This window comes from Ischnura elegans, chromosome 3 (genome assembly GCF_921293095.1).
Source record: "Ischnura elegans chromosome 3, ioIscEleg1.1, whole genome shotgun sequence".
NCBI classification, from domain to species: Eukaryota; Metazoa; Arthropoda; class Insecta; order Odonata; family Coenagrionidae; genus Ischnura; species Ischnura elegans.
This window is the reverse complement of record NC_060248.1, coordinates 93,476,992-93,532,345: the sequence shown is the minus strand read 5'-3', so window position 1 is coordinate 93,532,345 and position 55,354 is coordinate 93,476,992. Positions and strand designations below refer to the sequence as shown.

At 38.3% G+C, this 55,354-nt stretch overlaps 2 protein-coding genes across 3 annotated transcripts; both read left to right on the top strand.

Annotated features, from left to right (window-relative positions):
• The first annotated feature begins 4,041 nt into the window (after nt 1-4,041).
• On the top strand, nt 4,042-32,118 carry LOC124156152 (UDP-glucosyltransferase 2-like). Its single transcript, XM_046530508.1, has 8 exons — nt 4,042-4,271; nt 13,862-14,088; nt 19,059-19,298; nt 22,229-22,451; nt 23,713-23,864; nt 25,704-25,935; nt 28,261-28,480; nt 31,701-32,118. The coding sequence occupies exons 2-8, from the start codon at nt 13,864-13,866 to the stop codon at nt 32,014-32,016; spliced, it is 1,608 nt and encodes a 535-aa protein (XP_046386464.1). The 5' UTR covers nt 4,042-4,271; nt 13,862-13,863; the 3' UTR covers nt 32,017-32,118.
• Nucleotides 32,119-38,261: 6,143 nt separating this feature from the next.
• LOC124156151 lies at nt 38,262-51,522 on the top strand. 2 transcript variants are annotated; one of them, XM_046530506.1, is made up of 10 exons: nt 38,262-38,317; nt 38,515-38,709; nt 38,841-38,977; nt 39,134-39,360; nt 40,586-40,803; nt 42,601-42,730; nt 43,395-44,268; nt 45,529-45,704; nt 45,955-46,096; nt 50,299-51,522. In XM_046530506.1, exons 2-10 carry the CDS (start codon nt 38,661-38,663, stop codon nt 50,695-50,697), a joined length of 2,352 nt encoding a protein of 783 aa, XP_046386462.1. In that variant the 5' UTR covers nt 38,262-38,317; nt 38,515-38,660; the 3' UTR covers nt 50,698-51,522. The 2 variants fall into 2 exon arrangements, with proteins under 2 accessions (XP_046386462.1, XP_046386463.1); XM_046530507.1 differs by lacking the exon at nt 38,262-38,317 and adding an exon at nt 38,349-38,418.
• The last annotated feature ends 3,832 nt before the right edge of the window (nt 51,523-55,354 follow it).

Below are 55,354 nucleotides of genomic sequence, written 5' to 3'. Positions count from 1 at the left end.
CGCAGGCTGCTACCAGGTAGCTGAGTACCCTGCTAGCAGGTAGCGCTTGGCTTAAATAAGGATTATTATTCCCCTACCAAACGAAGGAAACTTTCCGAACTTAGGTATTTTTAATGTGTGATTATTAAGAGATGTTCCCCTGAGCTCTGTGCCTCATGCATGCATTAGTAATCTCAGACAATGTAAAACTCCTATCTACTCGTATAGAAACTAGGTCCCTGTGACGTCACGTGGAGTGGAATCGCATTGGTGCCAATCTGGTCTTTTTCAAATGAGGTTAAAATTGACCGTTGTCATTCGTCTAAACTGGGATTTCTAAAACCAAATAATTTTTATATTATAAATACACTAATGGTAGGTAGTGAATCGCAATCAATGCATTTCGTTTTCTTTTATGAAGTAAACTACTCTATTGTACAATTTGAATCCGCCATTGTGTAACTAAAGATCCACTCACCCAAACTCAGTTCAAAATCTCTGCGACTATGACAATATGAAAAAAAGTGTGATACCATTAGACGATACCATTTGTGAACCATTAAAATATTCCAATAGTGTCAGCAGCTTCATAATCTGCAAGATTTTCCGAGAAAACTTAAATAAAAAACATTTTGCTGTTTCTTAGAAAGTTTTGTTATTTTTGCGTCCCTGTATCTTTGCAACTACGAATTCATACGTCAATTGACATTCCGTTCATTAACTGTCAACAATTTTTAATCATATTGCAAAGTTTACTGAAAATTTCCTACAGTTTTCTACCTTAAATAAGTCATTTTATAATTTTATCTCCTTTATGCCAGGCCTCTGACCATCGCGATGACACTTGCACTCGCCGCAAAAAATACTGTCGCGTTGGGTGCCTTTGCCATCAAATACTTACAGTCGGAGCATATGTTTAGCTTAAAGCCTGAATCACACGATCATTTTCTCCGTCATTTCCTAGCGATCACAATCGCGAACACTAGAGTGATCACTCGCAAATGATCGTCGCCGGTAAAGCCTGAATCACACAATCATTTTTTTTTTCGCCGCGAAAGTAATCACTGGAGCGATCACTTTTCCCGTCGCGAAAAGCGATCGCTCTGGTGATCATTTTTCTGAATCACACGGTCACTCCCGCCGTCGCTTTTCGTATCATTTCCGATATCACAGCTCGTTGTCATAGGACCCTCATCACGAAAATATATAGCGTGTTTGTTTATCTATGTCGTTCCCACAACTGTCAAACATTGCGCTGCAATCGCTCCGTACGGGCATGCGTTCCGATTGGCTGATATGGGGTTTTAGGGACGGTTTTAACGACGGAAAAAGGGACCGGACTAGTGATGAAAAATAGCGATGGGAATCCTCATCGCGATCGCGAATGCGATAAACAATTGCCGGCCACGATCATTTCGCCTAGTGATCGCGAGAGTGATCACCTTCGTGACGAAAAAAATGATCGTGTGATTCAGGCTTAATTAATTTCGCGATCACGATCGCGATGAGGATTCCCATCGCTATTTTTCATCACTCGTCCGGTCGCTTTTTCCGTCGCTAAAACCCCATATCAGCTAATCGGAACGCATGCCCGTATGGAGCGATTGCAGCGCAACATTTGACAATCGTGGGAACGACATAGATAAACAAACACGCTGTATATTTTCGTTATGCGGGTCCTGTGACAACGAGCTGTGATATCGAAAGTGATGCGAAAGCCGACGGCGGGAGGGACCGTGTGATTCTGAAAAATGATCACTAGAGTGATAGCTTTTCCCGTCGCGAAAAGCGATCGCTCCAGTGATCACTTTTCGCGACGAAAGAAAATTATCGTGTGATTCAGGCTTTATGCTTCAAACCCTTCCTTTTTAATTGCCTCGACCTGCTGAATATAGCCGTGACCACGCCGGTCCAATATTTCTTTTCTTATATAATCCACCCTCACAATGGAGTGGGGAGGCTTTTTCTCGGTCCGGGACCAACTCAATCATCATTCTTTCCGACAGGGAGATCTCATCGTTAATTCTTACCATTGAGTGCTTTATCTGATCTCTTTAAAGTGATCGATCCTCTCATAATTGACCAATTTGAGTTCTACGACCCCCCATGTTACACCACCACTCAACGAGCCATATGCGGATCTAGGGGGGCGGGGGCACGTACCCCCCCACCCCCAGAACCTTAAAAAATATGGACGATTTTAATAAAGTCCCATTATCATTGCGTTAGTTTTGTATTACGAGGTAACCTTGTGCCATCCCCAGAACAAAATCCTGGACACGGCCGGCCGTGTCCAGGCCGCGGCCTTGCTTGCCCCTCCCCCCCCCCAGAAACAAATCCTGGATCCGCCCCTGCAACGAGTGATCCTGGGTTTGAGCCCGGGTCAAGGCGGATGCCTGCTGAATTTTGCGCACTTAAGCCGACTTGCAGATGATTCCAAAGGTTCACGGCTTGCATAACAGTTTGCGATAACGTGTGAAGTCAGTCGACGACATACCTTAGCTCCCGCAAGTTCGACACCCTTTTTTGGTGAGGGTTATCCACGTTAAGTTCTTAGAGAGTAGCCATAATAAATGAGCAAATGAAGAGACAAGACAGTGACAAACCTATCACACTAAATTCTCTACTCACCTATCAATGACCGGTTGGGTGCGATGCGACTAAACAAAAACAACTTAAAATTATCTTCGAAATTTCGCCTGTGAATTCAAAAGGTAGCGCGTGAATGCAAAGACCAAGTATACTCCATCGGGCTTCTAAAATGAGGTACTTATCTCAAATAAATAGCCAAATAGTTTACCAGCACATTTTTTTTGTTTTTTCCAAACTTTTTCGTGTTTCATTTATTAAGTTCAGGTCAAGTGCCAAATGATGAGTGAGGACGTTTTGTTGAAGCTGATAAGTAAATCAGGGATTTAACGTTTATGGACTTGTTGCGAGTTGTGAAAGATGAATTGCGGATATCTATCAACCATCACGTATTTCAACCGATAGAAGCCGGGTAAACAACCGATGCGACAGTTGTAAAGTTAAATTTATCTCGGAGATGGGTGCGACCAGATGTGCTGCCCGCAAAACCTTCCCTGAGAGAAGGGAATCGATTGCAGGAATTTGGTTTCTAGCGTTACTCCTTTGGCAAACATTGAGACGAATATTGGTACACATTCAATTTCTAAGTGTTCTTATCACGGATTAGAGACGGAGCGTAGCCACTCTTATCTTAATCGCTGCACTCTACCAAGACCTACCGTTCTAGACCGCATTCACTTGATCAAATAAATGATGAAAATAATAGATTATCAATACCTTACGTTAAACTCATGGTGGGATAAGAGAAGTCTTGTAACAAAAATGGACCCTTTGCATATACAATGTATTAAGTTTATATGAACTACCGGATGTTAAGGGTGGCCCCTAACCTGGGGAAAATCTACAATAACAAATCCCAGTCGAGTAATTTCCTTGAGTTTTCTCCTGTTAAATGGGACTAAAAGTTTGCGGTAGCGATACCTTTCCCGTTTCATCGAACAATGACACCTGGCATCGCAAGCTGGTATTGGCTCAATATTTAGTGGATAAGAAAATCGTTAAAAATCGTAGATAAAACGATATTGTGCATCCGCCCTTTCCATTTCATTAGTCTTACCCGCCTATCCTCTATTATCGTCTGTCATACCGCTGGAAAGTTATCAAAACACCATCCCATGCTTGAAAGCTAAGAGAATGTGTATAATTTTGAATTTACTCTCATAATTCCAAATAAATGAATGCACTATCTCAATCAACGGGACCCTATTGTGCATGAGCCAATTGCCAGTGAATGAGAGGCACTCGTTTCTCCCGATTCAAGAATGGAAATTCATTCATGTTTAGTTTTACTATGATTCGTAACTCGCTCGGTCTCATATGATTCCATACATGCATCTTGCTCAGATAATTAAAGTGGAGGGATGGAAGCGAGGAGGGGTGTGCGAAGGGGAAGGTATCGCTTCTGCGAGACAGCTCCAGATACGCATGCTGTGTGAAGAACTCTCAAGGTTGATTTTTCCTCCGTAAATATAGATAAAATACGCGACGGCGTGATGAAGCTTGACTACGATCGAGGGAAGAGCGGCTGTTGTTGTGTCAGCAGGCGTAGTGAGTGTGTAGCTGGCAGTTGAAGAACGATATTCAATACGATTAAGACGTTTCCGCATTGTGCGTTTGAAATGCTGTGAAAGTGCGGCTGAGAAGCGTTTCCCAAGCAGGATTGCATGCTAGTCTTCTTCAGGGATATATACTGGCACTGAAAGGTATATGTATTCCAGTATTTACCTTTACTGTGTGACTGAAACAGTTATACTATTCTCTATTTTCGTTTTTTAGCATTATTATAATTCTTAACTGATTGTATTCCTAAGAGAACAGGCTAATGCATGTGTCAAAAGTAAGCGTTCACTATGGCTGGCCGGCCTCGGTGGCGGTAGGGTGAAGTCCTCGACCTGCCAAACCAGAGGTCGCTGGTTCGAGTTCCGCCTGGGTAGATTTACCCTATCCAAGGCATAGATGTTCGTGTACTTTTAATTTTAAAATGTTGAGAAAACCCCGATGTAATGGCCAAGTGGAGCTTTTTTTCGGTGGCGTGGCAATTAATGAATGACTGTTCCCTTCCAACACCACATAGTAGAACCAAAGTAGAATATGAACTTCTTCGCGCCTAGATGTCATTTATGTATCAACGCAGGGTACACTTCATAAGAAAAATCTGTATCTAAAACCACCCTACTTAGCATTTAAATAAATGCTATCAAACTTTTTCCTTTTTTCGGTACTAACTGAACTATCTTCTAGTTTGTCTTCCAAAAACCACGTTTCAGATGAAGAGGTAATTAAATATATAAAACTATTTCCCCGTACATGCTAAACGCGGAGACGTAATAATTTAAGTCAAAACTGATAGGAAACACTATGTGTTTGTTCAATGAATAAAGAGACATAAATTTAAAAGTGTAATTTTGTACAGATTATTTGAATTTTCAATGCGAAACAAACTTAACTATTCTTTAATTGGATGGATGAGGCAGATACTTTGTGGAGATCCATTATGAGATATGAAGTGAAACACTTTGCACTTACCACATAAAAAATTTTATTACACTAGAGTCGACATGTTTCGCTGCACGGCAGCATTATCAAGACTAAACCAAGAAATTAACCATACCAATATATATACACAAATTGCACTCTCGCAACATTTGAGAAATGGGGGTGGAAGGTGGGGTGGAAACATGTCGACTCTAGTGTAATAAAATTTTTTATGTGGAAAGTGCAAAGTGTTTCACTTCATATCTCTTAGCTATTCTTGTTCCATGCATATGATTAATCTTATAGCTTTGATCTCCCTTTCATCTTCTTTGAAAACATTTCGCTACATGTTACCATGTATTTATGAACATTGCTTACACCTAAAGAGGGAATATCATTCCCGTTCGAAAAATTTTATATCGCTACGTCTAACTCGATAAGAACTTACGCTATGATTTTGAAATATTCAGCCTGGGAGGGGTCTGATGGCCCTCGGCTTTGCTCATGATCGTGCTCTCCTTACCCGGGGATTCGGGAATCCTCCCATGGACAATAATAGGAAATTGAAAGCTCGGATATGGATTTTGAGGCTAATCTGACTCTTGAAAACCAGGAACAAGTTAATGAAAAATATCAATTTCGTAAGAAAAAGTAATGTGAAGAGTGATAATTTCACAGCTTATAAATTTTAATGCTGTATTATGGCTACATTATTTATTTAGTGAATTTGCTCCTTGAAACTGCAGTAAAATCTAAAAAAAGAACTTTAAAATAACCTTCACTAATAACCCTTTCAAAAAAATCGTATTCTCTTTTATCTTCCGACACCTTTATTTTATTTATTATTTTAAATAATCTTTTTGCATTTATTATGCTGTAAATTAAGCAAAAAATGTATGCATAAAATTTTATGATTCCAAAATATAACTTTGGCTCAATAATTGAGTCTTTTATTAATGCGACTTTCATATAAGGTTCAAGATAGACGGGAGCTTTGTGGGGGACCCCTAATCTCGGGACCCTCGGCGATTGCCGACCTGCCCCTGCATTCAGGGCACATAAAGTAGACCCGGTGTTCAGCATTTCATATGGTCGCATAACATTTTACTGCAGGCTTGATTTTGTGGAAGTTTGCTATATCCATGATAAAAACACAAATGGTATTTTCCGCAACATTTAATTTCACACTCAACGACCGACCATGGTTTCAACACTTTGTGTCATTTTCAAAGTTTCATTTTTTTATCTTGAAAATGGCACAAAGTGTTGAAACCGTGGTCGGTCGTTGAGTCTTAAATTAAATAGTGTGGAAATTACCATTTGTGTTTTTATCATGGATATAGCAAACTTCCACAAAATCAAGTCTGAAACGATTTTCAACCTCTACGTCGCATTTCAATAGGCTGAAATCGGAATCTAAGAAAAAAGGCTGTGGCGGGGGAACCCCTATGCATGCAGTGTACACATTACAAAAATCGAGGACGAATATTTTCTGCACTTACGAGATATCATTCGCACTCCGGTGAAAAACTGCATGAGAGAATGTTTCAAAACATACGATAACACTTGATTTACTACCATTTCAGCTTCCCTTTCGTGTTTATCAATACCAGCAATAGATTGCCTCTTAGTGATAGCAAAATTCTATTCTTCTCGCAGCACATATCCAAAGCTAGCGCCCCCTCTAGTCAATCGAGTACTAGCAGCTAGGCACATTAGCGTGCATAGGCGGATCTAGGGGGAGGGGGGGTCACGGGGGCACGTGCCCCCACCCCAGACCCCTATAAAATGTGCAATATTTTTAATACGGTCCCATTATCATTGCGTTCGTTTGGTATTACGAGGTATCCCTGTGCCCCCCCAGAACAAAATCCTGGATACGACCTTGCTTGTTCCCCCCCAGAAATAAATCCTCGATCCGTCCCTGTTAGCGTGCCACTCAATTTCAATTTTCCATGAAGAATGAAGTGGTTGCTTCCGAGTGTAAATCTTAAAAATACCCTAAAAAGGAGTATTTTATCACAAGATCGAAAACTGACTTCGGTATAGGCGGCCTGATACCCCTCCTTCACTGAATTCTGTTTCCGCTGCATTTTCAAAATATATAAAATTTGATTTTTTCTTTATGCTTAACTCATTCTCGCCTATGCATATCCATGCCATCATTTCTCATTACAGCAGTTAGTCAAGCATCATATCATTACCAACATTGAAAATTCCAACGTTATATTCATACATGCCATTTTCCCATACGTAGAAATAGTATTTTGAAATCGATGTATGCGTTGAAGGTTGTAGAATCAATCATGGTGAGGCAATGACACATCATCAAAGGTGCGAGTTCTTCTGAAGTTTTTCTCAATTGAGATTATCATTTAATTGTTTATAGTCACGCAGCTCACAGTTATCTCACGACGATACATAACCAATTTTTCCGTTTCCAATGTCAGTTGATCGATGATTTAGAATTACTTCGCGATAAGCTATACTGGAATAAATCGATGAATCCAAGTAGATTTCTGTTGACTTCAGTGAAGAGAAAATACTTGATTAGATTTCCTATCTGATAAGAATTGAAAAAGTAAGTGGAAGCACTGACGCAAGGCAATCCATCATTACGATTTGAAATGTTTCATGCTCTTTCCGTAACACAGCTAAAAGTATCCTCCCTCAACTAGGGCTTGCCAAATCCCTCACTTTTTCGACAATTCAATCATCAGCCAGGTTGGGTTGACGGCGATCGCCGCGGGCTCCGAGCCTAGGGAAGCCCCACAACACTCGCGTCTACCGTAAAGCGTAAATGAAAGGTGTAATAAAAAAATTCGGATTACTTGAACCAATATTTTAATAAAATTCTACGTTTTCATTAGTTGCTTCATACTGTCTGCATACTCAGTGTAAAATATTTCATACAAAATAAATACAATAAATGTGTCAGAAGAAAAAAATCTGATGAAAAAAAAGATCTGATGCTGTTTTGAAAGGGTTTTCGAAAAGGTTATTTTAGAGTTTTTTTTTAGATTTCAGCGTATTTTTAAGGAGATGATTAAATTAATAATAGAACTATAATACATTATTAAATTTTATAAGATGTGAAATTCTTACTTTTCGTTATATTTCTCATTACGAAATTGCTATTTTTTATTAACTTTTATCTGGTATTTAAGAGCCAGGTTAACGTCAAAATCCATTTCTGAGCATACGATTCCTTAAAATTTTCCGGGGGATGACCGTCGAATCTCCCCGTAAAGTAGGGCCCCATCATGAGTCTCTACCACGGTCCCCAATCACCCCAGACCAACCTTGCCAATCATTATCATTCTTATGAAAAAAAAAACTACTCCTTGAATATCTGCAACCAGGTGCGTTGGAAGATTCAAATTCCACTAATAAAACCTCCAGTGAGGGGAGAGAGCAGGTGTTCCTGACCTGCCCGGTAGGATAGAATAGATAGGAAAACTGTTTTTTCGGTCGGTCGGTCTGTGAGTGAAGCTTGAAGTTTGTGGTTAGAGATCCCTCTGATACATGAGAAATTCCAAAGTGGTCGGATTATATCTTCAGGCGATTATATTATTTTCATTCGAACTTCCCTGTCGATTTCTGTAACAATAAAGTCTGTTCATTGTCTGTCAGTTGGCTGTTCGTTCCCTGTTCCCTGACCAAGAGAGAACAGGCAGGCGACTGTTCGTAGAATGTAAATTGGAACACCTTGTCTGTTCCTTGTCTGTGAGAAAAGGGTTACTTGTCTGTTCCCTCCCTGTTAAGAAAGCGGCATTCTCTGTTCCTTACCTGTTGGACCACAGACAATGAACAGGCAGGGGACTGTGCGCTGTCAGTTCATTGCCTGTTTTCTTAGGTTGTTTGTTCCCTGTTCCTTGACCAAGAGAGAACAGGCAGGCGACTGTTCGTAGAATGTAAATTGGAACGCCTTGTCTGTTCCTTGTCTGTGACAATGTGGGAAGATGGTTATTTGTCTGTTCTCTCCCTATGCGCATACTTTGTTCCTTAACTGTTCGCTGTTGCTTAAGTTGGACATAATAGACAAGAGATAATTTATGTTAAAATAGAATTAAAAGTTGAAATTCATTTGAATGATTGTAAGAAAAAATTTTATTGTGCTTTTCCACATATTCCATTAGTTATAAAAATCTTGAATAGTTGCAGAAAAGCAAGCTTTGTCATCATTAACAGAACAACCACTGCATCAACAAATATTTCACATGCCTTCATCAAAGAAATATGTACTTCCTTTCATTAATACAACTCGGATTCTGCCCTATGTCAATATAATACGTGTGATTTTAAAAGAGAAACACGCCTTTAAAGAATATTTATGAACACGATGATTTCACTTCTCACAAACAAACCTACAAGAAAGACAGTCCTCTGACAATGTTTGTTGGTTCTTATTGGCGACGTAACGCACATACGCATAATACAAATACAATACAAATCTCAGTACTTGCTCAAAAACTTAAGAGAAACAATAAATTATTAAATAAACACACTCAAGAACAAATATCACTTCACGACTTTCACTATCACTGAATGGATGCACGAATTACTTAATTCGTCACTGCGGGCATTTAGCACAGGTTAAATAATAATCAAATAAATAACTGTTTTCTCCGCAACCAACAACTTCACCACAACACAGCCTTCACCACCACGCTATCTTTCCGTCCTTGTTGAGAACCTGTCATGGAGAATACATTATTATGTAGTGTAATGTACATGTATTATACAGTGTAATGTATTAATCATGGAACCTGTTCACTAGCTGTTCACTGTTTTCTGTTCGTACCATGTACCGTGAAACGGACTATGAACCGGCCCTTGCCTGTTGACTGTCCGTTCACTGTTGTCTGTTCGTTCCCAGTCCGCTGAAACCACAGAGTACATACTCTTTGGCTGAAACATACGGCCCCTGCCTGTAATTGGCGAAGTAAAGTATTTAACGTGCGTAAGCCGAGCAGATAGCTAATATAATTTGCGTGCTCACTTCAATAACCGTCATCCGTGGTTGATGGTAATCGTGATAATGAATTCAACCGTATATAATTACTGTTTAAGTAGATGATATTTTCTTTGGATTCAATCAAACTTCCTTGTACTCAATTAAATTTGGATTAATTCAAATTGTTGTCCAAATTCCGAAACTTAAAACAATTGTTCGTACGTTGTTCATAATCTGTTCTCAAAATCTCCAAAAGGTTCCAAACTAACAGCGAACAGGCATCATTTTTACGTAAATCGATAGGGTGTTTAGTGTTTGTTCACTGTTGTCTGTTCATTCCCTGTTCGGTGAAACATACTACCAACCGGCCCCTGCCTGTTAAAAGCTTGTTCACTATTGTTCCCGAAATGCTTGTTGCCTGCCTGTTAAGGAACAAGCTGCAAACAGAGTACAAACTGTTGGTAGGCTGTTCGTAAGTTGTTCCTACTTGTGAGTGACCCGAGATTGTTCGTTGGCTGTTTATACTCTGTTCACTAATCTCCAACAGGCTATCAACAGACTTCAAACGGACAGCGAACAGGCATTGTTGTTTCAGAAATCAACAGGGTTTCAGTTTTTTAGAGAAATTGTTTTTAAATCGCAATTTTTCCTGATAATTTATTTACGTACCAAGTTTATGTTGCTATGCTGAGAAGCTTAAAAGTAAACATTTAAAACATGAGTTAGAACATCTTTTCAAAACATCGCGTACAGATTCAATTCACAATATAATTCAATTTTTTATTCGTTTTTTCATAATTTGTTGTTCTATAAATATAATTGTGTACTATACTAATGGCGGGATTGAGGCGTATCATATTCATAGCGCTGCGGAAATATGGCCTGCATTTAGTATTTCCACCGAAATGCTATTATAGCTCTTGCACTTATGCAATAGTGGGCAACAAACTATGCTCGACAAGGGTATCTTATTTCATCATGAATTAATGATCATGCGAATGAACATTCATCTTGTAAAACGGCCTTTGGAGATTAGGGACCATACATAAATTACGTGAGGCGTTTAAGTGGGAGGCATGGGCGTAGCCAGGAATATCGTTCGGGGGGTCTAACCAGGGGGGAAAACTTTGGAAACAAAGGGTACTAAGTAGAGGGTTTTAAACTGATTTTAACACTTTTCATAATCGAAAAAACTTCATTTTTCAAAGAAATATTTTGTAAATTCATTATTTTTCAGTTTTTTATTTTCTTTTATGAAGGAAAATAATTGTGTTTTTATATTTCGGGGGGAGGGGAAGTCCGGACACCCCCTCGCTACACCACTGGGGGGCAGGAGGGGGTCAAGCTGATTCTCACCAAATCTCACGTGGAGGAGAGGGGGAGGGGTCGTGGCAAGTATTACGTTTTTTTTTCGAAAGAAACAGTGCAAAATTGCGAATAAAAACTGGGTTGGGTTAAGCACGTAATTAGTAATTTTAAATACTAGTATTAACTAATCTTATAAGAACATAATAAAACAAATTGTTTTTTATAAATACATCCAACGTAATGAAGCATAGATTAACGTATTTTCACTGAAAATACGAATTTTGAACAATCTCACGTGGGATTGAAGAGTAGGGGGTGGGGATCGAGCCAAACCTCAGGATATCTCAGCCAGACTCCTATCCTACTTTATCATGCCTAGAATATTCTTGTGTTGCACAGTGGGGACCAGGGAGTTCGGACCTCCCCTACCCCCCTTGAAATATTAAAACATATTTACTTTACTCCATAAAAGAAAAAAATCATTAATTTTTAAATTTGGGGGGGATCCAGGAGTCTGAACCCCCCTGAAAAATAAAAACACATTTACTTTGCTTCATAAAAGAAAAATCATTGATTTTTAAATTTGTGGGGGGGGGGGTCCAGGAGTCCGAACCCCCTCCTGAAATATAAAAACGTATTTACTTTGCTTCATAAAGGAAAAAAATGAAAAATCATCAATTTTTATATTTCGTTGGGGGGGGTCCGGACCCCCTTCGACCCTCTCCCCCCGAAATCCGAAATATAAAAACACATTCACTTTGCCTCATAAAAGGAAAAATTGAAAAAATAATCAATTTTTATATTTCGGGGGGGTGCAGTGGGTCTGGACCCCCCAGACCCACCCACTCGCTATTCCACTGATTGAGGCTCTGTAATACACAAAATAAAACGATCATGATGATAAACTGTGTTGAAATTCTAGCCTAATTTTAAACCATCTAGGGGGGGACATGCCTCCTTGCCCCCCCATATATCCTCCTATGTTGGCTGGGATCATTAGCCTGAATTTTCCCAATGGATCCAATTTGAATATGAATGTCTAGAAAATATCTTCTCAAAGATATCTTGTAGATATCGGAAAAGCAGACTTTCAGATATCTACAAAATATCTAGAAGATATTACAAGATATTTTTTAGACATTAGCTGAAGACATTCTAGATATTTTCTAGACATCTAGAAGATATTTTGCACTATGTGGGTTACTCCTTGAATAAGCGAAAAGAGTTATTTGGGGATAAACTATTGAATTCATTCTGTGATGTCGAGCTTAATCATTGTGAAATCTTTGTGAAATGACTAATGGGGGACGGCTTTCACGCCTCAGCAAACTGATTCAACTTCCGTAGGAGAGGGTCGCGGTTGCAGTGTCCCCGACATGGCGTGTCGGTAAAAATTACGGCTAATGTTTTCTTAGGCGGCGTCCATTAATTAAGTGAGATTTTTATACCCTCCCTTCCTCCTTGATGAAATATCATAAGATTTGGCTGCACCCCTCCCCCCTCATCTCATGTGAGATTATTCAAAATGCTTATTTTCAGTGTCAATGCGTCAATATATTGTATGTTTCATTGCATTGGATTCGTTATTGATTGTTTAATTATTTAAGACTAATAAGTCTAGTATTTAAGATTACTAAGATCGTAATTTTACACTGTTTCTTTCAGGAAAAAAATCACGTGATATTTGTCAGGACCTCCCCTCACTCCAAAGTGAGATTCCCCCCTCCCCCCCCCACACAAAACGCCTCACGTAATTAATGCCCCATTATGATGCGGGGCGCGAAATAAATTTTGAAAAAATGACTCATGCAAGCCGGCATTGTAATGTTTAACACGCTTCAGCGTCGCCCGGCACGGCGGGAAGATACCAATAAAAGACAAGCCTCACCCGGCAGATATTCTCTGTTTTAATTGTCGATATCTCCAGATAAAATAGTATCACCACTCGTCTAAAGTGAAATAGAAGGTGCTGCTGATGAGAAAAAAAACATTGCTGTAGGCCACAATTCCATGAACTGTCACCTGATTTGATAGCTGTGCAGATCTTCGTAAGCTGCAATTGAAAAATAGATAACTTTTCATATTACATCATGTTTTACGGAATTTCAGCTCTTTCAGGAATATCATAGCTCCTACTCATAACGCTTTGAATATGCACTATCAAGGAAAATCAGCATAGGCAACCCACACATCACAATGCTCACATAGGCAGGTTGGCTATCAACTCACCTTTGTATTGCACCGTATTTTGGACATATCACTTCGTATTGTGATGGTTATCAATGTGTATTGCATAAAATAATCAAATAAATTATTTCATTTCTCAAATCATATAAACCACTTCATAATTCACAATCATTTCTTTCATATTTCATTTCGTAGCATGATTATTTTCAATTTTTAATTAATAAATATCAAAATATATTTTCCACTGCCATTTTCAATTTTGGCACCACTGGAGCTATAAATTTTAAGCCTCCTTCGAGTTTATAAACGACTTTTCTAAGTACATATAAATATTATCAATATTAAATAAATAAATATTTTTTTCAGAAATGGAACCAAAAATGTTGCTGCACACATTTGTTGCCTTCTCATTACTCTTCGGCACTGTAAATGCTGCAAGGATATTGGCACTAGTCCCAACTGCTTCTAGAAGTCACAATATTTGGAACAGTGCTCTGATGTTGGGGCTGGCTAAAAAGGGCCATCAGATTACAGCCCTCAGCCCTGACCCTGCCAAGGAATCAAATCCTAATTTAAAACACATAGTTCTTGAGGTAAGAAACTAGTTTTATAAAAGGAATCAACTCCTCTGCAAGATTTTTGGAAATTAAGAGTTAATCAAGTCCTACACTCAGTCATTCAGATACTTTAGAATGAGAAAGGGGAAGATAAGTTATGCAAAAAAAACATCCTCATTCAGCCATTTTCTCAAATATTTTAAATAAAAAAATTCAAAAGTTGCAGCTCACTTTCCATGAATTATTGAAGTCAGTCGGGTTAGGGATCATTGACTTGTTCAGAGGTATCCACTCATTAAGAGAAAGAATCACTCAACACCTATCCATGCAAGGCTAATGAGAAGTCAGGGGAGGATTGAGGTCACTGCTTTGTGGGGACCAGTTCATTACTTTCTGCAGCTCCTTGGTGGAGTGCAATAAATCAATGGCCTCACCCTCATATTTTTCCTCCAGGCTCAAGAGGAATACAGTATTTTTTATTTCCTAAGCGGTCCTTGATATTCACACCTTTTTTCATTACATAAAATGCATTCTTTATCAATATTTATAGGTTGATACTAGAACCCCTGGGCCATAGGCCATACCTAGAACCCTGGCACATCTCATTTTGACCAACAGCAATTATTCTGTAGACTTTTTAAATTTTCATTCTTCTTGGATATAGCTTGACTATCTACCCTAATGCATAATACCGGGTGCTTCAAAATGAATTGTGGGGTTTTAGCACTTTATAATATTTATATCACTTTATAATATCAATTACTCCGGGATAATGTGTCTGATAAGTGGCTTTTAGATTCCCATCTATAATTTTTTTTATACTGTTTGTTAAACTGACGAAATAAGAGCTTTCATTGGAGAGCCACCTTAAAGTTTACCATCTTTTCAATTTTTCCAGCAATTAGGTGGGGCTGATGTCCCCTATCCATGGGTGCATACAGCGGGGGGCTGGTGTGGGCAGCTGCCATCCGCCCCCTAGAAGCGAAAATAAATTTAGTTCAAAACGAAAGTTTTGAACAAATTTTCGTTTGAAGAAAAATGATATTAGTGTCGGCATCAAAATGATGTGCCACTGTACTTTGCAAATTTATATTTTGACTTCATTGCATGCCAAAATAATGATTTATACGTCATTTTAAAGGAAATTTTATTGTCAATTCGTTTTTTTATGAGAAATTTAAAAATCAAGACACGCGGGTGCAATAAATGACACCGCGCACCATAAAATTATCCGTTTCGTCAACATCATGAACTTTGCAACTCAACCTAGGGAAAACTACTACGTCTACAACATTCATCTTCCACAATAAGTTGCAAACATTTATGTAGATTAATAAAATAGCTTTTGCATATTTTTAGAATGCATCTTATATTTAAAATAACGAAAATGTTTAAACATTATCTAGTCCTACAGTTTACCCCAAAAGGAAAAATAAAATTGATAGAAGCACTTCTTAATTTATTTGCAATTTTTCTTTGATCCATAATCCATAAAAATATTTATAATTGAGAATGTTAAGAACTTATATTGATGTCATGTTGCCAAACGGGACTGTGCCGGGCCAGTGCCGGTTACTAGGAAGCAAAGTTTCGCACGCAAGACGTGGCAACACAGCATTCGTTCGCTCCAGCGTATTTTTTTAATGCCAATATAATCTATACTACATAAAAATAATGTATTTTCGGATCATAGAAACATTGCAAATAAGTTAAGAAGTGACATATTAATCATTATTGTGGCATGCACTGAAGTTTAGATATAGATTTGCAAAGTACAGCAGCACATGATTTTGACGCCAACAGTGGTTTAAGACATGGAAGTAAAATAAACATTATTTATTTTTCAAGGAAATAATTATAAAAACTAATAAATTGCTATAATAATTTTCTTAAAATTCTGGTTTCAATAACATTTTTTGTGCTAAAATGTTACAACTTGAACGACAACGGCTTGCCCCCCCCCCCACTAGTTTAGATCCTGGGTATGCCTTTGCCAGTTATTGAGGAGTAGCAGAGAAAAAATGCCCACTCAGCAAGAATACATGACGTCATTCACTTAGTATGCAAAAGCATTAAGGACCACATAAATACCATGAACCAGACAATGTATTAAAAAATGAAAAACAAATCATTAAATTTATTCTTCAAACTCTTTCACAATTGGCGAAAAGCAAATTGGCACACATCCCCATTATATGAAATATTGTATTTTAACCCCGAGTACTACGTAATGATTTAAAAGCAGAAGATCAGTAGCTTTTTAGAATGTCTTTCAAGGTTTTTCATTTCATTTTATTCAGGTGGTACAACTCAAATATCATATAAACTGCCTCTGTTATGTAAGATATGCTTTTGGACTATTTATAAAATTGCACTCTGAAAGTTAATAAATGCCAAACTAGCATTATTGAAATATGCATGTATGAAAATTTAAGTTTTAATCTAAGAATATATGACTCAAATTATCTTAAAATGAAAGAAATATGAATACACAATAGAAGATATAACCAGAGATGGGCAAAATACATGTCAAATCTATTTTAGATACAAAATACAAATTACTTTTAAAATCCGTACCTATTTCAAGTACAAAATACAAATTACTTCTAAAAATTGTATTTTCGATACTAAATACAAGTGTAATTTCAAAATACTCTATTAAAATAAGAAATACATGCCTTCACCGAAGTTCTTAGCTAATAAAAAATTAAAATCAATTCAAATATGAACTATTTTTAGAATGAGAGGCTCAAACATTCTTACAACGTATTAATAGGAAACTGGCAATTAGACTATTACCCATGGCGAAATGTCTTAAATAAAATGGAGAAAAATGTCTCCTGCACCTTGGGGAACAGCGTCAGATTCTATACAAGTCCCCTCCACAAATTACTCAATGCACAACTTCGTTTCGCAAAATACTGCTCACGCGACTACGTTTTGCAAGTATACAAGCACCTACGGGTGTTACAGAAGTAAATTAATTAATAATACAGACTCATTCGGGATCCCTGCCATCTCGTCGCACGCTCTTTCTACTTATGCACAAAAACCTTACATGTATTTTGATTTTGAATGTATTTAAAAAATACAAACTACTCTTTAGACGTATTTTCGTTACAAAATACAAAATACTCACAGAAAATGTATTTCCGATACAAATTACAAACTACAAAAGTATCGAAAATACGTATTTCAAATACAAGTATTTTCGATACTGCCCATCTCTGAAGATAACTCATATCTACCAAAATTATAGACATCCATTATGAAGAAACTGCCATGAGAAAAATTCACTTGAGCCAGAATCATGTCAAAGGCTTGCAAGTTGTAAACTATTTATTTAAGAAATGAACAGAATATGGAGCATAGAAATTTTCATTTCAGACCAATCTACTCCCAAGACAAAGAAATTTTATAAATAATAGAAAACTAACCTTGCTCCTCTATCTTGTCAAGGCTTTTATTAATTCATTCCTTCCACGAATTGCAATTGTCTTCTAGTTTTGTAAGATTTGAAGCCATATTCACAAGATCACAAATCATGAATGAACATTCAATGAATAATATAATTGTAGAGTATATGCTGTACATGGGATTTGAAAAATCTTCAAAAGTTTTAGAAAAGAAACGATTACTTAAATTTAATGACCACTCGGCAGTGATCAAAAAATTTATCACTGCGAAGAAAATGATTTTATTTACAAGTAATGATATGATTGTATGCGAACATTGTCCAAAAACTACCTGATCATTACATTTATAACTCAATAACTATCAATGTATTACTGAATATCATGAATGCATTTAACTCAGCAGTGGTCACGCCTCATCTGAGAGATGACATTTTGTAACTATGTCACCTCATTTTACTCTCGCATGAACTGGGGGAGAGGCTCATGCTATCTTTCTCCTTTCCTCTTTTAAGTGACAATGAATTCAAATATAACTTGCGTATACATTGTGCAATTTAATACCCATGGGATCTCTCAGATACCCAACCCTTCACACAACAGTTCCTATGGCAGGAGCTTTTGTTTAACGACATCTTAGAGATAATGTGCAACCAACCACAACGTAACTCTTAAAATAAAATTCAATTGTAATTATCATACCCAAAAATATTTTTTTCTGATGTTTTGCTGCTGATCACCCTCTAGAGCAGGGGTTCCCAAACTGGGGGGGCGTGGAGAAAGTCCAGGGGGGGCGTGACACCCAAATAAATTAATAAAAAAATTACAAAAATAATTTCCTCAGATCTTTGAAATAAAGTCTTTCTAAGTTTTCATAATTGTTTTTGTAAAGTTTCAATAAAGTTGTAAACTTTATCAAAGAAGGTTACAGTTTTTAAAACTACAAAACACACAAGAGTTCAAGGTTCTCAAAACCGTCCCCTTCCCTTGTCCCGACTCCAAAACCGTCCCCGTCCCCGTGTTTCACCTTCCTTAAATTGAAAATGTATCTGTGTTACAATGTTAAATTTTGTATCAGTAATTATATTCGTTTTTCATGTAATACTTGTTTTAATTTTCATCATACGTACAATTATTGAATCTTTCCATTCTGCGTTACCGCATTCAACTGTGAACAAAAAAATCAACCTACTCACCATATCAAGTAGGCACATACTTGTACGAGTACAAGTACTTTTACAAGTAGGAGTTGGTATGTATGGCTCCGTGGAAATAGGGTATTGCAAAATGGAAAGCTGATATGTGTAGCGGGGGGGGGGGGAGGGGGGGGGGGCGTGGTACAAAAAAGTTTGGGAACCCCTGCTCTAGAGTGACTAAAATATTATTTAATATATAGTATACTATATATTATATATATAGTATATTATATACAATCACTGAAAAGATACCTTAGAAATTGAAGAACACTGAGGTCATCTTTCAGATGATGTGCGCATGCTAAAATATAGATGGGATGACTGCAGAGTTAAGAGTGTACCTAACCATTGAAAGGTTGTCCACAGGAAAGAAGCAGTCAAGATTTTATATTTACAGGGCACTTATGAGCAAATCCAAGACACATATGACATAGAATCATTTGTAAATGCATCTGCTATTGAAATGCTGCAAGCTATGGTGGAGTTTAGTTCAGAGATCTGCAAGTATGAATTATCAACAAAAGGTGCAAAAGACTTGCTTCAAATGCCTCCTGATTCTTTTGATCTCATAATTACCGAGGTGATATTTGGCGAATGCACATTTATGTACATTCATCACTTTGGAGGTGGTACAAGGGTAAGTCTTACCTGTACTTTTTGCCATTGTGCTTTTTCTTACCTAATCTCATTCCATCACATTAAAATACTTACAGAATGGGCAAAGTTAAAGATTGTTTTGGGAGAATCATTATACATTAATTCTGAATGAGGATATGAGGGATATCTAACAAGTAATTTCTTCCCATTTTCAGCCATTATTAAACTAATATCATATTTACTCTAGTATTAGCTTATAGATCATATATAGAATAGGTACTGTATTCCTCATGAGGTCATTCCTCAAAAGGTATACAGTATTTTTTTTATTTCTTTAGCGGTTCTTGACATTCAAACTTTTGATGAACTCAATATTACATATCATGATTTCCAAAACCAGTTAAAACGCCTTGTAACAGAGTTCTTGTGTTAAAGGTCAGTGGCAAAGTGTATGGTCATCAATGGATTTGCTGATGATCAAAGTTAATTATTAAATTAAAACCATTGCCTTGTAGGTGAAGCCTTTATGTCAATCTCCATTTAAGTTTTGAATTAGAAAATAAAACACTAGATTACAAAAATAGCATGTTTTTGACACACAGTATGCGTTTGAAAACTTGTTCAAGGACCTACGGTAAAAACATAAGTCTTGTTTTGCAGGCAGTATATCAGCCCACACTCACTCTCTCTGGTTAAAACTATGGAGATAATCATGGCACATTATCCTTAGAGCTGGTGCATCATTTGTTAGCTAGGCTCCGATGGGCTGTGTTGAACAAATCTCATGAGAATACTTTGCTTATTTAAGTATACCGGAACTAGCCGCGGTGATAACTGTTACGGAGTCACCCCCAACGCACAAACTGTGCTAAAAATCCACAGAGGAAAAATCATTCGCCTTGACCGGGATTCGAACCCGGATCCCTCCATTTCCGGCCGAGTGCTTTGCCAGTTAAGCTACCGAGGCGTCATTCTCCCCTGTAGAAATTTGTGGACTATACCGGACAAGGTGGTATGGACTGCTGAGCATATTATGCGACTAGCAGTCCAAGTTGTGCGCATGGCGCCACAGCCGGAGAGCAAAGCCCGAACTTTCAAAGAAGAGCAAAGCACTCGGCCGGAAATCGAGGGATTCGGGTTCGAATCCCGGTCAAGGCGAATGATTTTTCCTCTGTGGATTTTTAGCAGAATACTTTGCTACTTTTTACTGCGTATAGAAGAACTAAGACTACTAAAGCTTGGCCGAATATTAGTTCCAGCAGTACATTGTTCATCTGAAGAAACAGGAAACACAGACCCGGGAAATCATTGTCCATATTTGCTGCTGTTTGTTGTTCACTTGGTTCCAACTCCCTCAAAAATTGACACATCCTTTGTGCAAATATCATTATGGTCTCCATGAAAGAAATGCAATAATTTGTGAGAAAAAGGAAGCCAAATACTGTCCAAACACTTGTGTCAAAGCAAGCCCAGCTCAACCAGCTGAGTACTGGCCTCTCCTCCATATAGACCAACGCACCATACTGATAGCCCTATTTTGGATGCCAACTTTGCAAAATTGGTGCAATTGGGATCATTGTAGTTAACTGTGTTCCAAATATGAGTGCATGAGGAGGTGAAGCTTAGACAAATATGAGACAATGCCGTTCAGAGGAGCCTGGATACTGTCGGTGAGTTTTGTTGAGGGGAGAGAGGAGTACCAGGGTGAGAGATGTGGCAAACTTGACATTGCCAAATGTAGCAAATGCCTTTATGGTAATATGAAACAAATGGGTCACAAGTATTTCAAGCCCGGCACTGAGGCAATGTAGAAGGTTCCTCATCTAGAGAGGATTATGCTGAATGACGGCCAAACGGCTCTCATTGTTTTCATCATCCTGCTTTTGAAACTAACTACAGAGCCATGCTACTCCACTGACTCTATACATAAATTTTATTCATTCTCTTGGTGTTTGAGTAAAATAAATAGGGAAGGGTATTAAGTATAGTTCATGAAAGTATTAGTGATGTAGTGGTCCACTCCGATTACTCCAAATATGCTGCCACTGCCAACGAAAACATACTTGGTGCCCACATAGACTGTTATTGTAGTTGACTGCAACATATAAAGGCAGCTGAAACTCCTAGGCCAAGGAAATTAAATGATCTATCAACTTAACAAACAATTCTAACACGAGTCTGATGATAGCATTTCCTGTCAGCAGATTTCTATATACTACATACTGGCCTCGACACATCTATAACCGAAACTACTCGACTCGACATTCATAATAGTCCTCAAAAGTTGAGTGCCCACTGACTACTCAAATTTTAGATTGTTCGCACATCCCTATTCTCCGTTCATTTTATCTGTGTGGGTGAGCTGGTGTGGCTAAAGCAAGTGGGGGTGAGGGGAGGGAAAGTTTCTCGACATGGCCAATCAGCAAACAGCAAGCATGGCCTTAGTCAGTCACTCACAGACCTCCTTCGAGTTAACATCGTGAACCTGCTTGTGGAGCAGTGATGGCAAACCTCAAGCATTCTCCTTGCATGTCTTTATGTATGTCTTTCACCAACGGTGCCTCATTCAGCATATAGCTGACAATGCCATGGGCTTCTGTGAAAGGATTATCCTCAATACCGTCCAAATGAGTAGGTACATTGTCTCATTGCCAGGGCCAAAATTCCTATAGCCACCCATGACTCACACATTTTCAGTGTCAAACTGGGGCGGTTACGAACATTTGGTAACGTTAAGTTAGCTCCTCCTCCCTCTTTTGGTACTACCCCTACCACATTAGTGAAGCCTCCCAAGAGAGTCTGGGCTCTCACAAAAGCTCACCTCATAACAATAATGGCTAAATGCAACATCCATTCCATTTATTCTCGCTCCATAATCAATCCAGTCTATAAGCTTATACTGCCACTCAGAATTCTGTATTATGTATCTACATATTTATGTTTTTCTGATCCACAACTTTCTTCATTCAGATTCCTGTAGTGGGAATCACAGCATATGGCATCGGTCCATGGACAGATCGTATTACAGGATCACGAACTCTACCATCTACATTTGCTTTGCCAATTCTTCCTTACATGAGCAATATGAATTTCTGGGAAAGGTTCCACAATAGCATGATGACTGGAATGTATTGTTTTTCCATGCTCTATGAATCCTACCCACAACACCAGAAAAACGCAGAAGAAGCATATGGTGAGTGAATTGATGTCATATATGTATTGACACAGTATTTCAAAAGAGTATAAGTGCATATTTTATTGGTTATAAGAAGATCCTACCGATCCAAAGGGACCTGTTTGGATATAATTGCAAGCAAAAATAGATGCATTCCACTAATGCCTCTACCCCAACTCATTTCTCATGAGGATAAAATTTTAAGGATACATAGAACTACACTCTTCAGATGTCCAGCAAATTTGAGGAGAATAAAAAAAAAACATACAGCAGACCCTCACTTGACTAAGGGTTCACCTCACCATGGATCAACATATGTGAGCAGATTCTTATTAGCATGTCATTAATAATTGAAAAGTTTGCCAATTTTGCTACCATTGCCCTGTCATCAATTATCTAATTTTTTATGAAACACATTTTATTAGAATGCCACCAAAGAGACACAGATCCTGTGAAACTCACTTAGAATCATTTCTGTCCCAGTTTTAAGGGGAGGAAGGAATCCTCAGTTTAAAATTAAAAGATACCTAATCATTATAAACATTTAAGAAATCATATCCTGCAATTTCATTCATATACAGCAGTCGAGAAACATTTTTGGGTTAATCCACAAGTGATAGAAATAAAAAACTTAGGGATTTTTCCTAGAGTAATGATAGCATGCAAAGTGAGAGTAGATACAAGGGTGGTCTGGGGTGATTGGGACTCATGATGGGGCCCCCTTACCGGGAGATTCGGGGGTTCTCCCTGGGAAAATTTTAGAAATTGCTTGTCCGGAAATGGATTTTGACGCTATTCTTGCCCTTCAAACTTTATAAAAAATATTTTTTAAATAGGAATTTTGTAAGAAAAACACTGCGAAAAGTGATATTTTCAAAGCTCATAAAATTTAATGATCTATTATGGTTCTGCATTACATATTTATTTAGTGAATTTGCTCCTTGAAACTGCACTGAAATCTAAAAAAAAAAACTCTAAAATAACTTTCACATATAAACCTTTCAAAAAAGCATCAGGTTCTCTTTTATCTTCGGACGACTTCATTTTATTTATTTCTATATAATCTTTTTACTACATGCTGTAAATGAAGCAATTAATGAAAGTGTAGAATTTTATAACAGCAAAAAACTTTGGTAAGTAATCACTATACACTCATGCTAATTCCTCTACCTTAGATGATTCTTTCTTTAGTAGAAATTTATGAATACCCAGCGTAAAACCATATTGGACATCATTTTTACATTAATGAATTGATAATCTTTTTATTTCTTGATTAAAGGAAAACCTCTGCCACCATTAGTAGATGTATATTCGAATATTAGCCTCATTTTGGTCAATAACCATTACGTGATAAATGGGCCTCAAGCGCAGTTACCAGGAGTCATTAACGTTGGTGGCATGCAGTGTTCTCCAGCAAAGCCCCTCCCACAGGTGAGTCCATGAGTCAAAGACCAGGCACTTCCATATAAAAGCCTTTGATAACCTGTTAAGTGAGTAACCATGGGAGAGTCAAGAGAAGTTGGTTTAATTTTACCTCGTTTATAAAAAAATGCATATTCATAGGAATAGATATATGTATGTAATACCAAAGTAATAGAACCACGTCTAAGAGTAGGGTGCAACCCATTGTCAAAGGCCAGGGTAGAGAGCATAGATGTAAGGTGTAGCTGAATGATGTGGATGCAGGTTTTGTGTGCAGATGCAGGATATATGTACATATGTATTTTGGGTAAGTTCACAAGGACGGAAGGGTTCACAGGGATGCTAGTTCATTCCCTTCAGATGAGGAACGTGATGGACCTTGGATGGATGATGGACCATGGATGGATTCACTCACCTTGCTGGAGAATTTTTATTCAGTTAAATGGCTGGGAAAGCACAAGATCTTACTTCAAGTTCATGAGGATCGGGAACAGAGTATAATAGAACATGGAGCTAGATTACAGATGCCTGAACAGATTCAAGATGAAGGTGCTGAGTATGAGGGGAAACTGTGAAACAGAAGCACTGAATGAGAGCTTTAATTGAATGTGGGTGTCAAGTTGGTGTGGATGGATTATAAATGATAAGCAAGAAAAATGACCCATGTGATTAGCTAAAACAGATACTTTCATTCTCCCGTGGTGAAACAATACTGAAAAGGACATTTTCACTTGTTGGCTCTTTCAACTGACCATTGCGAGCCTTTGGCTAGAGCCCTGCTAAAATGGCTTCTTTACTTGGCCACAAATCAGTCAGCTATTAGTGAGTCACTTCCCATTCCACATTTTTAATGAAGAAATGGGCAAAGAGCATGCACTCTGGTGGTGTAATTGGAAAACTATGGCCAAGAGCAACTCTACTTGATGACATATTGTTGAGTACAGTCAAACTCGCCTAGCCACCTGAGAATCTTGCCTCACTTGTCGCAGCTCCTCAGAATGCTCATACAAGATTTGAGCAAAGATAATTGTGAGCTAACGTCAAAGAAGCTGCTGAGTCACCCATATCTGTTCATGGCATTTCCATATTCACCCTTGGCAGTTGGCTGTGGACTCGAGGCATATGACTGGTGGAGCACAACACCCCGATTAACTCAAAATTTAAGTGCAGAGATTTGATTCCAATCCAGCCAAGTGAAATTTGGCAAGTTTGGTGGGTGCTTTTCAGGGCTCTATCTCTGGCATAAAAGCCCAATGTCATTTTTTGTACTCTATCATAAATAGGTACAGTAGAACCTCACTTACACAACCCTCAATAATACGACAAACTAAATTACAAGTGCAATTTTCAAATCCCCTTGAGATTGTCATAACACATAGTGCTAAATTAATCTCTATAATGTGACTATCATTATCCAAACAACCTTAATAACATGGATTTTTTCCAAATCAAAAAATAACTCAGAACCTTTATAACAAGTCCTTTGGAGATATCAACCTCGAAAACGTGCCTCTATATGTACAATAGAATACGTTATGAAGGGATTTATTAGTGATTCCATTAACCTCAATAATAACACCACTGAGAGCCAAAATAACCTTGGTAACACAACTATTGACAAAAAGAGCACCTCGATAACAAGACCGTTTCCCTAATCCTCTTGAGACACATCTTATCGAAGTACCAGTGTAGTTATGTTTATGATGGAATATGGTGGACAATTCTACTGCATGGACTTTTAAAACTATATTTAGAAGCTTTTTGGGTATTTTTAGGTAGATATTCATATCATACATCCCTATTTCAGCTAAACATTTCGCATGTTCTTCAATTTGTATATTTTGACAGGATATAAAATCATTTTTGGATGGAGCAAAAAGAGGTGCAATATTCTTCAGCCTTGGAACCAATGTCCGAAGTGAGTTTTTACCCAAGGAAAAACTGGAGATTATCCTGGACACTTTTAGAGGCCTTGGACCAGATATCCGAGTCCTTTGGAAATTCGACCCAGAAAAACCACTTGAAAATATTCCACCAAATGTTCTCCTGAAAAAATGGCTACCACAAGAGGATGTACTTGGTGAGTTTCACAGTTGCACTCACTCTTCACCATAAAAGTCAATATGTACCTCATTCATTTAAAAAATCATGTAATTGCATCAGCAAATGTTATTTGCTAATAGTTAAAAGTCACAGAATATTTAAGGGAATTAATGCTGAAAATGTTGAAATTACTAAAAATTGTGTCCAACTCCCAAAACCTGGGGAAAATTTTTGACCAAGTAGAGGGTTTTAAACTAATTTTAACACCGTCATAATAGAAAAACCTTCATTTTTCATCGTACTATCTCTTACTTAGATCTTTTGTAAATTTATGATTATTCTGTATTTTGTTTTCTTTTATTATGAATCATAGTAATTGTGCTTATATATTTGGGTAGGGGGTCCAGACTCCCCCACTCACTGTGCCACTGATATTGCCTAAAATACACTTCTCACTTAACCCTTTCGGAGATGGTGGAGTTCTCTCCTAAGCATGACTGCTGGACTGAGCCCCAAGAGACTCTTCCATCCAGTGGTGCCGACTCCATGGGGCCTTAGGGGGCCCGATCCCCATCAAAAATTTGTTATGGGTGTGAGGAAAAAATGTGTCAGACTAGTCGATTTTCTCCGGAATGTCCAGATATCGATATTCAAGTTATCAGGGTTCTAATGTTGATCATATGACTCTTATAAAATGCTTAAAAAACTTAAAAGTCACTACATACTTATAAAATTTCTTGGGGCAAAATCCTCGGTTTGGCCCCCCCCAACATTTTTTGTAAGTTGGCATCCCTGCTTCCGTCCCCTCCGTATGGAGCATTTCTGCAGGATATTCATTACGAAGGGTCTCGCGGATAATCACACGCTCTCAGCTCCAACCTTTTTTGACCCCTCCCAGCGGGAATTCCGCATTATCTTGGACTATGGGGGTGATTGGGCTCCCTTCTTTCTGGGTTTATGACCCTACCAGCAGCATTGGTTCCCTGTCAATCATGTTTCGTTTATATGAATTAGCTGTATGGATAAATGTTGCTTGCACGTGAATTGCAAACTTTGAATTGAATTCTTCGTTTTATTCTGAGAATTGTCGATATTTCGAATGAAGCTCTACCATCAATATTTACAGATTTAATACGTCAACAATTTCCATGTTGATGAACAATTGAATGACCGCGGTCCCTTATCACAAAGAAGGGTAATATAAGACAAGGGGTCCAGGTACCTGCTCCCCGAATTTCGAAGGTATGGCCAAAGTCCCACTTTGTTGGGTCCCAAAACTAAGACTTCCCAAACCTGCGACCATCATAAAAAGGGAGAGCAAGGAAATGCATATTTTCAGCATTCATTCCCCTGCATAGAAAAATCTCTGATTAAAATTTGCGGCTTTCATCTCCTGGGTCAAGAAACGTCCTGCCGCATATTTTTGTCATTAGTAGCAAAAGGGTTAACATGAAATTTGCTTAACATGACACTTTCTTTTCAGATGCACTTCTATTTTGTTAAGAGGGGCATGCCTCTATAAGCAAAGATTATTAGCTCATTACCATGCAGCATTATCCTTTAGCAAGAGCTTATCAAAAAACTTGTATATGGAGTTCAACTATGGGCATGGGAGGCACACTGGGGATTAAAAGTGTATTTTTTGATCGATTCATATTTTATTGTTTACAGAATTACAGAATCTTCCCATCTACAATTAACTCCATGTACTTTAAATCATCAAGGGTAATATGAAATCCTACAGATGGGACCCCAAATATCCCTCTCAAGCCCAAACATTCACCACCTGTCCCAATAGGAATATATATTCCAGGGAATAATATACATATGTATATTCAGGGAAAAGTATATGCTTCCCCCTATCCCATCACCCTTGCTCTTCCCCTATAAGAAAAAGAAGACTAGCCAGAAATTTAAAGAAAAAAATATTTTTTGTCAACACATGAACCATCTGCATAAGTAAATTGCCAATATCATGAGAGGACATAGATGACCCTAGGAATACCTATATTTATCATTAGATCAATTACTCACCTGGATAGATTGATTGATACTGTACATATGATATTTTTCTCGTGTACTTATTCCCAAATAGTAATAATGCCTATGTATGCATTCAAAATAGTTGGAAATAAAGTTTAATAGTATATATTTTCTGGAATTCAGCCAATGATTTCCCTATGTCTTGACTTTTGTCAAAAGTCCAATATTTTTTAAGATGAGACCATATTTTGTAATGCATATCGCCATGTAAATCTGTAAAGGTATATTCAGATTGCATACATGGCAAAAAATTATAACAATTATTTTAAGCTTTTTAATTTATTATGATAGCTTTGGTTCCACATTTCTTGAAAAATAGGTCATCCAAAAATTATAGCATTTGCAAGCCACACTGGACTATTAAGCACACAGGAGGCTATCTACCATGGAAAACCCATCATTGCTATTCCTTTTTTTGCTGATCAACACACAAATACAAGACGGTTGGTGGACATGAAAGTGGCAGAGCACGTGGTATTTACCCAACTTACAAAGGAAACTTTCACAAAGAAAATTATGAAGGTCATTGATGATCCTAGGTAAGAAAACCATTATTAATTTGATTTATTTTAATCTCTGTTTACAAATTCACAAAGTGCAAAGCTTGACTGGAAAGTAACAAATTCTACATCTGCTGACAACTTTTTTTCTCAGCTCTGAATATTCATGTTAACTATTTATAGATAGGTAATCATCTTTCCTAATGGTAGTAGCTACAGTTAGTCTACTTGCTATTTCAGTGATTGTTCAAATGTTTAAGGCAGTTGAAGAAACCAACAAAAATATGATTAATTCCAGGGATCAGCAACCATTTTGCACATGCAGGCAACATTAGAATAATTTTTAAAAAGATATCAAAATAGTCAAAAGCACCTGTTTTAGGCAACCTGGCAGACAAAAATGTCGTCCTCGATAGCTTAACTGGCTAAAGCACCTGGACGGAAGTCAAGAGATCTGGGTTCGGCTCCCAGTCAAGATGAATGAGTTGTCTTCTGTAAAATTTTGCGCATTAAAAGTGAACTGCAGGAGGCCACAAAAGAAGTTATTGGGAAAATAAAAGCTGTACCAAAAAAATCCATACATCATAGATGAAGCCTTAGAACACATTAACACATTCAGAGAGGAGCACTAGTTCTCTGCTCTGCCGGTCAGGCCGGGAGCCCTTTCTCCGTCTTCATACATGACTAATATCCACTTCTGAGTCTCCCAATCATGTACATGGCCTTCAGCAAGCTTCCCTCTTTCAAACTATGTGCACCATTTGTAAAAATCAGTATTTGAACGGAAGTTACGGTGCGGAAAGCTCCCTCTATTTTTCTTTCCTATCTTAACGGCCAATTTTGACAACTTTAATGAAAATTGGGCCTGCATTGAATGTGTTAAGCCTTAGGCAGCAGGAGTACATGATTTTAGCCAGAGGCCTGAGTGGGAGAGGACCAAGAAATATTTTCCCCTCCAGCCTGGCCGAGTGTCTCGCAAGGAGTGAACCCTTATAATCCGGGGAAACCATTCACTGTCAACGTGTGCACTTGACCTCTACCCAGGTAGCAATAAAAATTTTGGGAAACTGCCTTAGGCATTCGAGCAATGGTCATACATTCCAAAATGTTTTTCCCACCATCAGCATACAAAACATTTAAAAAATGTTCCCGCAGTCTAAAGGTTAAAGAAAGAAGGAACTATGTACATACTAGAAAGCAAAAACTGAAGAGGACAACTTAGTTACAAGAAAATAAGGAAAGTGATGAGTCACAAATCAAGGCAAGCTAAAGGTATGCAGGTTATATCGGCAAAGATGTGTAGAACAACCTCTCCCTTAGAAGAGTAGAATCTGCGTATGGGATGGTGAAGAACCACTCTAAGGAGCAGAGTGTCAGATGCATTGCTATTGAGAGCAAGAACAGAGATTCTCTGATTGAAAATGAAAACAAATTGAAGAGATGGAAGGAGTACCTGGAGAAGTTACATAATGGAAATAATATTGCACCACAAACAGTGGTGGATCCAGGATAGGAACAAGGGGGGGCTAAGTGGGGGTAATCTCCCAGCAGTAGTGGGGGTCCGAAAAAAATTACCATTCTATCTAGTGTAAATTGGACACCCAAGGGGGGAGGGCTGTAGCCCTCTTAGCCCCTTCATAGATCCACCACTGACCACAAATAATTAAAGAGGAAAGAGAAGTCCAAAAATATGATATGGGAGCCTCAATCTTAAGATCGGAAATTGATGCTGCAATAAAGGACCTATGGATGAATTAAGCATCTGAAAGTGACGACATACCTGCAGAGCTTATTTAAAATGGAGGGGAGAAGATATAAACTCAGTCGTAAAAAACCATTTGTGACTTGTACAAATCTGGAAAAATACCAAAAGACTTTCAGAAGTTCGTCATCATCTCATCCCTATGAGAGCTTGACGACGCCTCCAGGGAGAGGGTAGGGATGGAAGGGAGGGGCTAGGGAATCCCTACACAGTCATTGGCAAGGTGGGGACCACTACAAGCGAAACATTGATTTGCTGTTTCTACAAAAAAGAAATATTTCCCTATGAGGAAGAGAAACCCTAAGATTTTCTGTAGATGGACAGTATAATTGGCCACATCATGAGACACGATACAATATTGAACATTATTGTTGATATGTAGAAAGATGGAAGGGAAGAATGGCAAAGGTAGGCCATGGATGAGACGCACACAGTAGTTGATGAAGAATGTAAAGCAGAATAATTTTTTTGGTGTTAAAAGACTAGCCAATATGAAAATTGAGTGGAAAATGCATAAAACTAATCTTAAGATTGATGACTGTTGATGAAGATTATGAAAGCTGCCCTAAATAACACAGACAAACATTGGATCAACAACATCACCAAAATCAATGCATATAATTGAGTTCCAGAAAAGGTTTCTGCTTAGGCTAGGTGAAATATAACTTGATAGCAGTGGTATAACTAGGAGTATACTTTGGGGGAGATGTGGAGGCCTGGGGGTCCAGGGAAAATTTTTCGAAATAAAAAGCCCAGAAATATATTTTACATCATTTTGGCACTCAAAATTTTGGTTTCACTCGTAATTCCACGGGAAATCATCAAAACAGGGAAAAAATTAGTATAATATAAAACACTCTGAGGCTTTGGGGGGGGGGGGATCTATCCCCTGACCCCCCATAGTAATGCCACTGCTTGGTGCCCATACTTTTTGGCTTCAGTTCCAATGCCAGTTCTAAGCTCAACCAAGAACCAACGACCAAAGAGACAAACCAAGCCATCCCCACCACCTACAAAAAGCTTGAACTCAACCTTAAATGCTGGATTTTTGGTAGCATAAAATAGCAGTGGAGTGAATGGCAAAAAAGATATGTTTAAGGATCATTTTTCTTCTTTTGTATTGAGAGATGTGAGAGGATATGGCTTGTGCAAGTAAAGATAAAAATTTTTACCTGTCTATAACTTATGTACCCATTTTTGAGAGTGCCTTTTAATATCCATATTTTTCTCATGTAACTCTTGGTGGAATCTAGCAACAAACTTAGAATTTATTACCAGCAATGTCAATAACATATTACAAATTTCTCCTTTTTTTATTTCCAACAGATATAGATTTACAGTTTGCATTCACCTGTAGTAGCACCAGAGATTGTATTAATTCCATTATCTTTCTGTAATTCCAATGAAAGATGCAAAAATATTGTTGTTCGACTTAAGGTAAAACATACGTTTGCATAACAATAATTTGATTTTTACGAATTATTATTCATTTTGCAGTTATAAGCAAAGGATGGAAAAAATGTCTCAACTATTAAGGGACCAACCACAAACTCCACTGGAGCGAGCAATATTTTGGATTGAATTCACTCTTCGTCAGGGGAAAACGGGGCGTGTGGAAGCTCTTCGATCAGCAGGGCTTGGACTTAATTGGTATCAGTATTTCTTGTTGGACATTTTTGCTGTCATATTTTTCAGCATAACCATGATCATAATAAGTGCAGTATTTGGCATCTATGTTCTCTACAAATGCTTCCGGAAGATAGTGGGACACAAAGCTGAAAAAGTAAAGCCAAAGAAGAAGAAAACGAAATGAGCTTTGAAGATGATCCAAAATTGGAAAGATTTGGACAAATGAAATTCCAAAAGATATCCCTCCAAAGTCATTTTCAATACAATAAATCTCTTACTAAAGCTATATCAGTCATGCAACTTCTTTAAGTAATTCATGGTTAAGAAATGCCAATCATGCTGTGGAGGTACATGTCATTACAAATAAGCATATTATTACAAATAAGGAAAAATTTATCTTCATTTCATTACCACTGATTAATAAGACTTGATTTTTAAACATTGAAATCTTTTTACGAGGTTGAACACACTGTACATAAATCTTTTATTTTAAGTAATTTTTTTACCCTCTTCTTCATTTAGTAAGCAGCTGTATTTTACTTGATACTAATTTTTTCCTATAATGAATAATACATAGCAGCATACTTTGTATTTCTTGGTTAACAAAGAAACTGGAGGTGTATGCTTCCTCTAACACTGGCACTGTGTATTTCACATTATGTGAGCACCATGCAGCAGTAGCTATGTGCTAGACTCATCATCGTTAGTTCCCTGTGAGCAATAAAATTTGAGCTGTCTGTATTGACATGACCCTTGCAGCAGGAGCCAAATTACTCCATTCAGTACGATTTGTATTTCTTGGTTATAAAAAAATTAGTGGGGTGCGCTTCCTCCAAGTCTGACGATGAGGATTTCACACCATGTGATATTTGCACTATAAAGAAGATGTTATGAGCTGGAAGCTGTTACGCTGAGTTATGCTGCACTGAATGTGGCACACAACCACTCACATCATCTCACTAGGTGCACCTACTGTGGGGTTCAAAGACACTATTGATTATTTTCAAAATCACTTTTATCGTGCATTTCAAAATAAAAAAAATGTCCATGAAAAAAAATTTTCCATAAAAAAACATGATCTCAACTGATTTGACCAAAATTATTGCTTTAGTAGGTATATATGGAGCATTTAATTAATTACCCTGGACAACTTCCTCATCCAAATACAATTTTCATCTTAATTTCACCACAAGGACAATTCCCTTTCATTCAATCTTCAAATCCTATTCTTCCCTCTGACATTTCAACCCTTTCCAGCCAGCGCCTACCAGAGGAAAACACTTTCTATGCAATGAGTGGCATAAGAATATTTTAAACCTCCCTGTTCAGAGCTCTTTTTTGGGGGGAGTGGTCCCAGTGGCGCAGCGAGGGGGGGGGGTTTTTGGGGTTAAAACCCCCCCAGAGCTCAGAGAAATATTTAAGTTTAATCCATTTTACTTAATTGGATTGATATTACTAATAGAATAGTGTAACGATTAATAAAATATCCCTCAGAAAGTCATAAAACTCACCAATTTGAACCGTTTATCTGCAATTCCGCAATTTATTAATGTCGCACATATCGCTTATCCTGGTGGGTATTCCATACCCCCACACACCCAGGTATTAGTTGCACCTAAACCCCCCCAGCTTTTATTCCTGGCTGCACCCCTGAGTTGTCCTAGTATTCTTGTCCCTCCGATTAGGGACCCAACTCAACAAGATGCCTGGCCAACACCCCAGCCACTGGACCTAACCATTCAACCCTATCTTAGCACGAGTTCACGGTCGACTTCTTGCATTACCAGTGTTTATTTAAACCAAAAATTGCATTTTTTTCGATAATTTACTTCTCTTCAAGAATTACTAACATTTTTAAGCATTGTGGAATTTCGAAAAGATTTCTAGCACTGACGAACAAATTTCTAGCATTGACAGCAATAAAGTTAGTGAACACATGGTAAAGACTATAAGTTCAGAAGTATGTTATTTGTAACGCTAACGTTTCGTTAAAAAACTGATTACATTCAGATCAAAATGAAGGATTCAATTCAAAGTATAAAAAATTGGAGCAGACAAAAAATTGTTTCTTTGCAGTTTTACTATTTGTTTCTTTGCTATTTTACAATGGATTCTTGCAGTGAGGAGGATCATAATTGAGTGAGAGGGTCAGGCTTAATTGCCGAGGAGTGGCCCTAAGGCCTAGCTAAGCTGGCTCTCAGGCAGGGTCTGAATGCCTTCGACTATTGCTACCTTAGTGGTCACTGTCCTCCCCACCATACCAGCTACAACCGACATCCAGTCGTTAGAATTGAAAAATCCACACCAGCAACACCCGACGTCAGGCCTTCTTCATATGTAAATGATCACCTGACTTTCGGAGCAAAAGGGTTAGCAACCCCTCCACGCTCATCGTCAATACTCACTCCATCCAAACCCTCTGTCAGTACTTCTCTGAACCAGACTGTTACCCAATATTTTCCTTATACTCTTACATTGCCATATTCTCATCAGTCATTTCCTATGCATGAGGGGCTCCTTTGCTAATAAAATTCTCTAACGGATGTATTTACTGCTATGTCTGTTTTACTCTAATGTGAAACCCTCATTGTTCCCTACAAATTGCTCCTTTTGCTGAAGTTTGTAACCATCTATGCTTTCATCTTACAGCTCACATTCTTAGCTCATGATGCTTTACTAAACCACCAACCATTGTTCTTCTTGTGATTTTGTAGTCTTCAAAGCCATGAACACCTGGTATTCTACAACATATAGAAGTTAAAGCCGAATCAATTGAATTCACAGATAGATGTTTATGTTACACACCTAGGTTTCTAGAGTATAAAACCCTAAAAATACTGGAATAATGGATATTCCCCGCCCTTGCTCATTCTTTATCTTCTGATTTTATATTCTACATATACAATAAATATTTTTGTACCTATTTACTCTTGGCAAATAAATTCTGACACCAAGGCTCCATGGGTAAACCAGTCACAGGAATTTCAGGAAAACTACAACCTTCTCTTTTGTCCCATTGACCTCAGACCTGCTCTGAGCTCCCCATCCTCAGGTAAGGTGGCCGAGAGTGACAATGAAAATACAAGAAGTCTTTGATATATCTCTCCATGGATCTCCCAATCATACCACCCACCTTACTACCAAACCTTGGCTTCAGAGTTGAAAGTTGGAAGCACTTCAGACTCTCTGATGTCACAGTGGAGCAGTGATATCACATCCGACTCTTCATCAGTGAGTGTGAGGAAGATATATTCATGCTGACATACATTCATGCTCCACCAAGGGAGAATAGCACCTTCTGTGACTAGGAATATGCAGAGAGACTGGTTTCTGTGGAAGTCCTCAAAAAGGGCTATGCTGACCGTTCAGATGCTTTCCTGAGGAATTCTCTGCCAAGCTCCTAGATTCTGGGATCAGCTCATTGAGGACACCATAGAAATCACCCACAGCCAGCGAGAATCGATAGTGATCCTGGTTTTCAACCCAGCAATATCTAAAGGCTGATTGTATGGAGGATTTAAGAACTGACAGGGAGCCAGACAAGCAACCGATTATGAGGTATCTAACCTCCCACACTGTATCACACCAATGGTATATTCATGATGAGCATACGTGGAAAATGCTCAATATCACCAGCTGAAACATTGGCAATCATGGAGCCTGTAATCCAGATTGAATCCTGAGAAGCCTTTCTGCAGGGGTTATTTTGATTTGATGGACAGATTGGGAAAAAGTAGTTATACCACTCACAGCAGCTAGAAGTGGACAAAGTCAATACCAACATATGTGCCTATCCTATAAAAAAATGTCACCAGGGAAGGGGATAAAGGGACTATATGGAGTAAAGCAAACCTTAAATCATCTGAACACAATTTTAATTCAAAGGTAACAATTAAAGACACTAAAATTGGTGTCATTAAATATTATATTTTTGGAATCTCACAAAATTCTGGCAATAAAGGTCTATGCACCTTTAATTTTGGGTGATGAAGGAGAAACAAGCTGAGATGTAACTACTTGCAGTAGACTTTCACTTAGCCCCAAAACAAATACTTTTCTAAGAGTCCGGAGAGAGAACATTAATTGTTGGCCCACAACAGATACAGACATGCCAACAATAAGCGGGAGGTGATATGCAGTACTTTGCTGAAGAGACTAGCAAGAGAGCTCTCAGAGGCGCGCCTTCTTCCCTTGGGTTAAGCATGCGTCTTAAACATCTCATTCTTTTCTCGCCAATATTGGTATGGACACTATAAATAATGAAGCCAATGAGACAGCACTTAGCGACCATCACCATTATCTAGGACGATAGATGTAGCTAGGATGTCGCTATACTATGCTCGAAGAGCCTAAGACTGGAGGCCAGAAAACATTTGTGTGGGCAGTGGCACTAAATGGTTCAGAAGCTTGGACCAGCCCCAGGACTCAGGCAGGGCTAGGGCACGTGTTCTGGGCGGCAGATTTAAGAGGGTCGCAAAATTTGTAAAATTTATTTGAATGCATATTTATTTGATTTTTCAAATAAAATTGTTCAAAAATAATTATAAAATAATAAAATTTCTTAACACGTGTAATTTCAACTAATGCATCTCAAAACAATTGCTTATGGAGGTATAACATTTATTGGTGGGGAGGGAGTGGGAGGGAGGGAGGATCAGATAGAGGGGTGGCAAACTGATCTTTGCCCACTGACAGAACTCCTTGGTACGGTCCTGGCTCAGGCCATCAGTATAAGGCCTCGGGTACGATACGAGCGGCGGGCGGCGAGTGGCAACCTGAGCGGCAGCGGTGGCTACAATACGAGCGGCACCGCTCAGGTTTCTCATCTTTTCAACTTCAGTCTTCCTTTGTTTGGCCGTATTCTCACTACTTTGATGTTTCCCTGCTTACATTTTCAACTACACTGAAGGATGAATCTACTGAGCGGCGAGCGGCAGAGGAAAAGAAATCTGTCTGGACTTGGAACCATGAGCGGCACTGAGCAGCGCCGCTCACTGTCGCTCGCCGCTCAAACATATCGTACCCACCCTCAGTAGATTTACACGCAACTGAATGAGGCCCGATTTCAGAGCGGCGCCGCTCACCGCTCACCGCCCGTATCGTAACCGGGGCCTAAGAGATCAGAAAAGAATAGAAGCAATCAAGACCGCTGGTGCTGGAGGAGGAAGCTAAAGATTAAATGGACAATTAAGCAGTGATGATGTCATGGCAAAATTAGCAGTGCCGGAATGCACTTTCATTAACTTTTTTTAAAAGTGAAATATTACTCTGAATGTTTTTTATTACAAGTTATTATTTACACTTTATTTTTTAATTTGTTTTGGTTACGAATGTGTATATTAGAAATTTTGAGGCACCAAAATTGATAGAAATGCTATTTGACTATTATGTTTTTTGTTAGCCAGTGATGGAACGGCGTTCCAGCCCCATGATACCACTGCAGATAGGGTAAGAAATGAGAAGGTTATAGAAGAATAGGAGAAGATAGAACACTGCTATGCATGGATTGCTGTACACCGAAGATGAAATGAAACAAAGCAGTTATGTGGGAAACATAATGGAAAGAAAAATTGACCTTAAAGTCCTACAATGAAGATCAATTAGGGACTATTACCTGGGACAGATCAAGCAGAATACAGGGAAGAAGAACCTCGGGGGGGGGGGGGGAAAGAACTAAAGGTACCTTGGGATAGGGATCCCTATCCCAAGGTACCTAAGAAATAGACTGCTGTAAGCTTACATTATGATTGCAATACAAGAATTTTGAATAAATTTCGGAGTATGTTAAATAAATCTGCAGAAACCAGTACATCCCAGTTTTATATTCAACCAATTAAACAATTTTATGTTGATTCCACAAATAGAAATTCTCCTTACAAAAACAGAATATTTTAAATGAATTATGATCTCGTAAGTAAACGTAGGTAAACACATGAATTTCATTCATTGATGGTACTCAGGAAGGCAAGGGACTGCACCACTTTTAATAATCATTCCATGTATTTTGGCATGCCCTGAGTCCACTTACCTACTATGGGTGCTCAAACATTCCTCGAGTGCTACACGCTTCGCCTAGAGACTCGTAAGTAACAGTCATCTGTAATAAATCGATGGAAATACTCTATTAAAGTGGATAAAACTGATCGCGTTCATACAATTTAAAATAAGCAAATGCTGCGTATTTAAAAAATTAGAAATTGCCAGGCGCATTATTCCAAGATTCAAAATGGAATAATTTTCACCGGTAGGGAAACATAATCCAATTTGGTAATCCTCTTTCAAAATTAAGCATTACTGTAACGTTTAATGCCAAAGATTAAATCTTGACCATTTATATTTCGAAACTTTTCCCTGAATGATGAGGTCGGTGCGGTTTGAGTAGGCGCTGGAATGTGCGCTAATCATTAGTCATTTTGTTTTAGTAGTCATCAAGGCCAGTAGGGTTTTGTGTAGGTGGTCAGACAGCTGTTGGGGGTAAAGGAATGGTATTTATCTAATTTATTTCCTCAAATAGAATTATTATGAAGGAGCAGTTCGTATTTTTCTTGTGAATTTACTCTCCTGAGATATGCCACTGCTTGTGAAAGTAATTTCTTCCCTATCGGCTGTTAAATTTACGTTAAGTGGCTGCTTTCATTCCATTGAGTCATTTATTACAGTTTTTTATGGTCTTCATTCACAGACGCTTCAAAGAACATGTCAAACATGTTTCTAGGTAGCCGTAATATGGATCATTGTAAATCATGTTTTATAAATTAAGTACGATTGAAATAGCTACGTTCAAATGGACTCTAAACAACCAGATGCGGTCACAACGTAGCCCAGAAAATGGAGACAGCTCAGAATTCTCAGGATAACACTAATGTGCCACGAGAAGGTAAAATAAATATATGATCTAACCCTATGTCTGATATGAAATTAATTTCCTTCACAATCATGCCTATATGTTGATCAGGATCATTTTCTTAAGTGAGAAATTGTCTCTTTAATTCTCTTTTCCATCCTTAGGGGAAACTTCAAGAAGTCCCAGAACTGTAGAACGCAGAGGTCCTCCACACAACAGTATAATATTCAGAGAAATCCATAAAAATGCATGGCTGAAGAGGTTACCCCCCACGGACAGAAAACCTAGTGTTGGCGTGAAAGTAAGTTGTAAACACCTTCCACTGTGCAGCATAGTGACTCAGTTTTCCTTAAATTCCTCAAGTAAATATCGATATTAATTTCCCTGCATCCACTTTGAACGAATTGTGTGAGAAATGTGGAAGAAATACGAAGCATATATTTTGCCTCTATTTCAGAAGGGAGAGCGCATCTGGGTCGTCTTTTGCGTCCACGATGATGCAGAGGCATTTTTGGAAATGTATCCGGACCAGCGTGTGGCAGCTACCCACAGACCGGAGAAAAGCTACTCACTTGGAGGGTGCCGTCATGTATCTCCCACCATATGTGCTCAAGGAGACGAAGGGGAGTTTGAATTTGTCGTCACTCTCACAGATGATCATGTTCGCCTAATTGCCCCTACTTGGTAAGTTTGGATGACAATTTCAGAGTTAATGTTTTTGTTTGTCACTTTTTCCTGCATCCAATATTTTTACCTCGCTTATTTGTGCTTTAGTCATAATTTTGAATGGTGCCTCCTTTTTGGCAGATTTTTGTTCTTGTCATCTCTCTCGATCTTTCAAAATTACTAACATGAAAATGTGTTTTACCTCCCTGAAAACAGAATTCACATGCTCTTTCTAATTTGTTTATCTTCAGCAGCTTGCTCTTTCTTCAGAATGTATCTGATGATTTTCTTTTCTTATTTCATCAGTAAACATTTCCCTTCACATTTCTGTGGTTTCATTTGGTTTTGTGAGGAACAGCAACCTCTGGGTTAGAAGCGTTCAGCTTATCACTATTGTACATGCAGCATGGTTACATCAGAAAACAGCTGTAAAAGCTCCCTGTTTTCTAATACCTTTCTTTGACTAAAAAGTGCTCCTTTGGGGAATTTCTGCCAGTGCTCATCAAATCACCCTTTTCCCTCTCATCTGTATGAATCTTCATCGTTCCCTCTCATAACTTGATCATCATATTATAAGCGATGCTAGGGGCCTTTGTAAATCCCTTAGTTAATCTGATTCCTCTTATATCTTATTTCATTTCATGGTAATGAGTGTTCATGGTAAATGGGTACATGGTGTGGTTTGAAATCGTTCTAATGGAGAGGGGATGCCAAAAACCATGTTAGGGGGAAATATATTAGGTTAGTGGAGAAGGAGCAGGAATAGGACCTAGCTCATTAACACGTTGCGTACCGGGGTAAGCTAATGTTTAGAATATGACTTTACCCAATCAAACGTTATGATGCATCAATTCATTATGAATAACGAACAACAACTGAATACTTACTAACGAATACGTATTGTACGCTCTAAAATTGTTTATGTTGACGCGCCTAAATGACGAGAATCTTTGTCATCCGTCCGGAACGTTCGGGGAAAAAATGACGAGAATTCTTGCCATTCGTACGCAACGTGTAAATAGAATGGAGAATAATAGGTCTAAGGTCTAATTCCCCTCCACTTATGGGAGCTGATACAATTTTATACATTTGATTTTTGGGATAATGAGTATTACTTCCTCTTTTTCAAGGACTGTTCTACAATCTCTCTGTCTCAGTAAAAACCTTTGGGTATTATAAATATGTAAGGTCCTCTGCTGAAATTCCAATGTAGCTCTAATAAATGTTTTTATGGCACTTAAAGGGATGTGATGATGGAATGGGTGGATACCTTGCAATCCAAACTGCGGGAAATGAAGATCCTCTCTCCTAAGGAGAACTTGTACACAAGGATGCCTGAGTGTCGGAGTCCTGCTGGTCCGCTGGCTCCCACACGAGACCCCAACTCACCCCTCCCTCCTCGACCCAATGGACCTAGATCTATCGCTGCTGGCCTTGAATCTCAACCACTCATCATAACAAGTGAGTCAGTCGGTGATGTTCTTTTATTATTTTTTCCTTTCGTTTAGATTTTGACATTTAAAGATTTTGGAACATTCCTGCTGTGTGAGCAGAGGTAAAATTTATATTACTTACTATGGCAAAAATCCCAGTACTGGGTAATTTTTTTCCATGGCGATTAATGTGAATTTCACTGATGTTCACTTGGTAGGACTGAAATATTCTATGAATACCACCAAGTGCCACTTCAGAGTTGGAATGAGGTGCTCCACTAGTATTAACTTCTATGGAGCCCATATTTCTCATCCATTGCCATCATTAATGGACTTAAAAGGCCACCAGCTAGAGTTAAAAAGTCAGGGTATATCTATGATAGATAATGCAGGGAATTGCATGTGACAATCACGTGTCCTCATCTAGAATTTTTATTATTCTCTGTCGACTCTCCACTTTCCCTCTAATAATGTCGAATGCTACTTGATTAGAGGCATTTATTGCATTTGGTTACCAATAGATGCAATTTCTAGGTGGATAACGTTTTAAGTTCATGCAGCGTAATGTTTTTTTTTCGTGTATTCAATGTTACCTTGCTTTGCAATCTCTCACAGATCCTATTTTTACTCATATGCCATGACTTAAGTTTAAGCCTCATACAGTATCATTATGCAACCATAGCCCCCAACTTATGTGTTTCTTGTGACAAAGAGTGAATGAATGCCCGAGAACTCACTGTTTGCTCTAGAAGCTTAAGGAGGATTAATTTGGGTGACATTGTAGGTCACTTTCTTCCCTCTGATAGGCTGTTTAGCTTGTGTTGGCACACATTGGCATGTATGATAATGAAGTTATAGGTTACAATTAAGTAAAATCTGACCGTAATGTGGAATTGGATGCAAAATTGCATACAAATGCATAGTAATCAATGAACGAAATGGGCCAGTTCCTTTCCCTGTGCTGCCTAGCACTTTGAAGTTTTTTATGTAGAGCTGTTTGAAGTCTTCACATGGGATTTGAACCAAGGACCCTTAGATCAGTGGCTTAATTAATCCATAGAGCTACTCCCCTCTACATTAATTGAAAATTTATGGAATAAAATACCTAATAAAAATTCATATTACGGAACTACTTACAATAAAGTGAAGTCTGTGATTAATGATATCATTGATGTTCGGCCAACCATCATGGGTGGGGTGTTTTTCATCAAAATGTGAATAAGTTGTTGGGCAAAAGCAAATTTTTAATTCTTCACTTCCTTTTAATTTCATCCAATGATTAATGGAGTTTTGTTTTGGGAAGAGAAAAATGTATATAATGGCCACTGTGGATGGAACAATTTACCTTCGCCTTGTGGATGGACTTAAACCAGCTGGCTTCGGTGGCGGCAGGGTAAAGTCATCACCTGCAAAACAAAAGGTTGTGGGTTCGAGTCTCGCCTGGATAGGTTGCCCCATGCAGGGAATGGTTACTCGTGTACGTGCAATTGTTAAATTTGTTTAATAGCCCGATATAAAATGGCCAGTATGAGCTGTATTCAGTGGTTTAGGAATAAAAAAAAAAAGAACAAACTTTTCAGTCTCTTTGGGTATTGCAACGGAGGAACACCTCCTTCATGTGCTTGCAAGATTTGTCCATATCACTGAAATGGGTCATTGTGTTGTTGTTTCTGCTAGGCCTTCACAAATATGGATGTTCAGACCAATTTGCATAAGCATGCTTGTTTCTCTGTATCTATCAGATGGATGGTGAAATCTAGGACTACAGGATGTCAACCGTCATCTTCATTTTGCATCCATTTAATGTGAGCTATTATTTTTATAGGTACTTCAGTACCCCAAACCATCACTGAAGAGGAGAATTATTTCTTTCCTCCAGAAACTTCTAGGGTTCAAGTTAACTCAGCCACCACATCTTTGTATATAACTCAATCTGAACCTCCAGGTTATAACAGGTATGAATTATAGTATTTGTTACAAGTTTTCAAAAGCTGAAATAAAGTTCTGTCTATTTGTGTAAGCATTACTTCCTCTGCATTTAAACTGCATGGTAATCATAATGCAAGATTAGCTGCTCTCTGGTCCTACAAGTCGAAAAACTCTCCTTGCACTTAAGCACCAGGTCAGGTCCTTCATGGCAGCCAAAAATGTTCATGCCTGAGTCATGCATTGTCCTCTGAGCTGGTCCGTAACGTGATACAAATGTTAAGTAAATAATAATTGGCCTCTTTTTAGGACCTATTGGGGTGGAAATCCCAATAAGGCTATGTCTAGTTGTGTGCATTCTGTTTTTCCGGCAGCACTGTCAGTTGTCTTTTCACTGTGTGAAATATTTGTGTTTGAACTGTATGCATTTTTTTGCATTGCATTTTTGAAAAACATGAGACACTGCGATGTTTCTTGTGAATGCCTATGTGAATTTTTATTTAGTAGAATTTTAATTGGAAATTACAAGTTCATTTCTAAATTTATGGAATGTGAATGATTTCCCATACTTACATATTTTATTGGCTGCCATACTCTTCTGAGTGTGTTATCTAAAATCCAGATAGGAAATGACTACGTGTCAAACATTTTAGGTTAATGTGTATGACTCTAAATTATTATTGATTTTTTCAGACCCCTGCGGCCTGTGTCCCGTACTTCCTCCACAAGTACACCCACTCTGGAACATAATGAAGGCCACTCATCTGCAGAGACCCCTAACATCACCATCATTGAAGTCAGTGCTTCAAACCAGGAGAACGGACAAGTTAATGCACTAGCCTTCCCCACAATAACCAGTTCTGGTACAAGGACAGTCTTCAACTTTGGCCAGGTCGAAAGAGCCGTGGCGAACGTTGAGAGTGAATCTCAAGGGTCACCCACGTCACAGTCATGGGACCACCCCGCCCAACCGCTTAATGGGGACAGCCCCGAAATCAATGAAAATCCAAGCCCTTCCATCAATCCCAGAGAGATCCCGGTTTATGCCCAACCAATTCGCCGGCAACAGCATCAACGTGTCGAGAATATTGCCCCACCGACCTCAACCCCCAGGCCCAATCTCCCCAACTCTCAGTTCTACGACATTCCCGAGGGGAGGGATCGAAATTCCATCGATTCTCCTCTCGTCTTGTCCAACTCGCAGTTTTATGTTCGTGAAGAGGGTAGGAATGCAGGGGGACCAGAGGGGTCTCCTGCTGTAAATACAGAAGGGCATGAAGAAAGTGTGGAAGGAAGTTTGTATGAGAGAGTGTTTGTCCCTGTGTCCATTCCACACCATCATCCTCAGGAGAGAGGGAACGCAAGCCAAAGCAGGAGGAGAAGTACGAGTGAACCTCCAGCGACACAAGAGGTACCAAGCAGGAGCACTTCCAACGTGGAAAGTACTGCTCCATCTACAGGGGGAAGTAATCGTGCCAACCCAGTGTCTGTTACTACTAATGTGGTAACAACAACAGTCAGAAGGCCTTTGCTCCCTCCACCTCAGCCCTACAGGCAGCCTGGACAGGTAATACTTAATACAGAAAAACCTCTTTACATCGTAATGGAGGGGACCAAAATTTTGGCAATTTGATGTATGGAGGTTCACTATAGAGAGGTTTTAGTGATAGGCACCATTTTTTCATATCCTTCGGAAATGAAAGGTACTACTGTCTTTTAAATCATTATATTTATGTGTTCTAACAAACGCATGCATTAGTGAACATATATTTATTATTTATTAATAACAGAAAGCGAGCGCTATCGCATGATTTTTACCACGATTCAAGAGGAACCAATGTAATCTCTCTCAATTCAACAGTCACTTAAATTGATTAGGATAGTTGGATACACTTTTTCTTATTTACTGTTAGGTATGCTCTCATATGGAGCAAAATAGCCGTAACTAATGATTAACATGAAAATGACAGCATATTAAAGGTGTATAAGAAAAAAATAAGTGTGAAGCATTTATTGCTGATAGTTTCATTCTGTGTACGTATTTGCGGCTGCATTAATGGTCTCTAGTTGTCTCGGTACGATTTGCAGAGGTGGTTCGGCCATCTCGGGGGTATCTCCTTGGTATGGTAAGTGGAGGTTTTACGAGATAAAGAGGTTCACTATATAGAGGTTTGCCTATAAATTTACATGTCAATCTGACGGGACCAAAGGGGTGGTATGATGTATGGAGGTTTACAATGTAAAGAGGTTTGCTACATAGAGGTTTTACTGTATCAAGGTTATTTACAACGTATTTATATTGAGTTAAAGTAAAATTGTATAAAAAGCACTTCTCATGTCCCTTCTCATGATAAATGACCCCACTTTGTTGAAAAGTTGAGATGTCATCCATCAAAAGAACATGCCTTCAATTCAAGGTAACTCTCATGAGTGTAGGGTAGCAATAAATAGAAAATTTTTGAATGTCTCGATATAATTCTTAGCACATTTTGGTATAACTAAATAATATCTTTAATTTTTTAATATGTGGCTTTCATCTATTTTTCAGTAATATTAAGTATCATTGCACTCATTTTTCAGTTTGTGATAACTGCTTTGCTTCATAGAAAGAATTCCATAGTTTCCTAATGTTACATGCTGTTAGTTTTTAAGTGACCTCTGCACCCTAAATAAAATGTCACTCAAAAATTGGTTTGTACTGAATCCTTATTGATATCTGTTCAGTTTTTCACAAGTTAGTCCATTGAGGCTTATATGTAGTAATCTAAACCTCAAACAAGTTGATTAATATTATAATAGCAATGCAATTTGAATCCTTTTCCTTCAGAGCATAGCTGAGGCCAGTTCTGTGACAGGGGCTAGTGGTCATCGACTAACTTTAAGGGAACAGCAAGTTTTGCAGCTTCGTAAAGAGATGTCCCATCCTGGAGGTGTTCGCCTGCAGCTTCGAAGGAAGGATTGTGTTGGATCCATAGCATTAGTAGATGCTCTTGGCAGTGTATGGTATGTATGTAATTTCTCTACTAGGTATTTTTAATGTGAAATATGTAGTATGTAATTATATCTTTCATCTAATTTCACCCTTTTTAGTATGATTTATAAGGTGAAAGCATTATCCATTCTGGATACCATAAAAGCTGTCTCAAATTCTATTATCTCTCTGAAAACCCATCACGATGCGATCATTGCCTTTGTGTGCAAATTTTTTATACATGTATGTACATATGTGTTGTTGGCTTTCTAATCTGTACAGGGTAGCTGGGTGGAAACAGAAGGAGCGACCTCTTTTGTATAATGTCCTTCATTTTGGTGATCAACTGCTCAGTGTTTGTGGAGTTCGAGTCCTTAATGCTGTCGATGCCCAACGTCTGATTAGAGGATCTACGGGGCTTTATGTAAGTCTCCCTTGACTTATCTGTTAATAGGAGTTGAGGAAATAAAATCTTGGATTTTTCCATATGGTAATTTATTGTGGTCGACCATGGTTTCATACAGCGTAACATTATCAAGGTTAATCAAGGCCACCTTGATAATATTATGCTGTAATGAAACCATGGTCAGTCACAATAAATAACCATGTGGAAGAAAGCCAAGTTTTTATTTCTTCAACTCCTATGATGAAGAATTTCCTCCAAGTTATTCCCACTACCATTAATTGTATATGTTGATACATATCAGTGTGCTAAGTACATTTATGCATGAATGTTAAGTTAGTAATAGATATGGAAAGGATAGGTCAGTTCCGCATTTTGCTCGTTGGGATTCAGTTTGTGACCTTTGGTCTCAGTCCTGGCTCTTGTTTCTGGCTCTTAATCAGGTGTTACCTTAAAATTGCTTAATTTTTAAGATCCATCTATGATTTTTTTTGTTATCTTAAAAGGCACATAACTATACTCGTCAAGTTATCTTAAAAATGATTGGAATCATAACGTCACCCTATTCAAAATAAATGATGTCAAGTATGCTTAAGAAAAGAATTAAAATTGGGTTTTGCACAAATTATTTCATTGCCGGTTCTTTCTAGCTTCGGCTGCATGTCCAGTTCTAAGTTCAAGACTGGTGGAACTGAGAACCAAAAAAGTGAATTGATCCATCCCTAATAAATAGTTATTATCAGGGACGGATCCAGGATTTTTTTCTGGAGGTCTGATAGGTCTTCTCATATTTCAAATTAAAAAAAAATACAACTATTACTGAATAAAATATTCTCTTTATTTTGATATGAAAGTTATTAATATTGAATTAAATGATTGAGGCTCCGTAATGCACAAAATTAAACAAACATAATGATAACTATATTAAAAATATTGTCTATATTTTAAGCGTCTGGAGGGGGCACATGCCCCCGTGCCTCCCCCTAAATCTGCCTATGGTTATTATGTAAATTCATGTTTAGGCTACGACAGTGGCACAGCGAAGGGGGGGTTTTGGGGGATAAAACCTCCCCCCCCCCAGAACTCAGAGAAATTTTTAAGTTTAATCCATTTTACTTAATTGGGTTAATATTACTTATAGAATAATGTAAAAAATTAATAAAATATCCCTCCGAAAGCCGTAAAACTCACCATTTTGAACCATTTATCTTTAAAAAAATTCTGGGGGAGGGCCCCTGCCCCTCCCGCTTCCCCTGGTGGGTATTCCATACCCCCAAACTCCCAGTATTAGTTGCGCCTTCAACCCCCCCCCCCCCCCAGACTTAATTCCTAGCTGCGCCCCTGGGCTATGATATATACATATAACCTTGGGGTTGATTTTCCATCTGATTTCTGTCTTTCTTATGCCAATTTTGTTTTACCTTCTTTCCCATATCCTCATTGACTTACTCTGTGTAAGTATGTACTTGCCTGTTGGTCTTCTGCAGGGAACTTATCCTTTCAATATTATCCTATTTATCTCGCCCACAAAAATGATTCCTGTGATGCATGATATGGTTAACCCATTAAACTCATCTTTGACCTATGGTGATTCACACAGCCTTTCTTTCTCCTTTCCCTCTGTATTATGTACTTTCCATTTCTCTCTTTATCCATCCCCTTGACCTTCAGCTTCCACATTCAGCACCAGGTCTCATAGGCTTCTTTTATGGTCATTTTTTCTAGTGGTCCATGATTTTAATCCATAGGTGCCTCTTTCTACTCAAGTGCTTTCACATTCAGTTTTCTTGTCTCCAGTACAAACATAACATGCGTTAACCATAAATATTTCTACCGTGAAATGCAGTGAAAAGGAAATTCTTAATTTTGCCCTGTATAGTTGTCCTTTCTTTGGTAAAAACGAATGCCTTTCAATACCCCTCATTTTTAAATTTCTTATTAACAGTTAAATTTTTGGAGAAGCACGTGTCTCTTGTGTTGTGAAACAGGTATCCACTCAGTAGTTCAAAAATTCAAGATTGTCATTGCAGGAAAATTAATGCTTATATTCATATGAGAATCACTTAATTTTACTACAAATCCTACTTTGAATTTTCTGAACAACTCCCACATAAAACTGAAAAAAATCTAAAATATCATTCGGTGAGGCGGCTCAGTTGGCAAAGTGTAGAGGTATACTCTCGCTATTGCAAACAACGTTATTACAAAGTTCTTGTTTTTATGAAGCAAATTATTCATCCCGACGTAAGGGCTAATCCAATCGAAATGTTCGTTATTACGAAATTGCCATCCTTCCTTCCGTTTGTTTACCCAACATTCTACCCTCTAATACTGTTTTCAACATACCATCCCCGCTAAGCACTCACTTCATCCATACCTTCTGTCTCCTCTGTATCTCATCTAAAAGCTGCCTCTCCTCACTCACCACGTCCAGTACTTTGTCATTCCTCCTCCTCCCTGTCCATTTCACCTTCTCCTTTCTTCGCCGGACCCTTCTGGGAGCCTCCCCTTCCATCAGGCACTTCACTCTTCTATTCACAATAAGTCCTACTCTCTTTCATTCTATCTAAAAAAAATCTATGCTTTTCCTTCCTATCCCTCTTTTACCTAAAATTCTACCCTCTAAAGGCCTGGTTACATGATACTTTAACACGTACGGGTTAATGTCTAAATGTATGAATGCGTGAATGAAGACGAAAATGTACCGTGTAACCACCCAACTTGTGCGACTGCGTGAACGGAAATTAGAACCTGTTCTAATTTGGTTCATGCATTCGTACATGTTCCGGTCCACCAAAATCATTCACGCAAATGTACATTAACTTGTACATGTTAATGTACCATGTAAGCAGGCCTTAACACTTTGCGTGCCATGGACGTAATATTACGTCCTGTTTATCTTTCTGAAGATTGTCATGGACGTAATATTACGTCTTTCTATTTAATTGGCTTTGTACGCGTGAAGCCGTAATATTTCCCTCATGGTACTTTTCCACAATACTGCTTAGTGGTTCTGTTATTTCAAAAATCAAATCCTCGATGGAAAAAGGGTTCTTTTAATGTCTTGAGGACGAAAAGTCCTCTGCAGCTACCGGCATCCTTATCTTAGGCCACTTGGTGTGAAAAGTCTTTTGCGGAAAGAACCATTCGTTGAGGGTGCAGTGACCCTTTTGGTCATCCAGGATTTATAATGCTTTGCTTGGAACAATGCTTTTTTATGATTTCCATGCTTTAAATGGTTCAAATTGAGTGTAATAAAAAATTGTTATGCATGTTATGGCGGTACATCATGTGTTGCAACTTTTTTATTTCTCAAAAACAGTAGGTTTTCATTGTTAAATTATATATTTAAAAATTAGCAATAAATGTTATTCAACTCATTTGTAAAGAAGAGAAAAGTCTCATTTTTACTGAAATATACTTCGATATAAATATATTTTTGATGCTTATGTTTTAAAAAATGTACAAATTTAGTCAAAATGGCTGGATTTTTCAGTAGGGCTTTAAAATTAGTGGCCGGCACTCAAAGTGTTAACACTGTTTTTAACATGCCCTACCCACTAAGTACTCGCTCCATCCATACCTTCTGTCCCCTCCATATCTCATCTAGAAGCTGTCCCTCCCCACCCACCATGTACAGCACTTCGTCATTTGTCCTCCTATTCATCCTCTTCACCTTCTAAGATTTATATAAATTAATGGAAATTTGTAAGATTCAGATAAGAGATATGGAGAAAAGTAGAGGAACTTGAAAATGGGAAGTTGATATGATCCCTGAAAATTTGCAGGGATGGAGAAAAAGGGACTCTCAATGAGTCAACTAGAATGTTGTGAGAATTATCTCACGAAATCAGTTTCCCTTAGACCGCGATTGTGATTGCTTTGTGAATCTGCTTTCTGTGTTGCCAAGCCAAAGGATCGTTCCCAGAGAACCTCTATGGTTCTACCTACCAATAATCGAGATCTTCTACAAACTTTGCACATACGGATTTGGTGAAAAGAAACTACTCTCACGAAAAAATTAGGACTACAGAAATTTCCGGTACTTGGAATGTTTGAAATTAATTGTACTGTTTTAAAATATTCCTTATTTTGATTAGAGTGACATTTCCTTTCCCAATGGGCATGTGTTATCACTGAAAAGAAAAAGATTTTACACTCAGTATCACCAAGTCTTCCCCTGGATTCTTCATCATCGGCTCATTTTCTGCTTCACTTCCAAGGTGGAGTTATTAATTCGTCGCATCCCCTTTGGGCGAGTTTACGCCATCCGACGAGATGCTCCATTGGAATCTGGGTCAGGGAATCATGCAGAAGGTTTAGGACTTGTACTAGAGGGGGGTACGGCTGAGATCAAGACTGTGGAACCCAGTGGACCAGCTGCTCGTGCGGGTCTTCCTGCGAAGGCTCCCACGGCTGACGGCCTCTCTCTCTGCCCATGGGTGTTGACGGAAGTGAACTCTAGACCACTAAATCCATTTTTCCGTGATGGAGAGCCTGCTATGCGCCTCGGTGCTGTAGGAGGAGAAGTGTCCGTATTGGTGCAGCCGTCTGATCTTGCTCGGCGAATCAGAAAACAGCTCAAGTCAATGCGTAGCTATAAAGATTTTATTGTTCAGTGAAGTCTGATGTTCAAGAAAGAGGCTAATATTCTGATGGCATTTGTGCTCCTGTCGTATAACTTATGGAAAACGATTTTTTGTTTTCTCGTGACAAGTTAACCCATTATTTTAGGAAACTTAGGCAACTGTTAAACTTAATGTTGTTTCATTTTCTCACGAGTACTTGATTATATTTTTGAAACCATTATACACTGTTTGATCAAAGTATTTTGTATCTCAGAGCTTTAGATGCTATTCAAAATGGGTGCACCAGCTGTTGTGCTACATGGGACCAAGTACATGTGTACAAAAGTCAGTATGTATATATATTTTTCGTGATGCTGGCTGTTTGTGGATGAAATTCAATAGGGTCTTCCTGAAAAGTATTTATCTCTGGTGAATTTAGCTTTCTTTGCTTTTTATGCAAAGGAAATAAATATTTTGCTTGAATTAGCTTGCAGCTTTCAGTAAACATTTACGCCAGCTAATATATTCTGCTCAGATGACATCGAAGTTTTCATCATTCTGTTGAATCCAAATGTTTTGCATTTATGTTGCTGTGCTGTTGTTATGTTTCTTCATCTTTGTAATTTTTATACAAGAAGCTCTTCAATGCCGAGTGTTTTATTCAGTTTCTTCGATGAGTGTTTTTTTTTTATTTAACTGTGATGGCTTTATTATTGTTGCAATTAACAAACAGGAGCCTTTTTATTCTGTGATAATGCAGGAGTGCTGTAATGAAATGCAAATTACTTATTGTGTAACAAAGTGTGATCTATATACAGTCATTAATGTTCGTAACATTTTTTCCTGTAAAACTAGGAATAAATTCATGCTAAAATGTCACTAATTTAATTTGCTATTGTTTGCCTTCCTAATTGCCTAATATTCAATCTGTTTTTAGCCAGCTCAATGTCTCTTTTTTATATAAATGGTGACACTCGGTATTTTGTGCATTGTGCAAAGTTAGAAATTGATAGGAAAATGATAAGTGTCAATTCAGGTTTGTAAGTTAATGAATGTTGCATCTGCCTCAGACTACACAAAATGTTTATGAAATAATAGTTATTTGTATAAATTATCCATGAGTGCTGTAGTTTTTGTAAAGGAAATCATTTTCACATTGGCTCTTCAGAGGGATGGGTGGTTGCCTTAATTCTCTTTTTGATAACGTCTTTTAATAATATCAGATGTTTCCTTATTGGGTATATTACTGTTAACCATTGTGTCACCACCTCAGAGTACTGTACAATGCTTCTTATTCTCATTACTCAGTCCCATGGTTCATAATGATGATGTGCTTTGTGTGGAAGGGAAAAGGTTTAGATGATTTACCTTCTGGATCCTCTTCGTTCTCCCAATTGCACTTTACCCTTCCCTTCCAAGTTATTGGTGTCTAGCTTGTTGCTATAATCTATAATGTCAATTACTCAGTGGCATTTCTTGGTATTAAATGACTTTGTAAATTTTACATATTTAATTTCACAGTGTTTTTCGAGATGGTGTTACACTGCAAAATAACAGGTGTGAAATTAATTATGTGTGATTTGCAAAGTTATTTTATATAATAGCTTATTGCTCAATCGGATAGAGTTCCCAAATGATGTTATTTCAAATATGGCTCTTTCTTGGAAGATATTGGTGATAACCAGGTCTGATAAAAAAGACTGATTCTTAAAAATAAGGGTATTATCTGTGATCCCCAATTATCCTTCTTGCAACGATCTTGAATTGAATGGAAAGGAATGACAGTCAATTTCAGTGAAGTGTTATTTTCTTACATTCCCATGAAACCAGCATTAGAACACACCATCTTCCACAGGATTTTATGTTTTCCTGGCAATTAGGATGAATTAGTTCTCGTAATTACAGCAGGGTGAGAATTAATACCCTGCATTTTTTGGGGGCTTCCTCTACCATTGATATCAAAGATATCGTTTTCTTTGTTACAAAGTTAGAGTAAGCTGACGACTCGCAGGATAATTGTCACCTTGCTGTGATATAAAAATATGTAATTCATTTTCACTATTATAGCTCACTCTATCACTTTTTATTTGGTAGAGGAAGTGGTTTAATCTGAGTGAATGGTCATGGAGTGAAGAAGCCCGAGGTTGTCTTCTTTTCTAACTGCGCTGGGACAATTTTTTGAGCACCAGCATTGCCTCGAGCTCAACAGGATATCAGAGGACCTTGGCCTTGCTTGAGATGCCATCCAGTATTGGCCAAATTATACTCTGTAGATATCCTGGAGAAATTTAGGACAACTGGAGGACCTTCAAATCACATTGCATCTCCATTTTGGGTAAGCAAATCCTTATGGTGTGTACGTAAGTTTATATTGTTCCTTGGTTTCATCATCATTTCCCTGTATCATTGGCAATATTTATGTATTTTCCTCACTTGCTGAACCACTGACCTCTCCTTGTGGATATCCTTTCCCTGGCCCTCCTGTCATCCCTACTGTGCTACAAAATGTTTGTCGTAGTTCTTTACACCCTCCAAATGAATAAACCCTTGGACTCTCCCGAACATTTACCTATGAGGTCATTATTAAGATACCCTAATTATGCTGTTGAGGTGATAAAGAATGTATATTGTTGGCGGTAAAAATCGATGGCCTTAACCTTTTTGCAGACAATTTGGTGATGTCACATGCTTCAGTCGAGCTGCTAACTGCTGATTATCTTCTCTAGCTAGCTCATCACATCAACCTTGGTTGTTTTGTTGTTGTTTACACTCTTGCTAGCTACTCCTGTAGCTGTGAACAATTCTCCCTGAACTGGATAATCAACGGAGAGGCTAATGACATCATCAGCTTATTAAATATTGGCAGGAACTTCTCCATTTTTTTATTTCAAACCAAGGGATGTATGTATAGAGGAATGAGGAAGTTTTTTACGTTTCTTATAATTCCCTTGCATCTGCCAGATAATTTTTATTGAATTGCAATTTCGTATCTTAGTGAACAACCCCTTTTGCTGGTGATTTTGAGGATAGGGCGAGAAATTTCAGGGGTGGGCCGAGTAAGTGCTAAGAGAACAATGGAAGACCGTCAGAATAAGGATAATGAAGAGTGATTTTTTGATTCTGGGTATGCAATTCAAAAGAAAATCCCCAATCTCACGTTACCCCCCCACTTGACATCTGATTGGCTGATTCCATGGATCATCATCACTGGTCAACAATCCTAGCATTGGTTTGATGCAGCTCTCCACTCAGTTCTCCTATCAGCTAATCTTTTCACACTTAGGTATTTCTCCTCTTTCACATCCTTCTTTACTTGTTCCATACATTTTGTTCGAGGTCTTCATTTTCCGTTCTTGCCTTCCTTTTGTCCCTCGAAAATTATCTTCATCAGGCCATCATTTCTCAAGATGTGGCCTATAAGGTTGTTCCATCTTCTCAAGGTATTCATGAGGCTTCTCTATGGATAGCATTGTTTTAATGGAAGCTGTTAGTTATTTTAAATCTAAAGTGAAAATTAATTGCTATTTAAATTAGAACTGATGGAAGATGAGAGGTATCAGGATATGACACAAGGTCATAACCAGAAAAAATTTTTGGATTGTCATATTTGGATATGGGGATTATTTGGAAACTGTATCTCCAAAATATTAATGAAGTTGAACTCCCAACAGGCGCTGCGGCAGTTTCCATCTACCCAAAGGGTATCCCTATTCATAGGCCACCTTCGTAAACAGTCATGCGTCCCTGGAATCGAAATACATACTTCCAACCAATGGCAGATCAAGGGGTGGGGGGATTGTCCCCCCCCTCCTCCCCACAATTTCTGGATGCATTGAAATGATGGTTATCGTAATGGTGGCTCTGCAATAAAAGTTTTTATTTCAGTACCAAAACAAGGAATCAAAAATAGTAGATGATTACCAATATGTAGTTCATTTCAAATGTCTATGACACTGAGAGGCAGGCCCAAGTTTTCTAGGGAGTGAGGGCAAAGGGCACGTGACTTCCTGAAAATCAACCAAAATGCAAGAGGTGGAGCCTATCCTCTGGGAAATTCAGTCGCTTTCAAACCTCCTTGTTTTACGCTTCGTGAGTAATTTAGCGGTGTTGCCAAGTGGGGAGAGGGTTTTTGATGCAGTCTTTCATTTATATTCAATTCGACAAAGTCTTTTGAGAAAACATGGTAACGCCCGCCTCCCTCTCTTCCCATCCCATATCTCTATTGTCGCAGGTCCCATCTCCTGCCACAATGCCGCTCGAAATATTCCAAGCTTGCAAGACGGGGCCAGTTCATTAGATATTTGAAAAGGATAATAAAAGCCACTTTCCTATGGCTACCACATACATTATTGCTGGCTTCAACGGCCAATCCTTGTGCGACCACCCCATGACCCATATTTCGACAAAATGCTGCAAGGAAATAATGCAATGGCAGGGAAGGAAGTTCCATGTCTTTATACTGTGTATATCATATTCCACATTTGGGGGCTTGGGAAGGGGCCAAAATATTGCCTGCTTACTCATAAAAATTGTTTGGGACCGACTCTGAAAAAAATTCGTAATAGGCTGGATTCTTATTATTTTTTTAATGCCTAAATTGAAATATAATTACTCATGGAATATGTAATTCACGCTTTTAGATTTTTAAATGACGATATCTATTTTTTGCAATTAAATGAAAAGTGAAAATTTTCATGCATGCGGAAATGAG

Coding starts and splice junctions, on each gene's coding strand:
- LOC124156151 (XM_046530506.1), top strand. CDS start 38,661: ATGGAGACAGCTCAGAATTCTCAGGATAACACTAATGTGCCACGAGAA. Junction 38,978..39,133: donor AACCTAGTGTTGGCGTGAAA/GTAAGTTGTAAA, acceptor CCTCTATTTCAG/AAGGGAGAGCGCATCTGGGT. Junction 40,804..42,600: donor TCAACCACTCATCATAACAA/GTGAGTCAGTCG, acceptor TTATTTTTATAG/GTACTTCAGTACCCCAAACC.
- LOC124156152 (XM_046530508.1), top strand. CDS start 13,864: ATGGAACCAAAAATGTTGCTGCACACATTTGTTGCCTTCTCATTACTC. Junction 22,452..23,712: donor AAACGCAGAAGAAGCATATG/GTGAGTGAATTG, acceptor TCTTGATTAAAG/GAAAACCTCTGCCACCATTA. Junction 23,865..25,703: donor CAGCAAAGCCCCTCCCACAG/GTGAGTCCATGA, acceptor ATATTTTGACAG/GATATAAAATCATTTTTGGA.